General features: G+C 41.6%; 5 protein-coding genes and 1 long non-coding RNA gene across 6 annotated transcripts in view; all 6 read right to left on the minus strand.

The window, feature by feature from the left end:
- Nucleotides 1-14,361: 14,361 nt before the first annotated feature.
- On the minus strand, nt 14,362-18,025 carry LOC116407745 (serine/threonine-protein kinase N2-like). The gene is made up of 6 exons (XM_031893678.1): nt 17,968-18,025; nt 17,743-17,819; nt 17,464-17,603; nt 15,788-15,895; nt 15,494-15,574; nt 14,362-14,886 (listed from the first exon to the last, which is right to left on the minus strand). The coding sequence occupies exons 1-6, from the start codon at nt 18,012-18,014 to the stop codon at nt 14,701-14,703; spliced, it is 639 nt and encodes a 212-aa protein (XP_031749538.1). The 5' UTR covers nt 18,015-18,025; the 3' UTR covers nt 14,362-14,700.
- Nucleotides 18,026-18,271: 246 nt separating this feature from the next.
- LOC116407783 (cyclin-dependent kinase 11B-like) lies at nt 18,272-38,603 on the minus strand. Its single transcript, XM_031893802.1, has 12 exons — nt 38,468-38,603; nt 24,603-24,667; nt 22,925-22,979; nt 22,708-22,781; nt 21,995-22,120; nt 20,325-20,861; nt 19,803-19,875; nt 19,435-19,484; nt 19,281-19,351; nt 18,990-19,065; nt 18,747-18,838; nt 18,272-18,452 (listed from the first exon to the last, which is right to left on the minus strand). Exons 1-12 carry the CDS (start codon nt 38,601-38,603, stop codon nt 18,272-18,274), a joined length of 1,536 nt encoding a protein of 511 aa, XP_031749662.1.
- An 8,776-nt stretch (nt 38,604-47,379) lies between these two features.
- Nucleotides 47,380-51,801, minus strand: LOC116407744 (serine/threonine-protein kinase N2-like). The gene is made up of 7 exons (XM_031893677.1): nt 51,578-51,801; nt 51,270-51,332; nt 51,045-51,121; nt 50,766-50,905; nt 49,129-49,236; nt 48,835-48,915; nt 47,380-48,213 (listed from the first exon to the last, which is right to left on the minus strand). The coding sequence occupies exons 1-7, from the start codon at nt 51,646-51,648 to the stop codon at nt 48,028-48,030; spliced, it is 726 nt and encodes a 241-aa protein (XP_031749537.1). The 5' UTR covers nt 51,649-51,801; the 3' UTR covers nt 47,380-48,027.
- Nucleotides 51,802-52,043: 242 nt separating this feature from the next.
- LOC116407784 (inner centromere protein A-like) lies at nt 52,044-55,590 on the minus strand. The gene is made up of 8 exons (XM_031893803.1): nt 55,585-55,590; nt 55,324-55,449; nt 53,616-54,152; nt 53,106-53,178; nt 52,737-52,786; nt 52,583-52,653; nt 52,292-52,367; nt 52,044-52,139 (listed from the first exon to the last, which is right to left on the minus strand). Exons 1-8 carry the CDS (start codon nt 55,588-55,590, stop codon nt 52,044-52,046), a joined length of 1,035 nt encoding a protein of 344 aa, XP_031749663.1.
- Nucleotides 55,591-56,045: 455 nt separating this feature from the next.
- LOC116407746 lies at nt 56,046-58,534 on the minus strand. The gene is made up of 3 exons (XR_004220544.1): nt 58,470-58,534; nt 56,257-56,311; nt 56,046-56,113 (listed from the first exon to the last, which is right to left on the minus strand). It is a non-coding gene; the product is annotated as an uncharacterized LOC116407746 (long non-coding RNA).
- A 13,453-nt stretch (nt 58,535-71,987) lies between these two features.
- The window catches only part of LOC116407785 (serine/threonine-protein kinase N2-like), a 4,116-nt gene continuing 4,014 nt past the window's right edge, over nt 71,988-72,089 (minus strand). The window contains exon 7 of the mRNA XM_031893804.1: nt 71,988-72,089. This exon is cut by the window's right edge and continues 500 nt beyond it. The gene's annotated coding sequence lies outside the window, so the exon portion shown is untranslated.

Below are 72,089 nucleotides of genomic sequence, written 5' to 3' on the forward strand. Positions count from 1 at the left end.
CGGGCGAATTCAAAATTGGTACCCATGTCTTTCTACTCCAAACTACAGAGTCGCAGTGCTTTCCCAAAATTGCTAGTTTTGGTGAAATACCTGAAAATCACATCAAATCTTCCACTTTCAAGCACCTTATCTCCCACATAACATTAGGTACCAAGAAAACACACCCTAAATATGAAAGCCAAGGGTCCGCTGAACAGTTTGATGCCCATTGTGCATAGGATCAGCACTGTATCTGGCATTTAGAGACCCCATAAGGAAGTTAGTGCATAGAGATTGCCCCAGAGGTCTCTTTAGCTACTGAAAATTCAACACGTTTACTGCATTTTCTGTGGGGTAAAAACACAAAAGAATACATTGACCCCCCAAAACCATATATTTTTGGAAAGTACACATTCGGGCGAATTCAAAATTGGTACCCATGTCTTTCTACTCCAAACTACAGAGTCGCAGTGCTTTCCCAAAATTGCTAGTTTTGGTGAAATACCTGAAAATCACATCAAATCTTCCACTTTCAAGCACCTTATCTCCCACATAACATTAGGTACCAAGAAAACACACCCTAAATATGAAAGCCAAGGGTCCGCTGAACAGTTTGATGCCCATTGTGCATAGGATCAGCACTGTATCTGGCATTTAGAGACCCCATAAGGACGTCAGTGCATAGAGATTGCCCCAGAGGTCTCTTTAGCTACTGAAAATTCAACACGTTTACTGCATTTTCGGTGGGGTAAAAACACAAAAAAATACATTGACCCCGAAAACCATATATTTTTGGAAAGTACACATTCGGGCGAATTCAAAATTGGTACCCATGTCTTTCTACTCCAAACTAGAGAGTCACAGTGCTTTCCCAAAATTGCTAGTTTTGGTGAAATACCTGAAAATCACATCAAATCTTCCACTTTCAAGCACCATATCTCCCACATAACATTAGGTACCAAGAAAACACACCCTAAATATGAAAGCCAAGGGTCCGCTGAACAGTTTGATGCCCATTGTGCATAGGATCAGCACTGTATCTGGCATTTAGAGACCCCATAAGGAAGTTAGTGCATAGAGATTGCCCCAGAGGTCTCTTTAGCTACTGAAAATTCAACACGTTTACTGCATTTTCGGTGGGGTAAAAACACAAAAATATACATTGACCCCCCAAAACCATATATTTTTGGAAAGTACACATTCGGGCGAATTCAAAATTGGTACCCATGTCTTTCTACTCCAAACTACAGAGTCGCAGTGCTTTCCCAAAATTGCTAGTTTTGGTGAAATACCTGAAAATCACATCAAATCTTCCACTTTCAAGCACCTTATCTCCCACATAACATTAGGTACAAAGAAAACACACCCTAAATATGAAAGCCAAGGGTCCACTGAACAGTTTGATGCCCATTGTGCATAGGATCACTGATGTATCTGGAATTTAGAGACCCCAAAAGGAAGTTAGTGCATACAAAGTGTATATACTGCAATATAAGCTACCAGCATGTGCATTATGCGGCATAAGACCCCCTAACAGTAAGGAGACCCTAGAAAACTATACATTTTCCAAAAGTACACAATCTGACAAAACAAAAATGGGTAAATACATCTTTCTACTGCAAACTACCAAACTACAAAGCTATGCTAAACAGAACGTTTTTTTTGACATTTCTGAAAATCCTCACAAAGCTTGCATTTTACCCCATTATGTACCCCCACATTTTGTACCGTATCAACATAAAACATTCTAAATATGAACACCAGGGGTCTACTGAACAGTTTGATGCCCTATATGCATAGATATACCAAACTATGTGGGGTACAGGGGCACCCAAGTAAAAATAGTGCATATGAATTTTCACATAAGACGCTCCAGCTCATGCAGTTTTTGCACCCAGTATGTGTATTATGTGCCATACGACCCCCTAACAGTTAGGAGACCATAGAAAACCATACATTTTCCGAAAGTACACATTCTGACAAAACAAAAATGGGCAAATACAACTTTCTACTGCAAACTACCAAACTACAAAGCTATGCTAAACAGAACGGTTTTTATGGCATTTCTGAAAATTGTCACAAAGCTTGCATGTTACCTCATTATGTACCCCCACATTTTGTAACATATCAACATAAAACTTTCTAAATATGAACGCCAGGGGCCTACTGAACAGTTTGATGCCCTATATGCATATATTGGCCAAACTGCGTGCCGTACAGGGGCACCCAAATAAAAATAGTGCATATGAATTTTCACATAAGACGCTCCAGCTCATGCAATTTTTGCACCCGGTATGTGTATTATGTGGCATAAGACCCCCTAACAGTACCGAGACCATAGAAAACCATACATTTTCCGAAAGTACACATTCTGACAAAACAAAAATGGGCAAATACAACTTTCTACTGCAAACTACCAAACTACAAAGCTATGCTAAACAGAACGGTTTTTATGGCATTTCTGAAAATTGTCACAAAGCTTGCATGTTACCTCATTATGTCCCCCCACATTTTGTAACATATCAACATAAAACTTTCTAAATATGAACGCCAGGGGCCTACTGAACAGGTTGATGCCCTATATGCATATATTGGCCAAACTGCGTGCCGTACAGGGGCACCCAAATAAAAATAGTGCATATGAATTTTCACATAAGACGCTCCGGCTCATGCAATTTTTGCACCCGGTATGTGTATTATGTGGCATAAGACCCCCTTACAGTACCGAGACCATAGAAAACCATACATTTTCCGAAAGTACACATTCTGACAAAACAAAAATGGGCAAATACAACTTTCTACTGCAAACTACCAAACTACAAAGCTATGCTAAACAGAACGGTTTTTATGACATTTCTGAAAATCGTCACAAAGCTTGCATTTTACCCCATTATGTACCCCCACATTTTGTAATGTATCAACATAAAACTTTCTAAATATGAACACCAGGGGCCTACTGAACAGTTTGATGCCCTATATGCATATATTGGCCAAACTGCGTGCCGTACAGGGGCACCCAAATAAAAATAGTACATATGAATTTTCACATAAGACACTCCAGCTCATGCAATTTTTGCACCCGGTATGTGTATTATGTGGCATAAGACCCCCTAACAGTACCGAGACCATAGAAAACCATACATTTTCCGAAAGTACACATTCTGACAAAACAAAAATGGGTAAATACAACTTTCTACTGCAAACTACCAAACTACAAAGCTATGCTAAACAGAACGGTTTTTATGACATTTCTGAAAATCGTCACAAAGCTTGCATTTTACCCCATTATGTACCCCCACATTTTGTAATGTATCAACATAAAACTTTCTAAATATGAACGCCAGGGGCCTACTGAACAGTTTGATGCCCTATATGCATATATTGGCCAAACTGCGTGCCGTACAGGGGCACCCAAATAGAAATAGTGCATATGAATTTTCACATAAGACGCTCCAGCTCATGCAATTTTTGCACCCGGTATGTGTATTATGTGGCATAAGACCCCCTAACAGTACCGAGACCATAGAAAACCATATATTTTCCGAAAGTACACATTCTGACAAAACAAAAATGGGCAAATACAACTTTCTACTGCAAACTACCAAACTACAAAGCTATGCTAAACAGAACGGTGTTTTATGGCATTTCTGAAAATTGTCACAAAGCTTGCATGTTACCTCATTATGTACCCCCACATTTTGTAACGTATCAACATAAAACTTTCTAAATATGAACTCCAGGGGCCTACTGAACAGTTTGATGCCCTATATGCATATATTGGCCAAACTGCATGCCGTACAGGGGCACCCAAATAAAAATAGTGCATATGAATTTTCACATTAGACGCTCCAGCTCATGAAATTTTTGCACCCGGTATGTGTATTATGTGGCATAAGACCCCCTAAGAGTACCGAGACCATAGAAAAGCATACATTTTCCGAAAGTATACATTCTGACAAAACAAAAATGGGCAAATACAACTTTCTACTGCAAACTACCAAACTACAAAGCTATGCTAAACAGAACGGTTTTTATGACATTTCTGAAAATCGTCACAAAGCTTGCATTTTACCCCATTATGTACCCCCACATTTTGTAATGTATCAACATAAAACTTTCTAAATATGAACGCCAGGGGCCTACTGAACAGTTTGATGCCCTATATGCATATATTGGCCAAACTGCGTGCCGTACAGGGGCACCCAAATAGAAATAGTGCATATGAATTTTCACATAAGACGCTCCAGCTCATGCAATTTTTGCACCCGGTATGTGTATTATGTGGCATAAGACCCCCTAACAGTATGAAGACCCTAGAAAACCATATATTTTCCGAAAGTACACATTCTGACAAAACAAAAATGGGCAAATACAACTTTCTACTGCAAACTACCAAACTACAAAGCTATGCTAAACAGAACGGTTTATGTGACATTTCTGAAAATTGTCACAAAGCTTGAATGTTGCCCCATTATGTACCCCCACATTTAGTAACGTACCAACATAAAACACTTTAAGTATGAACGCCAGGGGTCTACTGAACAGTTTGATGCCCAATATGCATAGATTTACCAAACTAAGTGGGGTACACAGGATGCCAAATTGAAATACAGCAGACAAAATATCCATGTGCAAAGACAAGTAATAAAGAACAATATGAAAAGCAACAAAATTGATAAAAATAAAGAAAAAATCACTAAAATCATTTTTTTTTTTTGCCTAATAATATCTGCGGTCAGAATAACAGTTTGAGTATTCTGGCTTGGGCAAATAGGTTTTACAGACAAAGGTCAAGCGAACAACAACTATGCATAACTGAAAATGCAATAACATGGCTAAACATGCAATAAAATACCCCAAAATGCACCGAAATCACAGAAAATGTAGTAGAAACACCAAAATAATACACAAAAGGTATTGCGCAGTGCGGTTAGCGAATACACTATCCGCAATGGCAATAAAACATTTTTTTCAGGCAAGAATAAAAACGATGCGATAGAAAAAAAAAAATTTTTTACAAAAATACATAAGTGTGTAAGTGAGTGTGTACACATGGTAAAATGTGTTTTGTGTGCATGTGTGCAAGTAAGTGTGACTATGAATGTGTGTGTGCAAGTAAGTTTGAGTGTGAATGTGTGAAAACCACCCCAAAAATGCATGTTTGTGTGTGTAAGTGTGAGTATAAGTGTGTATTAGTGTAATAAGTGTGTGATTGTGTGTTTTTGTGTGTGTATGTGGCACTTACCTGGCAGAAGAATCTGGAAAGACACAGCAGAGGCAGCTGCACACAACGATCTGTGTGTAGGCGTGACAGGAAGCAGGGGGGCCAGAGGGGGAAGCTGCAGAAGGCAGAGGCACTGGAAGGGAAAACATCGTGGACTCCAGGTATTTCCCATGGGGCCCCTGGGCGATCGCACCCCAGGGGCCACTCGTTCCCCACCTCTGACTATTGTCTGGAGGCTGGGGAACGAGCGGGGAGCGAAGAAGCGGCTTGAAAAGCCGCTTCTCCGCTCCCAAACCCGGAAGTGCCCCAGGACGTAGAATCTACGTTCTGTGGCACTTTGGTCCTTTAGTACCCAGGACGTAGATTCTACGTCCTGTGGCACTAAAAAGGTTAATGTAGCATAAAATAAAGAAGCCACTTTGTCCTCTGTGAAACGATACTTTGCCTTTGGGCGCAGGTAATTGAACATAGTACTGCTGTAAAACATTAAGACCACAGTTAGATGAGAGGAACAGGTGGAGAAAGCTTTGGATCTTGTGTTTAATGATGGGATTTTCAGAACAGTGGTGATTATAGGGTAATATGGGTAAATGGTGACCCATAAAATGACAGTTACAAACAATATCCCAGAGACATATATAAGCAATACATTGATGAATGTGTCACTACAGGAGACCTGAAGCAACTGGGGAATGTCACAAAAGAAACTTTGCAAAATATTTGAGCTGCAAAACTTCAGTTTATTTAAAAAAATAGTATGAACCAAGGAATATACTGCACCAAAAATCAATATGGTTAATACAAACCGAACACAAGCTTTGCAATTCATTATTTGATTGTAGTGAAGAGGGCGGCAGATAGAGATATATCGATCATAGGACATCACTGCCAGCAAAGACACCTCTGATGAAATGAAAAAAAGGAAGAAGAAGACTTGAGTTATACAAGCTGGTACAGAAATGATTCTTCTTTCTCTGAGTAAATCATAGAGCATTCTTGGGACAGTGACTGAGGAGTAACTCATATCCAGACATGCCAGGGTTCCAAGGAAGAAGTACATGGGGGTGTGAAGATGGGAATCAGTGAAGATCAGGAGAAGGATGAGAAGGTTCCCAGTCAGAGTTATAAGATAGATGAGGAGAAACACCAGGAACAGAGGAAGCTGAAGACTTGGAAGATCAGACAGACCAGCGAGAACCAATGTATACACTATTGTTTGGTTTTCCATCTCACTTTGCCATTGCCTGTAAAAATTATAATGACCAATCTCATAACGTTGATAATACATACACTAACATGAGAGTCTAAACCCAACCATAAGGCTGTCCCACTGCACCCCTGTAGTTTTCTTTAAGTTGCTGAAAAACATAACTATAGAAAATTCACCAATGAGAAGTCTACTGACCAAAAACTTCATTATAAATGCAAAAGAACTGACCAATGACAGTGCTGATTTCCAGTACTGTGTCAGGCCCCTTGCTGGTACCTTACATATAGAGATAATGATGTCATTTTCCCGTCATTATATGGCACAGGAATCAGACATGGGGATAAAGGGACAGACTTGTTCAGTGCTGGGAAACTGTGCTTAATGCTCCCAACTCCAATTGCAGGAACAGAGAACAGGGAGCCAGATTTATACAGATCAGCTGGGATTCTCATTGGAGGATTCTTTTGCATTTCAATGCTGCCCCTGGCTGGGGAGATGTGGGAAAAAGTTTTATTGTGCCATGTTGTTTTAACCTTGATGTTGGACTACAAATCCCAACTTGCCTGAGCCTTCATTACATTACAAGGTTCAATACCCTTTTCATATGACCAGAAACAGATTCTGATAAAATTAAGTCAACAAAAGCAAAAAATAAAAGTATAAATCTAACTCATAAATGTAATTAATATTTTAGATCAGTTTTGGACAAGCCTGACAGCACAACACACATATAAAAGATGCCTCTAAAAACATACAAAACAAATGTATCATTATGAAACTTTTGCTGTATTAAAACCCACAAAATATATAGGCTACATATCTAACAAAAACATTCTTACACAGTCACATACATACATACATACATACATACATACATAATTACATACATACATACATACATACATACATACATAAATACAATCATACATACATACATAAATACTGTACATAAATACATACATACATACATAAATACATACATACATACATAAATACATACATACATACATACATAAATACTGTACATAAATAAATACATACATACATATATACATACATAAATACATACATAAATACATACAAAAATACTGTACATAAATAAATACATACATACATACATACATACATAAATACAGACATACATACATAAATACATACAAAAATACTGTACATAAATACAGACATACATACATAAATACAGACATACATACATAATAAAGCCATATGAAGACATATCTAATGCTGGATCAATTTATCAGTTTAATTAAGCTATCTGCCATTTAAGTAGTACAGTTAAATTACAGTTAAATTACCAGGTTTTTGAAATCCACACCACAATCATTATTAAATGAAATGTATTCACTATGTATTTTTCTAACTAAAAGAAACACCAATGCAATGCAAGTCGTTAGCAGGAAGGGCTAGCAAGGTACGTAATGGGAAGGGAGGACACTTTTTCCCCATTAGAAAGCAGTGGTAAGGCCTAATCTAGAATATGCAATTCAGTTTTGATCTCCAAACCTTAGGGGCAGATGAATCAACATTTGGATTTGGTGTAGTTTTAGAGTGTTATTGAAATCATGACTAAACTCATTTCTGCAAAAATCATAAATGCCAAGTGATTTATTAAAACTTTTTCTGAAAACCTCTAAAACCACGCAGCAAAGAAAGATCTTCCAGTTGTAAAAAGGACACCGGCCACTAACTTCTATGTGACCGACAGCTTATAGATGGCATATTTTTTCTTTCGGATTCGTTAGATTTTTGGTGAAAAAAATAACTTTTCTTTCCACAACAAAATCGTATTTTTGCTCAAGAAAATACGAATCGTGAGGAAAAAATAAATGTTATTTATTCACATTTGACATTCTGTTAGAACTCTATTCGCTTGTCACTATTGACAAAATTTCACCTAAGTCAGCCTTCAAAATCAGATAACAATAATGTACATAGTCAATGGAACCTTTGAAGTACTCCTTATAAATAGTTTAATAAAATTAAGAGCTGATCCATTATAAAATCTATAGGTTAGAAACTATTTCATGTGTAGTTTTATTCCCAGTAAATCAGTGTGGACAGATATCATTCAAATTGGTAAACAACCATTTAACATCTATAATCAGTTTATTTTACCTGAAATACATATTAATGTAGAATATTATTATTCTACGACAATGAGAAAATATTCAAGACTAGTGATGAGCGAATCTGTTCCATTTCGCTTCGCCGAAAAATTCGTGAATCTTTATAAAGATCTGCGAAACGGCGAAAAATCTGCGAAACGGCGAAAATGTCGTGGAACAAAAAGAAATTATTATTTTGTCGCGCAGCTATTGTTTCGTCGCCCGTGGCTATTATTTTGTCGCCCGCGGCTATTATTTTGTCGCGGGGCTATTGTTTCGTCGCCCGCAGCTATTATTTTGTCGCCCGCAGCTATTATTTTGTCGCCTGCGGCTAATATTTTGTTGCCCGCGGCTATTATTTTGTCGCCCACGGCTATTATTTTGTCTCGCGGCTATTATTTCGTCACGCGGCTATTCTTTTGACGCCCGCGGCCATTCTTTTGTGATGCCGGTGACAATTTTTGGACGTACGGCGAATCCATGCCTGGCAAAACATTTCGCTCATCACTATTCAAGACCACATTTGTTACATTCTTGTTGATCTGCACCAAAGTAAAACTGGACCCAACACTGATAAAAAAAGCGACAATACACTAACATACAACATCGGACTGTTACAAAAGGTGTATCCAAAAATCAACATGGAGCCTACATTGACATACTGTTGGCAGATGATCAGTTCTACCACCTACTGCTGCAAGCTGCAAAATATCGGAACCGGTGTGTGTAAAACAATTTGCCAAAACCATTGTTTCCAACATTTCTTACAAATATTACAATGCAAATATGACAGTGCCATTTTGAAAAAAGAAAGAGGTGATGAGCTTATAATAACATGTGTACTGGGATTTTATGAAACCATTGGCATTTCTAAAAAACACTTAAACGCTTCATATAAACCAAGAACATATTTCAAAGTATTCTGACCAAAAAAACTAAACAAAATACAGTGTATATGGGTTTTCGTTTTTAGAGTCAATATCAGGGAGAATGTTTGAGATATATGTCTATGAAGATTTTCATTCATCCAGGTCATGATATACAGATGCTTTGACATCCTTACCCCGGCGGTTTCACAACACTTCACACTTCCAGTCATGTACTTTGAAGGGTTAACACTCGCACCAATGAGAATCATGGCACCATTATGACTGGATCCTACCTTCTTACACCTGTGAGTTTCAGCCAACCCCTAACTGAATAAGTTCAATGGAACCATTGTGATTGGATGTCTGTGTCTGAACTACCATCAAGGGTCTAAATACTGGGTCATTTGAACTGAAGAAGCCACTTGGATGAGTGCTGAAACGTTTTCAAGAAAAACTCAGAACCCAGTTGTTTTAAGAAATAATTCTACTAGATACTGTTTAAGATATAATTTACTACAAAGTCACCAAATATTGTATTTGCTCTTCACCCCTATTCAGTTTTTTAGGGGTTTGGAGTAACTGTTTAAGACATTTGCTGAGAATTGTCTCTTCACCCTTTTGATAAAGATATCACTGAATGCTTAAGGCTCTAATCTGGGAGAAAATGACTATATAATAAAACAGACACAACCTGGTTCATGTCTTACCTCTAGACAAGGCAATGAATTGTCAACCTCTCTCCATAGGAGGCGCAAAAATTCTCGGAAAGCAGTTGTTAAATAGACCATCTAGTCGATCTCCAGTGGATAATTATAATGTAGAAATTCCATTTGGCCTCTAGAGATGATCTAGATCATTTAGTATAAGCAGTATAGTACTCCCCAAACTTCTTATTATGGGAGAACTAGGAACTGTTTTTTATCAATCTGTAACTTGCTTTACATGTGCCCAGTGCATATAGAGTGGTCAAGAGTGGGGAAGAAGGGCATTTGGGAAAGCAGTATTAAAATGCTATAAAATGTTATATCTAAGGTGAATTTGGACTGTGTTCGTAGAGCTTTCCCAGAGAGCTATCATGACACTGTCCAGGCTTAAAGAAATACTGTCATAGGAAAACATGTTTTTTTCAAAACCCATCAGTTAATAGAGCTTCTCCAGCAGAATCCTGCATTGAAATTGGTTTTTCAAAAACACAAATTTTTTTAATATTTAATTTTGACATTTTACATGGGGCTAGCCATATTCTTCATTTCCCAGGGTGCCACAGCCATGTGACCTGTGCTCTGATAAACTTCAGTCACACTGAAGTTGGAGTGATACCCCCCCCCACTCCCAGCAGCCAATCAGCAGAACAATGGGAAGGGAGCAAGATAGCAGCTCCCAGTAGGTATCAGAATAGCACTCAATAGTAAGAAATCCAAGTCCAAGATGACCTCTACTACTACTACCATATATGTGATCCTTGGTCAATAAGATTTGTTCCTGGACCTGTCTAATATTTGATTAAACCACAATTGGATTTCAATTTGGGGCTAGCCATATTCTTAATTTCCCAAGGTGCCACACCCATGTGACCTGTGCTCTTATAAACATCGGTCAAACTTTACTGCTGAGCCGCAAGTTGGAGTGATATCCCCCCCTCCCAGCAGCCGATCAGCAGAACAATGGGAAGGGAGCAAGATAGCAGCTCCCAGTAGGTATCAGAATAGCTCTCAATAGTAAGAAATCCAAGTCCGGCTTGGGACTCCTCCAGTTACATGGGAGTAGGAGAAACAATAGGTTACCTGAAAGCAGTTCTAATGTGTAATGCTGGCTCCTTCTGAAAGCTCAGACTCAGGCACACTTTACTGCTGCGCTGCAAGTTGGAGTGATATGCCCCCCCCTAACCCCCAGTAGCCGATCAGCAGAACAATGGGAAGGGAGCAAGATAGCAGCTCCCAGTAGGCATCAGAATAGCACTCAATAGTAAGGAATCCAAGTCCGGCTTGGGACTCCCCCAGTAACATGGGAGTAGGAGAAACAATAGGTTAGCTGAAAGCAGTTCTAATGTGTAGCACTGGCTCCTTCTGAAAGCTCAGACTCAGGGACAATGCGCTGTGGTGAGATGGACCCACTGGTGCTGAGTGTGCAAGGATTGGATTTGGATGCAAGTGTCCATTCTCACCATGACTTTATCCATTTTTGAATGACCACAACTGTGTGGTTGTGAATGAGCCCTCATGGATTTTATTACAATCATATTGTCCCATCATGTTATATCTCCTGTCTGGGTGAACCATTTGCCCTGCACGATTGCACCAGCAACAAAGAATTTAAATTCAACTATTTTTTTGTATGTACCATATTACAGTTTAGACTGATCTCTGATGTGGGAGGGTTCCGTGTGTTAGCAATGGGATACAGAGCTCCCTTCCAAATGTAAAAATATCACACAAAAAAAGAACATTCATTTCAGGGATACTTCTTTGAAAGCAAATGCAGTGACAAGGAGTTTTGGGCAACATGTAGATATCTAGAAACATTAGCCTATTAGCAGATTTCATTCAGTGATTTTATGTTTTTCAACCCAACATGAAGTTTGTTCTCAGACTTCCCTTTCTAGTTATAGGGTAACGTTTTATCTTATGTCTAAACCTCATCAAGCGGACTTTAGGGTTTTGGATTCTCTGACCTTATGGTTAATGAGTAGTGATGAGCGAATATGTCCCGTTTCGCCTCGCCGAAAAATTTGCGAATCTTTCAAAAGATTTGGAAAACAGTGGAAAATTCGCAAAACGGCGAAAATGTTGTGCGTCAAAAAAAACCTGTCGCCCGGCTATTCTTTTGTCGCCCGCCTATTCTTTTGTTGCGCGACTATTCTTTTGTCACCCGCGCCTATTATTTTGTCGCTCGGCTATTGTTTTGTCGTCTGCGGCTATTCTTTCGTCGGGCGGCTATTCTTTTGGCGCCCGCCTATTATTTTGTCGTCCGCGGCTATTATTTTGTCGTCCGCGGCTATTCTTTTGTCGCCCGCCTATTCTTTCATCGCGTGTCTATTCTTTTGTCGCCCACCTATTATTTTGTCGCGCAGCTATTCTTTTGTCACCCACGGCTATTATTTTGTCGCCCGGCTATTATTTTGTCACCCACGGTTATTATTTTGTCACGCGGCAAATTTTTTCAATCCACCAATGGCGAAACGCGGAAATTCGCCACAAATCCATGCCTGGCGAAACATTTCTCCCATCACTAATAATGTGACCAGCCTTAACTTTACCACATTGGGCCTGCGGTTCCTTTACTGTTCCTTACTCTAAAGTTATTTGTATTCTTTTTGCAGTACCTTTGGCTGAGGGTATCTGTACCCATTCTCTCAGCTAACTAATGAATTTTATATATATAAGTGTCTCTATTCCACATAAAGCACATAAACATGCACCATAGTTACTGGTAACAATCAGTTCGGGTGTTGTTTTGGATGGGTCATTGAAATAAACTCCAGTTGATGTTAGTATTGAAGTCTTACTAATGTTTCCAAATGGTACATGTATTAGCTGTGCATATACAGTCAATATATTATTAAAGATGCTATTATTTTATCATGGAAGGGTATGTACCGTGGGACCTCTATGTAGGACTCGGCAGGGGCCGAAGTAGTAGAAAACCCAAAGGAAAGGTGAATATTACAGAAGGGTCACAGCAGAGTAAAAAGACTTTATGACATGTGAGCTGCTAGATTTTCCAAGAAATTGTGTCAAAAATAGAGTATACTGCCCCTTTAATGCCGTTTAGTGATGGTTGGATGTGACTCCTTGGAACATAAGGTTGTACAGTGCCCAGCAGCAAACTTTGCCTTTAGTGTTAGAGAAGGACACGGCTTCCCATTCATGATATGCCCATTGGGTTCCTGCCCAACTTACACTCCATTATAGATATTGCGGAACCTTTTAACTACACCCCATTTTAATGGCTCGTTATGTTGATCAGCCATGTTTAGCTAATTGCTGAACTCTGGAAGAGAACGGAACTTAGAACTAGAAACAGCCATTTCCCAATAATAGCATGTATTACCCTGAATCTACCTATACATAGGGAATACTGTATGGAGGCAGCAGAGGTGAATAAAAGATAAACCAACTGTTTGGACCATAATTTTGCCTTTGGATTTTGTAGTCTATCTGTCCCTCCCACATAAAGCCATAAAGGTGAATCTGGACAATATTAACACACATTGAAGCCAGGTCCTACCTCATATGTCAGATAATCAGAAATACATTCTCTCTGCCAGGTTATAATCACAAGCTAAGTGTGTATAATGTGGGACCTCTTGGGACTTGGGGACTTTCTGAGAAGAGTTGATTGAGTTCCCATCTGTGGGCGCCACAAGTGCCCTTAGGCCATAATCCTGGGACAAGGAGTTGCTCAGTAATGCCAACTGCCTGCTCAGGGGGGCAAGTAAGCGGCACTGCCAGCTGGGCTACAGGATATCTCAGGCTTCTAGAAGTGGGCAAATTGTCTCATATCTTTACTCTGCAGTCAGGGCAGGTCCCTCAGAAATAAGGCATTCTTACACTAGTGGGAACAGAGTGGGAAACCTGGAGCTGACCACACTTTGGAGGTGAAAGTAGATCCAGGGTTCCCCTGTGCATACAGTTCCAGTGACCAGACTGGCAGGGCCCATTCATGCCAAAAAGTGCAAGTTCAGGGAGTGTTTTTTTTATTTTAGAGGGACCACAACTGCTGAAATAAACCCTAAGGGTGATGTTCCTTGACATATTAACAGGTGAAAGGTTGCATACAAGATCTAGGATACCTCACCCTCCCTTCCCCCAACCCCCTATACCCACGTTCCCCTCAGGTACCCTAAAATAACCCAATATAGCAGGTGTTCGGCCCCTTGGATCCCCTATTACCCCGTCCCCCATACATGCAGTTGAATACAGTAACAATAAGCATTTTTCACTTGTGCAGACTTAAAAAGTTGGATGTTTTTTATTCTTATTACTTGCTGATCATGACTTTGTTTTGGTTTCTTTAACTTTAAGTCATGTTTTTGAACCCTCCTCCACCCCTGTTGGGCAAATAGATGCTTGACTGACTTGCCATCTTGCCCAACAGTCTCACCCTTCCTCATGTCGCTTTGCACCAATCATCTTCTGGGTGATGTTTCTGTAGGATCTTTAAGTCATGTTTTTGAACCCTCCTCCACCCCTGTTGGGCAAATAAACGCTTGACTGACTTGACTTCCTGCCCAACAGTCTCTCTGTCTACATCTATGAAGATTCTGATTCATCCATTCATTCCGAGGAACACTTCTTATATTTCTGAAGCTGAACTGAAAGGGTAGTTCAGCTCCACTAATGCCCATTCGGTTTCTTCCCACACTTTTGCGTCAACCTTTGCCATCAATTTAAGGCTTTCTTCAGGTTGGCTGTGTGTTCTTCCTCCAGGGATAAATGGCGGCTCGAGTTCTTTCTTCTCAAGGGCCTCCCAGTCTAATCCCTATAAAAATAGGAGAAACAAAATGCACTTTATTATTCTATTCATAGTACCTAATTTTACCTAAGACAACTGGAAATACTTATTGACCCGAGTATAAGCCTAGGGTGGGAAATGCAGCCGCTACTGCTAAGTTTCAATAATCAAATAAATACCAATAAAATTACATTAATTGAGGCATCAGTGGGGTATATGTTTTTAAATATTTATTTAAAAGAGAAACCGTAAACTAGCTCTGTAAGTGGAGAAGAGGGTCAACAAAAACACTATGAGTATTACCCCACGCTCATTGCGCATTGGCAAACTGGCAGCAGACCCGGTCCCGGAGGACATGTAAGGGGGAGTAAGTATTGCTAGTGGGAGCCTAGGCCAGGGCACTGGAGGGTCTGGTTGCAGGGGGCCTAATTTGCACACAAAGGAGAGAGGGTGCTAGTCTGGAGGGACCCATGGCACCCGACTCGAGTATAAGCCGAGGGTGACTTTTTCAGCACATTTTGGGTGCTGAAAAACTAGGCTTATACTCGAGTATATAGAGTATGTAGATATGCAATTCCTTAGCTCAGGTATAGGCACAAATAACTGAATCTGGCAGGAATCCAGAACAACTTACCTGAAAGAATGGGCTCTTCTTCACGTCCTCGGCCCCATGTTCTCCTGCCCCAAGGCGCTGGGCTGGATCTTTCTTTAGGAGCTGCAAAAAGAAATTGTTGTTAGACAGACAGAAGCTTACAGTTCAACACAATACCCTAATCACAAAGGGACAGTTATGATTCTGTGAAGCCACTAGAACAAAGGATAAGAGTAAGGCCAAATATAAGCACAGGGTCAGTAATAATGAAAAGGCTTCTGTGCCAAACTCTCATCATACAGATAACAACAAGCCCATATCCGGCCTCATACTTACATTTACCAATAGGCTACGAGTCTCCTCTGTTATATCCTCAGGATATTTTGGCTCCTCGTAACATATTCGTTTTAGAACCTCGTGTTGATTTGCCCCATAAAACGGTACCTGGAAAAGAAACAAATATAAACAGTGAGTTAGGGGGGATAAAACTAAGCTACAATAATGCCCAAGGCTTCTGGGCAATACGGGTCTTTCTAATAGGAAGCCAACCAAACAGCCAACAAAGGAGGGAATTGCTCGATATCTAATGAACATAACATTTTCACTCTGTACATGTTTATATCTATGTATATGTTTCTGTAAGGGACCTTTATAGGGCCTATAAAATAAAAAAGAAGTTTATGTTTATTTGCTTGGAAGCCAGAGGGGTTTAAGCAGATTATGTTTTCTTTATTACAAATATTCTTTAATGTTATCTGATATTGTTTGCTTATCTGCGCTGATTTCTAACCCCTACCTTCAGCACAAGCTACATTACATTCAGTACAAGTTTAGTATTAATACAATTTTTAAACTCCAAGCTGAGTTATATATAGTGAAAATATAAATTTCCCAAGGTTTCCCATGTTATGAGACAATGATCCATTTCTAGCCTTAACCCAATTTCTTTTCACATTAAATGGTAATACTGTGAGAAGGTCATTATCGCCCTAAGGCCTGTGGGACACTAGGGGGCACATTTACTAATCCACGAAACGTCCGAAAAGCGCCCGAATGCGTTTTTTTCGTAATGATCGGTATTTTGCGACTTTTTCGCGAATTTTTCGAGCGCTCAATACGAAAAAGTCGCGACAATTCGCTAAAGCCCTAATGGCTATGAAAAAGTCATGACAATTCACGAAAATCGTATTGGCTATGAAAAAGTCGCGACAATTCACGAAAGTTGTAATGGCTATGAAAAAGTCACGACAATTCACGAAAGTCATAATGGCTATGAAAAAGTCACGACAATTCACTATGAAAAAGTCACGACAATTCACGAAAGTCATAATGGCTATGAAAAAGTCACGACAATTCACTATGAAAAAGTCACGACAATTCACAAAAGTCGTATTGGCTATGAAAAAGTCGCGATAATTCATGAAAGTCGTATTGGCTATGAAAAAGTCACGACAATTCACTATGAAAAAGTCACGACAATTCACGAAAGTCGTAATGGCTATGAAAAAGTCACGACAATTCACAAAAGTCGTATTGGCTATGAAAAAGTCGTGACAATTCACGAAAGTCGTATTGGCTATGAAAAAGTCGCAACAATTCACGGAAGTCGTAATGGCTATGAAAAAGTCGCGACAGTGACGAACAAATCGCAAAGAATACGAAAAAGTCGCAATATGTTCGTTTCCAATTCGATTTTTTCCCATTCGGAATTCGGATTCGTGGATTAGTAAATCAGCCCCTAGGTATTCTATTGGCTGGGGTAGAAACACAGGCTGGGAAAAAGGCTGAGCCTCTGACTTCTGCTCAGGCAAAATTCTCAGGCACATCATTGGCCAATCAGTGTACAGAGCGGATTACGGTGATGCCGCGACTGTCAACACAGAGCAGAAGTCAGAAGATCGGCCTTTTCTCTGCCTACATTTATACACAAGAGGACAAAATGTAGATAAAAAGTGGATTTGTGGAAACTCTATCGGTGATTGGCTAGTTTTTTTCTATAAATGGTTACTTACGGTTCCGGTAAGCAGCTTGAAGATGGTCACTCCAAGTGACCACCAGTCGGCCGTCCTTGTGTATTTGGCCCTGATGACTTCTGGGGCCAAATAGGGTAGGGTTCCACATAAATATGAAGCTGTCCTGTCAAACGTCATTCCTGAAGCAGAAAGAAAACAGTAGGTTAAAGAGTTTATCCATAGAACGGCTGCATTCATTGGCTGAACAGAAGAGCAGCAGTGCACTATAGCTCTTATTATCTATCTCTATCTATATATATATGGCCAATGCTATCTTACCTTCTTTGCAAAGCCCAAAGTCGGTAATTTGGGCGTATCCATCGCTGCATAACAGCACATTGGCTACTTTTATATCCCTACAATAAAACAGAAGCACGTTATACATACTGATTTATTCATTATAAAGCAAAAATATATTTAATATCAGAGGTTGAGCATAAATAACAAAAGTGATCATTTCTAGGATTAGGGCTCTATGTCCCTTTAAGGTTCATTTTTGCTTACCTATGGGCGATGTTGTGCCGGTGGAGAAATTGCAAGCCAAGAACCATGCAGGCGGAATAGAATCTGCAAAGAATAAATAATTAAAGTTAAACATGGATTGAAATTGCATTGAAACCTTTAACGACATGAACAGACCCCCATGTTTCCCAGTAAATGGTATTGTGTGACTAGTGGGAGAGAAGCCAATGTTCTACCTATTGAGTGAGTTATTGACCCAATAATAATGGTATTATGTCCATATAGTGGTAAGAATTCCATAGGGGTAATCGACCTTGGGTTGAGCTCCCTAAAAGCTAATTACTACTTACCGAACTCTATCAAGTGGAATTCCGCCTGTAGCCGTATAGGAAGCTAAATCTCCTCCTTCCGCAAACTCCATAGCCAGACACACGTGGTTTGGAGCCCGGAAGGAGCCGCGCAGTCTGACAAGGAACGGACATTGTTCCTCATCAGCCAACCGGAGGATTCGCTGCTCTACGGCGACCCTGGAAAATAAAAACCATTCAACGTTAATACAAAAATAATTATACACATTGAATTATGGCCGAGAGAGTATGGGGAGGTTCAACAGTTCTAGGTCTAAAATGATTTCTGATTCAAAATGAATATACCAGTGTTACAATCTAAGGTTTGTGCAAGGCCTATCTTTAATTCATGTCTAAATGCACTTATTCTACATTATATTAGCCCCCAGTTACTGATTTACATCTCTGAGCCCCCCCCCCATTAGACCCCATTAGTCTCAGAGCGCCCCCATTGGGATTTTACCCATAACTTACCTTTTAAATGCACGGATCTTGTTGATATTGTGCATTTCCATGGCCTTGATAGCAACAACCTTCCCGGACTTTCTATGTTGCGCCTTGTAGACCTGCAATGAAAGAGATTCATGAGATAAAGTGCAATACATATTTGCCGCTGCCGTTCTATTTAGGTGTTTGTCATGGAGAAACAATAGAATGGAAATTGGATATTATACAGGATTAGAGTTAGATATATCATATAGAGACGGGAAAGCTCACCTTTCCGAAAGTTCCCTCGCCGAGATAGGACTGGAGCTGGAAATCCTCGATTGTTGGTGGTGCCGTCTCCAGCAGCCTGAAATGAAATACATTTAATTGATTAAACCTGTTTCTGGTACCTTCTCTGTTATGGGCTGAGATGCATATACATAGCAGGGTACCTCGGCCTAAACATGTGTTCCTATAGAACATTTATATATATAAGCACAATGGGTAAGATTTCATGCAATCCACCAACCCAAATAAACCACAGACAGTACAACAAACATATCTTAGAATCATAATCATTACCTTCTGTCCAACCCACTTGGGCCAAGGGCTTCGTCGATCTTTTCAATGATTTCATAATATTGAGTTCTCCGCTAGAGAAGAGAAGGAAACACCATTAATTCATGATCAATAGAACAGAAATGATTACTCTATTTATTTTGCAGCAAAAACTTACCTTATAGTCGTCAGGAGAATCAATAAATGAAGCCGGCTTCCATAGAGGGGCTGATTAAAAGAAAAAAAACAAAGGTTTAAGTCCCAAGTACCACTGGGAACTGTGGGGACAAAATGGCGGTTTGTGGGTTGGAATGAATAAGTTGAGGCCTAAGTCTAAAGCTGTTGGTTTGGGCGACATTATATCGATGGCCTCGTACCGAGAACCATTAGGAACTATTTTCAAAAACTAGTGAACGTGGCCATAATATAAAATGCAGCCATTGAATAGAACATACAGCGCATTAGTACATTATTCTAGTTGGGAATTGGGATCAGGTTTATGGTTGAACATCAATTAGTAAAGTATTTGTAGGAGAAAAAAGTCACCTTTCCGGATCTGAACTGGTCTCCTCTTGGGAAACTCAATCCGTCTGGCAACCCGAGGCTCCTCGCTGACGTCCTATAGAGAGATCCAATGTAAAAAGGATTTAGCGTAAAATATTATCAAAGGAAACTAAATAGAATTTAATACATCGAATATGTTATTGTAACTTTAAAAAGTTTGTTTGAAAAAGGACTTAGTTTCCTTATTGAAACTACTATTCAAAGGGACGTAAGCTAGCAGGTAGCATTTCCTGGTTTAAAAGCAAGAATCTGATTGGTTGCTATGGGTTACTGCTATTGGGGAAATGTTGGGCCTTTTATTACATACGGGGTTTAGATATTGTCCACCTTTATCTGTATAAAAGCACTTGGGAAGGGTTCTTGTGCCTTTATATTGTCATGGAAAGCCTTTGGGAACTTATACTATACATAATATACACATAATATATATATATATATATGACAATAAGGGGCACATATAGTGTAATTATAGTTCATGACCAGCCTTTCCAAGCCCAAACTCACCTTCTTCTGTGCTTCTTGCTGCTGTTTTTCGATCTTTATTTGCTCATTAAGAAGCACATTTCTTATGGTTCTCTTCATTGTTTCCTTTTGGGCCTCGTCCAGGGCTTCTTCTTGGCGAGTTTTCATCTTTTCCTTTTCTTTCAGACGCAAATCTGTTTGTCTCTTCATATCTTCTCGGTCCTCTTCCCGGTGCATTCTGTAATGAAGCACATTCCTTACCTTGAGGCTCGCTAGCTCTCTTTTCGCCTCTTCTCGCGCTTCTTCTCCTGCTTCTCTTGCTTCTCTTTCCAGGATTCTGCAGCTTTCATTCTCCATGAATCTCTGTTTCTGCTGATCTGAAAATTGTTCAGCTTCCTGCAGAGATTCTTTATGGAGACGTTCCTTTATTTTGTCCTGCAGAATCATTCTGGTGTTCCGGTGCCGGGCGTATTCCTTCGCCTCCTCTTCAGCCCGTTTCTCAAGATCTTCCTTTACATCTTCTCTACCTTTCAGTGCAAGCTGAAAGGTTTGTGTAGCTTCAGTATCGCAACTGAATTCCTGGAGAAATGAAATATACAAAACTAAGCACTGAAGTCCAACAAATACCTATAGGCCTGAGCTGAATACTTAGCATTTGGTACAATAATAATTAATAATATAACAGGGCCTATAATAAAAATAAGGTATTAGGTTCCAGGTCAACGTGGTTAGTTTTAGTTGTCTGCAATTTCAGATTGACTCTTGTCATTTGAATAATATGTGTTTAATTGTCTCTCTGGCCATGGCATATGTTTAAGGAAATAAAGCTCAGTAACGTATATACAGGTATGGGATCCCTTATCCAGAAACCCGTTATCTAGAAAGTTCTGAATTACGAAAAGGCCATCTCCCATAGACTCCCTTATAAGCAGAAAATTACAGTACCTGTACTTGATCCCAACTAAGATATAATTACCCCTTATTGGGGGCAGAACAGCCCTATTGGGTTTATTTCATGGTTAAATGATTCCCTTTTCTCTGTAATAATAAAACAGTACCTGTACTTGATCCCAACTAAGATATAATTACCCCTTATTGGGGCAGAACAGCCCTATTGGGTTTATTTAATGGTTAAATGATTCCCTTTTCTCTGTAATAATAAAACAGTACCTGTACTTGATCCCAACTAAGATATAATTACCCCTTATTGGGGGCAGAACAGCCCTATTGGGTTTATTTCATGGTTAAATGATTCCCTTTTCTCTGTAATAATAAAACAGTACCTGTACTTGATCCCAACTAAGATATAATTACCCCTTATTGGGGGCAGAACAGCCCTATTGGGTTTATTTCATGGTTAAATGATTCCCTTTTCTCTGTAATAATAAAACAGTACCTGTACTTGATCCCAACTAAGATATAATTACCCCTTATTGGGGGCAGAACAGCCCTATTGGGTTTATTTCATGGTTAAATGATTCCCTTTTCTCTGTAATAATAAAAAATTACAGAAAGATCCCTTATCTGGAAAACCCCAGGTCCCGAGCATTCTGGATAACAGGTCCCATACCTGTACTAATTTAGAATATATTTAGTACAAATGTATTGCTGTAACAGCGGCATGAACGTAGATATTAATGTCAATTAATCTTAATGTCAAAAGTATTTTGTTTATAAGCGACAAGTTTGGATCAGTCAAAATAAAAACTTACATTCTTCCCCTGAGGGAGAATTTCGTGGGAAACTGGCCCTGATGCCACTCGTTCAGCGGCCGCCAGTTGGAGGACCAGTTGTTGGGGACAGGGAGGAGCAGTCACAAGGGTGAGACCGCTGCAGTCCTACGGGGAGAGAACAACGGGAATTTAGGAAAAGATACAAAAAAAAACTAATAAACACCCCCCAAAAATCCCCCTAGTGCAATATAATAGGGTTTCATCTGAACATCTCAAAATTCCAGGGTGAAACACAAACCTTCATCACCAACTATAACCAATAACATAAGCCTAGGGGCTTTTTTTTACCCCTTCTGCCTCTTTCCAGCTTTTACATGGGGGTCACTGGCCCCAACGGGCAAGAAATCTATTGCTCTGCGAGGCTACAATTATATTATGTCGTATAGATTATCTTTTCGTTCAGGGCCTCTACTAATTATATTCCAGTCTGCCAGAGCACTGCCTGGTTGCTAGGGTAAACTGAGCCCTAGCAACTACATACAATTCTAATAAATAATTACAAAAAAACCCCCCAAAAATAAATATTGCTAATCTTTTCTGAATATCAATATCTCTGTGATACTAAAGCGTAATTTAAAGGTAAAATAACCATAAAACCTAAAACACAGGGCGCTGCTACTAATGCCTGTCAGGCAGGTACCGGCTATGTTTAATACTATGGGTTATTCTATAGGAGAAGCTTTCAGCCTTACCCTGACCCTAGAGCCACACATGGTGGTGAATATTCGGCCGAGTCTTCTGAGCCTTCCAGTTGTTGTTGTAGATCCTATAGTAACAAATAAACATCCATGAGATTCCCAGGCAGTGTTTAGTGTATGAATGTTACATATAGAGGGAAGGAGGGCTGATGGGGTTAAGGAGTGAGTAGAATAACAGGAATATAGAGCAATGGCTCCTGGGATAGCGCACCTGAAGGCTCCTCGGCTCCCGTGTCCGAGACACGTTGCGTTTTTTTAGGAACATCCTGTTGGGAGAGAAATGGGATAAACACCATTAAACATTATTACATATACTGTGTGTTTATATCTGTAGCAAAACAAATTCTATTGATTTGAATGTATTTCCAGTGAGAAAAAATGTCCATTGACTGTAATGCATTTGGCATGAGAAAAACCGGCAACGGACTTTAATGTGTTATAGATAGACAGACAGACAGACAGATAGATTAGACAGATAGATTAGATAGATAGATAGATGATAGATAGATGATAGATAGATGATAGATAGATAGATGATAGATAGATGATAGATAGATAGATAGATAGATGATAGATAGATAGATAGATAGAAAAACACCCATTAACTTCAATGCATTTAGAGTAGGAAAAAGAATTGAGGGAAAAATGCCATTGACTTCAGTGTATTTGGAGAAAAAACATTGGAAAACGTGTCATTGACTTTAATGTATTTGGCACGAGAAAAAACGCCTACTGATTTCAATGTGTTATAGATAGATGATGATAGATATATAGATAGATAGAGATAGATAGATAGATATAGACAGACAGACAGATGGATAGATAGATAGATGATCGATAGATAGATAGATAGAGATAGATAGATGATAGATAGATGATAGATAGATAGATAGATAGACAGACAGACAGACAGACAGACAGACATAGATAGACAGACAGATAGATAGATGATAGATAGAAACATAGATAGATAGATAGATAGATAGATAGATAGATAGATACATAGATAGAGATAGATAGATAAATAGATAGATAGACAGACAGACAGATAGATAAATAGATGATAGATAGATAGATACATAGATAGATAGATAGATAGAGATAGATAGACAGACAGACAGACAGACAGAGAGATAGATAGATGATAGATAGATACATAGATAGATAGATAGATCCCATTAACTTCAATGCATTTGTAGTAGGAAAAAGAATTGAGGGAAAAATGCCATTGACTTCAGTGTATTTGGAGAAAAAACATTGGAAAACGTGTCATTGACTTTAATGTATTTGGCATGAGAAAAAACACCTACTGATTTCAATGTGTTATAGATAGAGAGAGATAGATAGATAGATAGATAGATAGATAGATAGAAAAACACCCATTAACGTCAATGTATTTGGAGTAGGAAAAAGAATTGAGGGAAAAATGCCATTGACTTCAGTGTATCTGGAGAAAAAACATTGGAAAAAATGCCATTGACTTCAATGCGTTAAGCCCATTTTTGTGGTTTTGCAAATTTATCGACAGATTCTCCCATCATTATATATGTGTGTGTGTGTGTGTGTGTGTGTGTGTGTGTGTGTGTGTGTGTAACCATGAGAGAAACCTTATGCATTGCTTGGGGGGCAGGGATGGGCCCAATGGAGCTTTTGTTCTTTATAATTCAGAATTATCATTATAGAATCATGCCGAGATATCAGCAGTGGGAACAGAAATACTAACGGGAAGTCTAATTGTTTGTAACAAGACTCAGAGCAATTATATATATATATGACTTTGGGGCGTTTACGCTAATTAGAATCCTTAATTCCTAACGATATGATAGAGCCCCAGCAGCCAATCCCATTCTGTGTCCCCTGAATAGTAAAGAGACCAGGCTGAGCCTTACCTTAGGGTTACACCTAAAGACGTTCCTAAGGGTTTTTCCAATTCTGGAAAACATTGTTGTGATTCCTAAATGAGAAAAATAACGAGTTAAACCAATTAGTCATTAGGGAGACAAACTGCAATGTTGTTGCTGACACTAAATTGCATCTAATTTGGGAATGTTTGGGCGCAATTCGCATTTGCAAATAAAGGAGGGAGGGGCCCAGCAGCACAAAGTGTAACGATTAAGGGCAAAAACAGGCGCGAAACAACCATTTGCGAAAAATATGCGCGGACTAATTCCCCCCCGGCATTTTTTTCTATATACGATTAAATAATTAGATTTTATTATTTTTTTTATAAACGAATAACTAATAGTTAGATATTACTTACAGGTAATTCGATTGAATTAGATCTGAATGAAACAATTGATGGAATAGAGACAAACAGAAACACTGCGCTCTGATTGGCTTCTATCCAACAAATGGTAAAGGGATTGTCAGTGAAGCCTACTTATCTGATCTGGTTATCTGATAAGGATGACATCACAATGCCCTGTTGCCGTGGGAACACAAAGCTGAATTCACTGCGGTAAACACTATGACATCACAATGCCTTTACTGTTGCCATGGAAACCATAGCTTCCCTGAGTGTTTGCTTAGGAAGTGCAACTTAATGATTATTAATGATTGTATTTAAAAAGTCTTTTATTTCTATGAGATGAAGCTCATATTAAATTGACATCTTGTTTTAATCAATATCAGCCTGTGCCTAATTACACTAGGAATGTACAGCAGCTCCCACAGGCAGAACATATTCCTTTCCTCTATGTACTATCAATTGGGTCGGAATTGGGCTCTAATTGGCTGGTAGTGTCGTATAAACTTACATTCATTCAGTTGTAGATAAAATCGCATAGTGTGTACTGGGAAGTAATATATATATATTTATTTATTTTGCCACATATGTATAAATATATTTATTTGGCTACATATGTATTTATATATATATATATATATATATATTTATTTTATTTTTTTCCCCTTGGCGCTATCACTATTAAGATTAATGATAACTGGTCGGATTGGATTGTCCCCCTGAGTAAACTACTACTCAATGATTATAGCCGGGACATATCCTGCTAAGTGTATGTACATTCCCCTAAGCTGATTACCAGCGTTCCCTGTACCGATCGCTATCCCCTTCCGTACTACTAGTGTGTCAGCTATCGCCACTTATTTTATTTGACGAACGGCGACCATTCTTTGGTGCAACAGTGACAACTGGCTTGTACGCGTCTTGATCGTGGGGGGCCCAAGGAAAGTCTCCCATAGGGCTCAATGGCACTCTGCAGCTCCAACCCGGCCCAAGGAAAGTCTCCCATAGGGCTCAATGGCACTCTGCAGCTCCAACCCGGCCCAAGGAAAGTCACCCATAGGGCTCAATGGCACTCTGCAGCTCCAACCCGGCCAAATGAAAGTCTCCCATAGGGCTCAATGGCACTCTGCAGCTCCAACCCGGCCCAAGGAAAGTCTCCCATAGGGCTCAATGGCACTCTGCAGCTCCAACCCGGCCCAAGGAAAGTCTCCCATAGGACTCAATGGCACTCTGCAGCTCCAACCTGGCCCAAGGAAAGTCTCCCATAGGGCTCAATGGCACTCGGCAGCTCCAACCCGGCCCAAGGAAAGTCTCCCATAGGGCTCAATGGCACTCTGCAGCTCCAACCCGGCCCAAGGAAAGTCTCCCATAGGGCTCAATGGCACTCTGCAGCTCCAACCTGGCCCAAGGAAAGTCTCCCATAGGGCTCAATGGCACCCTGCAGCTCCAACCCGGCCCAAGGAAAGTCTCCCATAGGGCTCAATGGCACTCTGCAGCTCCAACCCGGCCCAAGAAAAGTCACCATACTGAAGCTTGAATGAATCCGAACGCTACGAAAAAAATCGCAACATTTTGCGCAACTTTCAGAATGACTACGAAAAAGGCGCGACTTTTCGCGCAAGTTTTAACGCTACGAAAAAATCGCCAGATTTTGCGCAACATTTCCGAAAAATCGCCAAATACCGATCATTACGAAAAAAAACGCAATCGGGCGCATTCGCCCGGTTCGTGAGTAAGTAAATGGGCCCCTTAGAGTTCAATTCAGAAGTTTTATTGTAGTGGCATGACAACTAAGTCCTGCGTAAGCGGTACCTTTCTCCAAGAATTCGTATACATCTCTTTGGGACTGCACCCAGGCATATTAATTTGTTCTATACGTGAGTGCCGGCTTCTGTTGTGCATTATATATATATATATATATATATATATATATATATTTATTAGTCTACATTTGTATATATATATATTTATTTGGCTACATATGTATATATATATATTTACTCCCTTATACTGTAGCTGTGGAACGTAGGTTGGGCCGTTAATGTTAAAGTGCAGAGTATAATTACTCGAGTTGCAGAGAAATAATTTAGATACAAATGTATAGGCCGCAGTTTTCAAGATGGGAACCTATGAATAATGAGCCCCAAACTGGCCCAATGGCTGCACAGATTGGCTCCATGGCAACAACATGGCTACTTAATGGTAGAATGGCTTCCCTATATTGCCTGGGAAAGGCCTGGGCGTAAAGGCGAATGCAGTATATTTATATGTAAGATTGGCGCATTTAATGCGCAAACATAATTGGGAAATTCCCGCAGAAGCTCATTAAATACGGCCCATTCACACACTGGGAATATTTATGCGCACACTCCGCCTCCCAGTGACGCCGCCACTTTGGCGCCGGAAAGAAATATTCGCTCAACTGATTTCCCACACGGCGCATTTATAGTCGCACAGGGAAACCCGCACAGGGGCTCAGGGAAATAGCCATCTTATTGGGGAATGTTTGGGCGCAATTGGCATTTCCCTGGGATTAGCAAATAAAGGAGGGAGGGGCCCAGCAGCGCAAAGTGTAACGATTAAGGGCAAAACTGGCGCAAAACAACCATTTGCGGAAAATATGCACAGACTTTATAATTCCCCCCCCAGCTACTTTTCTATATACGATTAAATAATTCAATTTTCTTATATTAGAATAACTAATAGTTAGATATTACTTACAGGTAATTCGATTGAATTAGATCTGAATAAAACAATTGATGGAATAGAGACAAACAGAAACACTGCGCTCTGATTGGCTTCTATCCAACAAATGGTAAAGGGATTGTCAGTGAAGCCTGCTTATCTGATCTGGTTATCTGATAAGGATGACATCACAATGCCCTGTTGCCGTGGGAACACAAAGCTGAATTCACTGCGGTAAACACTATGACATCACAATGCCTTTACTGTTGCCATGGAAACCATAGCTTCCCTGAGCGTTTGCTTAGGAAGTGCAACTTAATGATTATTAATGATTGTATTTAAAAAGTCTTTTATTTCTATGAGATGAAGCTCATATTAAATTGACATCTTGTTTTAATCAATATCAGCCTGTGCCTAATTACACTAGGAATGTACAGCAGCTCCCACAGGCAGAACATATTCCTTTCCTCTATGTAAAATAGTAAGATGCTGGCGATTGGATGCCAACTGCCAACTGGGTATAAATTGGGGCCACCTACTGTCATTGTCTCACATCCTAATTAGACAACTGGAAAAACAGCACAAAGCCTGCAGCAGCTCTGTACTGCCAGCAATCAGCTACTACAATGTACCGGCTTAAAGAGATCTGATTCTTAAGGTGGCCATACACGCACCGATATTATCGTACGAAACCTCGTTTCGTACGATAATCGGTGCGTGTATGGTATGTCAGCGAGCCGACCGATGTCGCAGGAAGCTGCTGAAATCGGTCGGCTCGTCGATCGGCCAGGTTAGAAAATTTTGATCGGGCGCCATAGAAGGCGCCTGACCAAAATTCTCCCTTCAGAGCTGAATCGGCAGAAGGAGGTAGAAATCCTATTGTTTCTACCTCCTTACCTGCCGATTCAGCCCTGAATGGTGTGTGGCGGATCTGACGATGTTTCGTGCGACCGATGGTCGTACGAAACATCGTCGGATCGCCACGTGTATGGCCAGCTTTAGGGCCGTTAATACACAATGTATTATATTGCCGCACATCAGTTGGTATAAAGAAAATGTTCCGTTGTTCTTTATCTACAGTTTAATACGGAAATGCCCTTTATTTCATTATGTCATTTGGAGTAGGTATTGGGGGGGTATTAACATTTGGATTGTCTCAAAAGTCGGTCATTTAATAAAAAATCCTGATAAAGCACGCACAAATAATAAAGTTGCCGAAAAAAGTGAAAACTGGGACTTTTTTTAATTTGCCGTGTGAAAAACCCGTAAAACCACAAAGCAAAGATAAATCTGCCATTTGTAAAAGGGACACCCGCCGTAATCGTGAGGATTTTTTTAGCTGGCAGATTTTTTTCATTGATTACATAATAAATGACCAAAAAAAGTTTTTTTCCCCCACAGCAAAATCATGTTTTTGGCCAAAAGGAAAACTACCAGGTCTGAATAACTGCCCCAAGTGACTATAGTGGGGCAAACTGGGCAATGAAGGCTTCAGGTACCAGAGCAGAAGGCATTTTGCAGTAATAATAGGAATATATAGGCTACAAAGCGTGAACAGCTGCCATTCCAATTCATAAACATGTTTATCACTGCTCCCTACACTAATACGTTGTACCCCCGTTGTAACACCCTACTCCCTGCCTACACTCCGTGTCCCAGGGCAAATAAACGCAACAGGGCGCCCATTGAACAGCGCTGGGAGGCAGAGCCTGTGTGAGCCGCCATTTAGTGCCTCTGAGCGCTGTTACTGGCTCCTACTCCCGTCCCCCAATAACAACTGCGTACTGTGCGACTAAGGGACGGAGAAGGCGGGGCATTCGGGGCGGCGCCAAGAAACGGCGGGAAGGAGAGGACTGGGACGTAACGCTCTTACTGCGCATGTGTGGGGGGGAGGGGCGGCATTTCATATAAAAAGAGCGGACGCGGCTAATAATTACGGGCTTTGTGGGGAGTGGGCAGTTTGATGTATCGTGGAAAGTGCTAATCGTTACCATTATTGAAAGTTCCACTGGCTCACCCAGGCCAAAGCAAAGCCCAACCCTCAGGCTGCCTGGCTGGGAATGGCAAAATGCCAGATCTACATCAGCATACCCCCCAACTGCTTTCCAAGGGGGCACTGTGTATAGAGGGGGACTGTCTCAATTGGGGGCACTGTGTATAGAGGGGGACTGTCTCAATTGGGGGCACTGTGTATGGGGGGGGCTGGCTCAATTGGGGGCACTGTGTATGGGGGGGGGGGCTGGCTCAATTGGGGGCACTGTGTATGGGGGGGGCTGGCTCAATTGGGGGCACTGTGTATAGGGGGGGACTGGCTCAATTGGGGGCACTGTGTATGGGGGGGGCTGGCTCAATTGGGGGCACTGTGTATGGGGGGGGACTGGCTCAATTGGGGGCACTGTGTATGGGGGGGGGCTGGCTCAATTGGGGGCACTGTGTATAGGGGGGACTGCCTCAATTGGGGGCACTGTGTATGGGGGGGGGCTGGCTCAATTGGGGGCACTGTGTATGGGGGGGCTGGCTCAATTGGGGGCACTGTGTATGGGGGGGACTGGCTCAATTGGGGGCACTGTGTATGGGGGGGGCTGGCTCAATTGGGGGCACTGTGTATAGAGGGGGACTGGCTCAATTGGGGGCACTGTGTATGGGGGGGGCTGGCTCAATTGGGGACACTGTGTATGGGGGGGGCTGGCTCAATTGGGGGCACTGTGTATGGGGGGGGCTGGCTCAATTGGGGGCACTGTGTATGGGGGGGGCTGGCTCAATTGGGGGCACTGTGTATGGGGGGGGCTGGCTCAATTGGGGGCACTGTATAGAGGGGGACTGTCTCAATTGGGGGCACTGTGTATAGAGGGGGACTGTCTCAATTGGGGGCACTGTGTATAGGGGGGGACTGTCTCAATTGGGGGCACTGTATAGAGGGGGACTGTCTCAATTGGGGGCACTGTGTATGGGGGTGACTGGCTCAATTGGGGGCACTGTGTATGGGGGGGGACTGGCTCAATTGGGGGCACTGTGTATGGGGGGGGCTGGCTCAATTGGGGGCACTGTGTATGGGGGGGGCTGGCTCAATTGGGGGCACTGTGTATAGGGGGGACTGGCTCAATTGGGGGCACTGTGTATAGGGGGGACTGTCTCAATTGGGGGCACTGTGTATAGGGGGGACTGTCTCAATTGGGGGCACTGTGTATGGGGGGGGCTGGCTCAATTGGGGGCACTGTGTATGGGGGGGCTGGCTCAATTGGGGGCACTGTGTATGGGGGGGGCTGGCTCAATTGGGGGCACTGTGTATGGGGGGGCTGGCTCAATTGGGGGCACTGTGTATGGGGGGGGCTGGCTCAATTGGGGGCACTGTGTATGGGGGGGCTGGCTCAATTGGGGGCACTGTGTATGGGGGGGCTGGCTCAATTGGCATTGTGTATGGGGGGGACTGGCTCAATTGGGGGCACTGTGTATGGGGGGGGCTGGCTCAATTGGGGGCACTGTGTATGGGGGGGGCTGGCTCAATTGGCACTGTGTATGGGGGGGGACTGGCTCAATTGGGGGCACTGTGTATGGGGGGCTGGCTCAATTGGGGGCACTGTGTATGGGGGGGGCTGGCTCAATTGGGGGCACTGTGTATGGGGGGGGCTGGCTCAATTGGGGGCACTGTGTATGGGGGGGGGCTGGCTCAATTGGGGGCACTGTGTATGGGGGGGGCTGGCTCAATTGGGGGCACTGTGTATGGGGGGGGGGCTGGCTCAATTGGGGGCACTGTGTATGGGGGGGGGCTGGCTCAATTGGGGGCACTGTATAGAGGGGGACTGTCTCAATTGGGGGCACTGTGTATAGAGGGGGACTGTCTCAATTGGGGGCACTGTGTATAGGGGGGGACTGTCTCAATTGGGGGCACTGTGTATAGAGGGGGACTGTCTCAATTGGGGGCACTGTGTATGGGGGGGGCTGGCTCAATTGGGGGCACTGTGTATGGGGGGGGCTGGCTCAATTGGGGGCACTGTGTATGGGGGGGACTGGCTCAATTGGGGACACTGTATATGGGGGGGGCTGGCTCAATTGGGGGCACTGTATAGAGGGGGACTGTCTCAATTGGGGGCACTGTGTATGGGGGGGACTGTCAGAACTATTGAAAATATTTATTGCATTTGTCTAATTGAAATAAATTGCTTCACTTGGTGATAACGTTGGTCAACAGATGATTGGTAAGACCGGTGCACTTCTATTTGAGCAATTGACTTCTAAACGAGAACCAGTTTATTAACTGAGGCAAAAATCTGACAACAAATTATCCATTTGTAGTACTGGTGCTGGTTGCGGTGTGAACTATTACTGGTTTATTTGTATTTCCAGGTGAGGTGAATTTATGGGAGGAAAATATGTCTATCCTATGCAGAATTATTTGAGAACAAAGACAATACATCTATAATGGAGTTTAGAAGGTTGCATTGTATAACTAAAGCCATTATGATCACTCCAAATGCAATAAATTTATATATACACCCAAACCAAAGAGAAGTTATATTGTTCATGGCTATTCAGCCGGTAATATCCTACAGTCAGGCTGGCAGGTACTACAGGCCGCAGGGATGAATGAATCCAGCCCACACTGGCAAGTACAGAAGTGTAAACCATTTAACAATTGGGCACATTTATGATTGCTCAAGTCAAGTAGACCAGGTATGGAGATCCAAATTACGGAAAGATCCCTTATCCGGAAAACCCTAGGTCCCGAGCGCTTTGGATTAACAGGTCCCATACCTGTATTAACATTGTGGATGAAAAAAAAAATATTTCCACACAATTAACATAAAAGATTCTTAAACATTTACTGGTATATCTCTCAATGGTCCCAGCTTTAGAAGATAGTCCATTATGTAGCGAACAGAAAGTGGGTTCTGTTTTGGGTGGATCAGGGGAGTTGTGGGTACAAATTGGTATGGCCTAAATTGCCCCATTTGAAAAGCATAGATGTTTGGAAATAAGACTAGGTTTGATGTGCTAAATTCCTCCGACATTAATGGGTTTCATAATCTGCTACAGATCAATTATGAGGATGAATTGTCATTACTGAATATCACTTGATAAAGGATACAACATAAATTATTTATTGCATATATCGTGTTTTTTTCATATTTAGATTCCGTCTATCTTTGGAGCCCCCACTCACCGAGGATTTTACCAAGTCCCTGCAGCAACTGCCTAACAACTATAAGAATAACAAGGAAGATACAGGAAGCTGATAGCTAAGTATGGAACCAGTGGCCAAAGTTTCACTGAAAATCCAAAGAGCACAAGGCTTGCCTGGTGAATTCCTTTCAGCAGCAGATGGCTATGCCATATTCATGTATGATGGCAAAGAGGTCAGGACACAGTCGGGATCAATAACAACCCCATTTGGAATAGCGAGTTTGAGTTTGCTCTTGTTCAACTCAGTCAATCAAAAATTTATACCACAGAGGTGTGGGATAGGAATATAATGTTTCCTGATAGATTCCTTGGGAGATTTAAGAAGTTTCTGAATTCAGGTATTTTACAATTACAGCAAATTGTGTTCCTCATCTTCAGGGGCTTTACTGTCAAGATTATAGCCCTGTGCCACCTAAATAAAACCCATGGCCTTCATTTTAATCCCCCCCCATAAATTAACTGCATGCTATTTTAGTTTAAGGGGGCACTCATTAAGTATATTATAGATAATCCCCTGTTATGGGAAATTTAAACCAAATGGTTGGGCTCATCAGGGTGCTCTCTGCTGCCTGGACCCACTTTGAGGCCCTACCAGCTAGGAGATTGTCTAAATAGAATCAGGTATAAAATGCAATAGACTATAAAAATGCAATCAGCGAGTTTACTTCAGCCGCTATTATCGCAATGCTCCCACACAAGCAATATGGCAATGCTTAGGCTTCTTCTGTTGACGTGACATTATCATGATATTTGGGATTACTCCCTGTTTCTTACGATAATGTATTCTTTAAAGCATTGAAAGCTAAATAAAATATATTCAATGTAAAAAGTCTGTACTATTGAATGCATTTATATCTAAAGCTATCTACTAGTCAGGGTAAAGTAAACAAGTCTAATACATAGATGGACATTTTTTACTGTCATGATTTTTATGGTATAATTTTTATTTCTAAATGACACTGTTTATATAACAAATAATTCACTCTGCCATTTAACATTTTATTATTGAACCAACAAATGTATTTTTAGCTGTAATATTGGTGTGTAGGCGCCAGTAATAATATACATAGCAAACAGCACTCCATACTCAAACAAAACATCTATGAGCTGACAATTTATATAGTCTTTATTCTAAATACAATAACTTATCTGTCTCATTCTTACTTACTATTTCCTGGTTACCTCTGAGGAAACTGTCCCTCACTCTAATTTCTGTAAGTATTACCTGGTTACCTCAAAGGGCAATTTCCTCTACTCTCTCATTTGCTATGTTAGTATTTATTGGTTACCCCACAGGACACTTTCCCTCACTATCTCATTTGCTATGTTAGTATTTATTGGTTACCCCACAGGACACTTTCCCTCACTATCTCATTTGCTAGGTTAGTACTTATTGGTTACCCCACTGGGCACTTTCCCTCACTATCTCATTTGCTATGTTAGTACTTATTGGTTACCCCACTGGGCACTTTCCCTCACTATCTAATTTGCTATGTTAGTACTTCCTGGTTACCCCACAGGGCACTTTCCCTCACTATCTCATTTGCTATGTTAGTACTCACTGGTTACCCCACAGGGCACTTTCCCTCACTATCTAATTTGCTATGTTAGTACTTCCTGGTTACCCCACTGGGCACTTTCCCTCACTATCTAATTTGCTATGTTAGTACTTCCTGGTTACCCCACAGGGCACTTTCCCTCACTATCTCATTTGCTATGTTAGTACTCACTGGTTACCCCACAGGGCACTTTCCCTCACTATCTAATTTGCTATGTTAGTACTTCCTGGTTACCCCACAGGGCACTTTCCCTCACTATCTAATTTGCTATGTTAGTACTTCCTGGTTACCCCACAGGGCACTTTCCCTCACTCTCTCATTTGCTATGTTAGTACTTATTGGTTACCCCACAGGGCACTTTCCCTCACTATCTCATTTGCTATGTTAGTACTTATTGGTTACCCCACAGGACATTTTCCATCACTATTTCATTTGTTACGTTAGTACTTATTGGTTACCCCACAGGGCACTTTCCCTAACTATCTCATTTGCTATGTTAGTACTTATTGGTTACCCCACAGGGCACTTTCCCTCACTCTCTCATTTGCTATGTTAGTCCTTATTGGTTACCCCACAGGGCACTTTCCCTCACTATCTCATTTGCTATGTTAGTACTTATTGGTTACCCCACAGGACATTTTCCATCACTATTTCATTTGTTACGTTAGTACTTATTGGTTACCCCACAGGGCACTTTCCCTAACTATCTCATTTGCTATGTTAGTACTTCCTGGTTACCCCACAGGGCACTTTCCCTCACAATATCATTTGCTCTGTTAGTACTTCCTGGTTACCCCACAGGGCACTTTCCCTCACAATATCATTTGCTGTGTTAAGACTTTCTGGTTACCTCACAGGTAGAGTTGTCACCTGGCCAGTATTTGACATGCCTAGCCATTTAATCAAATGTACTTGCAGGTAAATATGTAATAAACCGTAATTTCCCTCCATTTCTTTACCTTACCTGCTGTAACCCCTATACGGGGCACTTTCCCTCACTATCTCATTTGCTATGTTAGTATTTATTGGTTACCCCACAGGACACTTTCCCTCACTATCTCATTTGCTATGTTAGTACTTATTGGTTACCCCACAGGACACTTTCCCTCACTATCTCATTTGCTATGTTAGCACTTCCTGGTTACCCCACAGTGCACTTTCCCTCACTATCTCATTTGCTATGTTAGCACTTTCTGGTTACCTCACAAGACACTTTCCCTCACTATCTCATTTGCTATGTTAGCACTTCCTGGTTACCCCACAGGTAGAGTTGTCACCTGGCCAGTATTTGACATGCCTAGCCATTTAATCAAATGTACTTGCAGGTAAATATGTAATAAACCGTAATTTCCCTCCATTTCTTTACCTTACCTGCTGTAACCCCTATACGGGGCACTTTCCCTCACTATCTCATTTGCTATGTTAGTATTTATTGGTTACCCCACAGGGCACTTTCCCTCACTATCTCATTTGCTATGTTAGTACTTATTGGTTACCCCACAGGACACTTTCCCTCACTATCTCATTTGCTATGTTAGTACTTATTGGTTACCCCACAGGACACTTTCCCTCACTGTCTCATTTGCTATGTTAGTACTTATTGGTTACCCCACAGGGCACTTTCCCTCACTATCTCATTTGCTATGTTAGTACTTATTGGTTACCCCACAGGGCACTTTCCCTCACTATCTCATTTGCTATGTTAGTACTTATTGGTTACCCCACAGGACACTTTCCCTCACTATTTCATTTGCTATGTTAGAACTTATTGGTTACCCCACAGGACACTTTCCCTCACTATCTCATTTGCTATGTTAGTACTTATTGGTTACCCCACAGGACACTTTCCCTCACTATTTCATTTGCTATGTTAGAACTTATTGGTTACCCCACAGGACACTTTCCCTCACTATCTCATTTGCTATGTTATCACTTTCTGGTTACCCCACAGGGCACTTTCCCACACTATCTCATTTGCTATGTTAGCACTTCCTGGTTACCCCACAGGGCACTTTCCCTCACTATCTCATTTGCTATGTTAGTACTTATTGGTTACCCCACAGGACATTTTCCCTCACTATTTCATATGTTACGTTAGTACTTATTGGTTACCCCACAGGGCACTTTCCCTAACTATCTCATTTGCTATGTTAGTACTTATTGGTTACCCCACAGGACACTTTCCCTCACTATCTCATTTGCTATGTTAGTACTTATTGGTTACCCCACAGGGCACTTTCCCTCACAATATCATTTGCTATGTTAGTACTTCCTGGTTACCCCACAGGGCACTTTCCCTCACAATATCATTTGCTCTGTTAAGACTTTCTGGTTACCTCACAGGTAGAGTTGTCACCTGGCCAGTATTTGACATGCCTAGCCATTTAATCAAATGTATTTGCAGGTAAATTTGTAATAAACCGTAATTTCCCTCCATTTCTTTACCTTACCTGCTGTAACCCCTATACGGGGCATTTTCCCTCACTATCTCATTTGCTATGTTAGTACTTATTGGTAACCCCACAGGGCACTTTCCCTCACTATCTCATTTGCTATGTTAGTACTTATTGGTTACCCCACAGGGCACTTTCCCTCACTATCTCATTTGCTATGTTAGTACTTATTGGTTACCCCACAGGACACTTTCCCTCACTATCTCATTTGCTATGTTAGTACTTATTGGTTACCCCACAGGACACTTTCCCTCACTATCTCATTTGTTAAGTTAGTACTTATTGGTTACCCCACAGGGCACTTTCCCTCACTATCTCATTTGTTATGTTAGTACTTATTGGTTACCCCACAGGACACTTTCCCTCACTATCTCATTTGCTATGTTAGTACTTATTATTTACCCCACAGGGCACTTTCCCACACTATCTCATTTGCTATGTTAGCACTTCCTGGTTACCCCACAGGGCACTTTCCCTCACTATTTCATTTGGTATGTTAGTACTTATTGGTTACCCCACAGGGCACTTTCCCTCACTATCTCATTTGCTATGTTAGCACTTCCTGGTTACCCCACAGGGCACTTTCCCTCACTATTTCATTTGGTATGTTAGTACTTATTGGTTACCCCACAGGACACTTTCCCTCACTATCTCATTTGCTATGTTAGCACTTCCTGGTTACCCCACAGGGCACTTTCCCTCACTATTTCATTTGGTATGTTAGTACTTATTGGTTACCCCACAGGGCACTTTCCCTCACTATCTCATTTGCTATGTTAATATTTATTGGTTACCCCACAGGGTACTTTCCCTCACTAGACGTTTGCCGTGAGCAGCTTTTTATCACTAACGACCGAGCTAAAACCAATTCACGCTTTTCCCTTCAGGGTGTTCCTCACATAAATGTATGTATATATGTGGTTAAACTGTAACCGATGCACTGATGCATAGCGCTATGATGTACTCTTTATTGTATATGTTCTCGTTCTATCCCTATGCTTTTGCAAGTTTATTTCTACAATTCTCGATTTGTTTGTATTGTTTATGCTTATCTCTTATGTCTGTTTGTAGTGATTGGGCATAATGACTCCATATATCAATTATTATTTTTTACCAAAATGATGCGAAATTATGTTGTGTTCATTTCATTTGTGTTAGTATTTTCCACTTTTTTTTTAGATGTTTTGATACGGTAATGTGTGACGTCACATCCTCACGTTTTTTGTCTGTATTTTCCCGCCGGTTGTGGTATATAATGTTTGTATTCACTCTGTGTTGTAACTTTGAGAAAGGCTGTGGTTTTCAGCCGAAACCTCAGTTCACCATTTAAATAAAAAGACCTTTTATTTTACACATAAGTCCTGTGAGAGCGGCTTCTTCGTTATCCACCTCTATATATGTATATATATTTATTTGTCTATATTTGTATACCGTATATACTCGAGTATAAGCCGAGTTTTCCAGCACTCAAAATGTGCTAAAAAAGGAATCCTCGGCTTATACTCGAGTGCAAATGAACTGCCTTACATCGCACCCCCTACCTGCACCTCCGTCGGCCCTAGGATGAACCATCCATGGTCGCGCGGTGCCCGCCCCCCTTCCGTGTGTGTGCAACAGTTTACTTGTCCTACCTGCACCGTATCCATACACATTTGCCTGAGCTAAGGTCACGCTGTGCCTAGCAAACTGCAGATCCATACGAGGAATCCTCGTCCCCCGTGCTGTGCACGGGCGCAGTACTTGTCCTACCTGCACATCCATACACATTCGCATGAGCCCCTCCCCGTGCGCGCAGTGTGACCTTCGCTCATGCGAATGTGTATGGATGTGCAGGTAGGACAAGTACTGCGCCCGTGCACAGCACGGGGGACGAGGATTCCTCGTATGGATCTGCAGTTTGCTAGGCACAGCGTGACCTTAGCTCAGGCAAATGTGTATGGATACGGTGCAGGTAGGACAAGTAAACTGTTGCACACACACGGAAGGGGGGCGGGCACCGCGCGACCATGGATGGTTCATCCTAGGGCCGACGGAGGTGCAGGTAGGGGGTGCGATGTAAGGCAGTTCGTTTGCACTCGAGTTTGGCTGACTCATATGGAAATTATGTGCTGTCTTTTTCTAGGCTTTTCTCTGTCCTTGAACTGCATTAATATATCAATTAAAGTATTTTGACTGGAAGCACTGGGGATTGCAAATGTTTCATGCAGCTGGGACAAATGCAACAACAGAAGCCTAACTTTAGACACACATCACTGGGCACCTTGGGTAAACAAACACATTCAGACATTTTAAAAAGCATCATAATGCTTCATATAGAAAATACATGTGAAAATGAATGCAGAATGATGTCCATTAATATTAATCCCATATTATTATTTAAATGTATTCATGCAGACTAAAATCCCCGGTAATATTTAATATGGTATATTATAAGGGGCCAATCATTTGCATGGGTGGCAAACAACCTATGTTTTTTTTTCAATATGTTTCTTTCCCATTTTGTACAAAGAAACGTAGTGCAGACTTATCCTGCAAAATATTGCAGTGGAGACCAAAACATTGGTTATGTGCTGTTATTATTAATTCAGCGGGTATGGCATAACATACAGTTACGGCAACATATCCTAACAGGGCAAAACTGTGTAGGACTATCATTACCTAGGCCACTACAAAAATTAAATGAGATATTAACCTGTACAACCTTGCATGTGGTTATCTTATGTTGGATGCGCCTCATTTTCCAGGCCATACCTTGTGTTTATTAATATGGTAGTCATGTAAGCACTTGTGAATGTCCTTTTATTAAATAATTTGATTATTGAAACTTAGCAGTAGCAGCTACATTTCCCACCCTAGGCTTATACTCGGGTCAATACGTTTTTCCAGTTTTCTTAGGTAAAATTAGGTACCTCGGCTTATATTCGGATCGGCTTATACTCGAGTATATACGGTATATATAATTATTAGTCTACATATGTATATATATATTTATTCGTCTACATATGTATATATATATTTATTTGTCTACATATGTATATATATATTTATTTGTCTACATATGTATAAATACAGTATATATTTATTTGTCTACATATGTATATATATATTTATTCGTCTACATATGTATATATATATATTTATTTGTCTACATATGTATATATATATTTATTTGTTTACATATGTATATATACGGTATATATTTATTTGTCTACATATCTATATATATATTTATTAGTCTACATATGTATATATATATACATTTGTCTACATATGCATATATACAGTATATATATATATATATATATATATATATATATACGAATTCTTGGAGAAAGATACCGCTCACGCAGGACTTAGGGGCTGATTTACTAAGACACGAATCCGAATTGGAAAAATTCCGATTGGAAAACGAACATTTTGCGACTTTTTCGTATTTTTGTGATTTTTTTTGGCGCCTTTACGACTTTTCGGAAATTGTCGCGGCTTTTTCGTTACCGATACGATTTTCGCGAAAAAACTCGAGTTTTTCGTAGCCATTACGATTCGCTCGTATCTTGTCGCGACTTTTTCGTATTGAACGCTCGTAAGCGGCGGGCGAAACTTTCAGACTTAGCATGATTTTGGAAGCCTCCCATAGGACTCAATGGCACTCTGCAGCTCCAACCTGGCCCAAGGAAAGTCTCCCATAGGGCTCAATGGCACTCTGCAGCTCCAACCCGGCCCAAGGAAAGTCTCCCATAGGGCTCAATGGCACTCTGCAGCTCCAACCCGGCCAAAGGAAAGTCTCCCATAGGGCTCAATGGCACTCTGCAGCTCCAACCCGGCCCAAGGAAAGTCTCCCATAGGGCTCAATGGCACTCTGCAGCTCCAACCCGGCCCAAGGAAAGTCTCCCATAAGGCTCAATGGCACTCTGCAGCTCCAACCCGGCCCAAGGAAAGTCTCCCATAGGGCTCAATGGCACTCTGCAGCTCCAACCCGGCCCAAGGAAAGTCTCCCATAGGGCTCAATGGCACTCTGCAGCTCCAACCCGGCCCAAGGAAAGTCTCCCATAGGGCTCAATGGTACTCTGCAGCTCCAACCCGGCCCAAGGAAAGTCTCCCATAGGGCTCAATGGCACTCTGCAGCTCCAACCCAGCCCAAGGAAAGCTTCCCATAGGGCTCAATGGCACCCTGCAGCTCCAACCCGGCCCAAGGAAAGTCTCCCATAGGGCTCAATGGCACTCTGCAGCTCCAACCCGGCCCAAGGAAAGTCTCCCATAGGGCTCAATGGCACTCTGCAGCTCCAACCCGGCCCAAGGAAAGTCTCCCATAGGGCTCAATGGCACTCTGCAGCTCCAACCCGGCCCAAGGAAAGTCTCCCATAGGGCTCAATGGCACTCTGCAGCTCCAACCCGGCCCAAGGAAAGCCTCCCTTAAGGCTCAATGGCACTCTGCAGCTCCAACCCGGCCCAAGGAAAGTCTCCCATAGGGCTCAATGGCACTCTGCAGCTCCAACCCGGCCCAAGGAAAGTCTCCCATAGGGCTCAATGGCACTCTGCAGCTCCAACCCGGCCCAAGAAAAGTCACCATACTGAAGCTCCGAATGCTACGAAAAAATCGCAACATTTTGCGCAACTTTTGGAATGGCTACGAAAAAGGCGTGACTTTTCGCGCAAGTTTTAACGCTACGAAAAAATCGCCAGATTTTGTGCAACATTCGGAATGGCAACGAAAAAGTCGCGATAATTTTCCGAAAAATCGGCAAATACCGATCATTACGAAAAAAACGCAATCGGACGCATTCAGCCGGTTCGTGAGTAAGTTAATGGGCCCCTTAGAGTTCAATTCAGAAGTTTTATTGTAGAGGCATGACAACTAAGTCCTGCGTAAGCGGTACCTTTCTCCAAGAATTCGTATCCATCTCTTTGGGACTGCACCCAGGCATATTAATTTGTTCTATACGTGAGTGCCGGCTTCTGTTGTGCATCATATATATATATTTATTAGTCTACATTTGTATATATATATTTATTTGGCTACATATGTATATACCGTATATACTTGAGTATAAGGCGATCCGAATATAAGCCGAGGTACCTAATTTTACCTAAGAAAACTGGAAAAACTTATTGACTCGAGTATAAGCCGACTCCAGTTACATGGGAGTAGGAGAAACAATAGGTTACCTCAAAGCAGTTCTAATGTGTAGCACTTGCTCCATCTGAAAGCTCAGACCCAAGCACAATGCACTGAGATGGCACTACACACCTACAGCCCCCTGCCTGTGCGCTACACACTGCCTGCTCAGTAGGACTATACTTAGTGGGGGATGGAGCCGGCAGGGGTGACTGGCCTGGGAGCCGCTCATACAGGGGCCCCTTGTAGGAAGGACGAGTGTGGGAGAGCGACTTGTTGACTGTGATGTCATGGGACATCTGCAACAAGAAAGCAAAATCTGTTTTAGTTTTATTTTGATGAACCCTATAACAAGGAGTGAAAAGAGAAGTGTCACAACATACTACATACCTTATATTTACTGTATATAACCCTTATATAGCACAATATCACAAGCTCCCAAACCCAGAATGTGCCCATCTCTGCAATAGTACTACTGAGTGAGCATGGGAGACAGCCAGTACTGGGCACCTGATGTACAGTTCCACTTCTGGGCACTACAATCAGGACATGAGATGGTGACCAGGTGGTTGAGTGATGAGGAGTCACCATTGTGTCACCATTGTAAAATGCCCTGGTACCCCAGAACTGCACTGGCTCAGCCATTTTCCTGCCCTGCCTTTTATGGACACAGGCCCATTCCCTTCTCCAGGAAAAGGAAACTTGCGCTGTTGGAAAGGGAAAAATGATATTTTCAGCCAAGAGGGAGGGACTCTGACTGGGCATCGCTTCTGATATTCTGGTCGCTAGTTACACAGCACCCACTCCGCTACTTCATCAAATGCCAGGCAGCGGACCCTTTATCAGATTTGTATCAATTCCCTCTCGTATTTACCTTGGTTCCGATCTGGTTCCCGCACTGCCCCGCTCGGATATGCACAATTTCCATCATAGCTGCTGCTTCCCTTCAGCCCATCCCGTTAGCCCTTGTAGCGAATGGATCTTCCCGATCCCACAGAGCTCTGATATATCCGCGCCTCACACTCTGCCTGCAGCTGCCTCCTTTGGGCTGGGCCTGGGGAATGACACTTCTCACCCGGGCAATGGGTAGGGAAACAGCTCCGGCCTTAAGCAGGGACAAAACTATACAACATGTATTGCTAAGTAGTTTGCGCGCGTAACGAGTGAAACGATTTACCGTATATATGCTAGTATATGCGCGAGTATAAGCCGACGGTTACTTTTTCAGCTCATTTTTAGTGCTGAAAAACTCGGCTTATACTCGAGTATATACGGTATATATTTATTTGGCTACATATGTACTTTATATATATATATATTTACTCCCTTATACTGTAGCTGTGGAACGTAGGTTGGGCCGTTAATGTTAAAGTGCAGAGTATAATTACTCGAGTTGCAGAGAAATAATTTAGATACAAATGTATAGGCCGCAGTTTTCAAGATGGGAACCTATGAATAATGAGCCCCAAACTGGCCCAATGGCTGCACAGATTGGCTCCATGGCAACAACATGGCTACTAAATGGGAGAATGGCTTCCCTATATTGCCTGGGAAAAGCCTGGGCGTAAAGGCGAATGCAGTATATTTATATGTAAGACTGGCGCATTTAATGCGCAAACATAATTGGGAAATTCCCGCAGAAGCTCATAAAATACGGCCCATTCACACACTGGGAATATTTATGCGCACACTCCGCCTCCCAGTGACGCCGCCACTTTGGCGCCGGAAAGAAATATTCGCTCAACTGATTTCCCAAACGGCGCATTTATAGTCGCACAGGGAAACCCGCACAAGTCACACTTTACTGCTGCGCTGCAAGTTGGAGTGATACCCCCCCCCCCCACTCCCAGCAGCCAATCAGCAGAACAATGGGAAGGGAGCAAGATAGCAGCTCCCAGTAGGTATCAGAATAGCACTCAATAGTAAGAAATCCAAGTCCAAGATGACCTCTACTACTACTACCATATATGTGATCCTTGGTCAATAAGATTTGTTCCTGGACCTGTCTAATATTTGATTAAACCACAAATGGATTTCAATTTGGGGCTAGCCATATTCTTAATTTCCCAAGGTGCCACACCCATGTGACCTGTGCTCTTATAAACATCGGTCACACTTTACTGCTGAGCCGCAAGTTGGAGTGATATCCCCCCCTCCCAGCAGCCGATCAGCAGAACAATGGGAAGGGAGCAAGATAGCAGCTCCCAGTAGGTATCAGAATAGCTCTCAATAGTAAGAAATCCAAGTCCGGCTTGGGACTCCTCCAGTTACATGGGAGTAGGAGAAACAATAGGTTACCTGAAAGCAGTTCTAATGTGTAATGCTGGCTCCTTCTGAAAGCTCAGACTCAGGCACACTTTACTGCTGCGCTGCAAGTTGGAGTGATATGCCCCCCCCCTAACCCCCAGTAGCCGATCAGCAGAACAATGGGAAGGGAGCAAGATAGCAGCTCCCAGTAGGCATCAGAATAGCACTCAATAGTAAGGAATCCAAGTCCGGCTTGGGACTCCCCCAGTAACATGGGAGTAGGAGAAACAATAGGTTAGCTGAAAGCAGTTCTAATGTGTAGCACTGGCTCCTTCTGAAAGCTCAGACTCAGGGACAATGCGCTGTGGTGAGATGGACCCACTGGTTCTGAGTGTGCAAGGATTGGATTTGGATGCAAGTGTCCATTCTCACCATGACTTTATCCATTTTTGAATGACCACAACTGTGTGGTTGTGAATGAGCCCTCATGGATTTTATTACAATCATATTGTCCCATCATGTTATATCTCCTGTCTGGGTGAACCATTTGCCCTGCACGATTGCACCAGCAACAAAGAATTTAAATTCAACTATTTTTTTGTATGTACCATATTACAGTTTAGACTGATCTCTGATGTGGGAGGGTTCAGTGTGTTAGCAATGGGATACAGAGCTCCCTTCCAAATGTAAAAATATCACAAATAAAAAGAACATTCATTTCAGGGATACTTCTTTGAAAGCAAATGCAGTGACAAGGAGTTTTGGGCAACATGTAGATATCTAGAAACATTAGCCTATTAGCAGATTTCATTCAGTGATTTTATGTTTTTCAACCCAACATGAAGTTTGTTCTCAGACTTCCCTTTCTAGTTATAGTAACGTTTTATCTTATGTCTAAACCTCATCAAGCGGACTTTAGGGTTTTGGATTCTCTGACCTTATGGTTAATGAGTAGTGATGAGCGAATCTGTCCCGTTTCGCCTCGCCGAAAAATTTGCGAATCTTTCAAAAGATTTGCAAAACAGTGGAAAATTCGCAAAACGGCGAAAATGTTGTGCGTCAAAAAAAACCTGTCGCCCGGCTATTCTTTTGTCGCCCGCCTATTCTTTTGTTGCGCGACTATTCTTTTGTCACCCGCGCCTATTATTTTGTCGCTCGGCTATTGTTTTGTCGTCTGCGGCTATTCTTTCGTCGGGCGGCTATTCTTTTGGCGCCCGCCTATTATTTTGTCGTCCGCGGCTATTATTTTGTCGTCCGCGGCTATTCTTTTGTCGCCCACCTATTCTTTCATCGCGTGTCTATTCTTTTGTCGCCCACCTATTATTTTGTCGCGCAGCTATTCTTTTGTCGCCCACGGCTATTATTTTGTCGCCCGGCTATTATTTTGTCACCCACGGTTATTATTTTGTCACGCGGCAAATTTTTTCAATCCACCAATGGCGAAACGCGGAAATTCGCCACAAATCCATGCCTGGCGAAACATTTCTCCCATCACTAATAATGTGACCAGCCTTAACTTTACCACATTGGGCCTGCGGTTCCTTTACTGTTCCTTACTCTAAAGTTATTTGTATTCTTTTTGCAGTACCTTTGGCTGAGGGTATCTATTCCACATAAAGCACATAAACATGCACCATAGTTACTGGTAACAATCAGTTCGGGTGTTGTTTTGGATGGGTCATTGAAATAAACTCCAGTTGATGTTAGTATTGAAGTCTTACTAATGTTTCCAAATGGTACATGTATTAGCTGTGCATATACAGTCAATATATTATTAAAGATGCTATTATTTTATCATGGAAGGGTATGTACCGTGGGACCTCTATGTAGGACTCGGCAGGGGCCGAAGTAGTAGAAAACCCAAAGGAAAGGTGAATATTACAGAAGGGTCACAGCAGAGTAAAAAGACTTTATGACATGTGAGCTGCTAGATTTTCCAAGAAATTGTGTCAAAAATAGAGTATACTGCCCCTTTAATGCCGTTTAGTGATGGTTGGATGTGACTCCTTGGAACATAAGGTTGTACAGTGCCCAGCAGCAAACTTTGCCTTTAGTGTTAGAGAAGGACACGGCTTCCCATTCATGATATGCCCATTGGGTTCCTGCCCAACTTACACTCCATTATAGATATTGTGGAACCTTTTAACTACACCCCATTTTAATGGCTCGTTATGTTGATCAGCCATGTTTAGCTAATTGCTGAACTCTGGAAGAGAACGGAACTTAGAACTAGAAACATCCATTTCCCAATAATAGCATGTATTACCCTGAATCTACCTATACATAGGGAATACTGTATGGAGGCAGCAGAGGTGAATAAAAGATAAACCAACTGTTTGGACCATAATTTTGCCTTTGGATTTTGTAGTCTATCTGTCCCTCCCACATAAAGCCATAAAGGTGAATCTGGACAATATTAACACACATTGAAGCCAGGTCCTACCTCATATGTCAGATAATCAGAAATACATTCTCTCTGCCAGGTTATAATCACAAGCTAAGTGTGTATTATGTGGGACCTCTTGGGACTTGGGGACTTTCTGAGAAGAGTTGATTGAGTTCCCATCTGTGGGCGCCACAAGTGCCCTTAGGCCATAATCCTGGGACAAGGAGTTGCTCAGTAATGCCAACTGCCTGCTCAGGGGGGCAAGTAAGCGGCACTGCCAGCTGGGCTACAGGATATCTCAGGCTTCTAGAAGTGGGCAAATTGTCTCATATCTTTACTCTGCAGTCAGGGCAGGTCCCTCAGAAATAAGGCATTCTTACACTAGTGGGAACAGAGTGGGAAACCTGGAGCTGACCCCACTTTGGAGGTGAAAGTAGATCCAGGGTTCCCCTGTGCATACAGTTCCAGTGACCAGACTGGCAGGGCCCATTCATGCCAAAAAGTGCAAGTTCAGGGAGTGTTTTTTTTATTTTAGAGGGACCACAACTGCTGAAATAAACCCTAAGGGTGATGTTCCTTGACATATTAACAGGTGAAAGGTTGCATACAAGATCTAGGATACCTCACCCTCCCTTCCCCCAACCCCCTATACCCACGTTCCCCTCAGGTACCCTAAAATAACCCAATATAGCAGGTGTTCGGCCCCCTGGCCCCTTGGATCCCCTATTACCCCGTCCCCCATACATGCAGTTGAATACAGTAACAATAAGCATTTTTCACTTGTGCAGACTTAAAAAGTTGGATGTTTTTTATTCTTATTACTTGCTGATCATGACTTTGTTTTGGTTTCTTTAACTTTAAGTCATGTTTTTGAACCCTCCTCCACCCCTGTTGGGCAAATAGATGCTTGACTGACTTGCCATCTTGCCCAACAGTCTCACCCTTCCTCATGTCGCTTTGCACCAATCATCTTCTGGGTGATGTTTCTGTAGGATCTTTAAGTCATGTTTTTGAACCCTCCTCCACCCCTGTTGGGCAAATAAACAATTGACTGACTTGCCGTCTTGCCCAACAGTCTCACCCTTCCTCATGTCGCTTTGCACCAATCAGCTTCTGGGTGATGTTTCTGTAGGATCAGACTCTTTTAGAACAGGTGAACCCCCGCTAACATTGGTCTTCACCGACGCCCTTTTGGACCCCGGACTTTCTGCTGCAATGCGCACATTGGTCTTCACTTCACTTCAGAGATCTGACCAATATAGACAAGTCCTTACAGGTTGCTGCTGACGATCATGCTTTTGTAACTTTAAGCCATGTTTTTGAACCCTCCTCCACCCCTGTTGGGCAAATAAACGCTTGACTGACTTGACTTCCTGCCCAACAGTCTCTCTGTCTACATCTATGAAGATTCTGATTCATCCATTCATTCCGAGGAACACTTCTTATATTTCTGAAGCTGAACTGAAAGGGTAGTTCAGCTCCACTAATGCCCATTCGGTTTCTTCCCACACTTTTGCGTCAACCTTTGCCATCAATTTAAGGCTTTCTTCAGGTTGGCTGTGTGTTCTTCCTCCAGGGATAAATGGCGGCTCGAGTTCTTTCTTCTCAAGGGCCTCCCAGTCTAATCCCTATAAAAATAGGAGAAACAAAATGCACTTTATTATTCTATTCATAGTATATAAGCCGAGGTACCTAATTTTACCTAAGACAACTGGAAATACTTATTGACCCGAGTATAAGCCTAGGGTGGGAAATGCAGCCGCTACTGCTAAGTTTCAATAATCAAATAAATACCAATAAAATTACATTAATTGAGGCATCAGTGGGGTATATGTTTTTAAATATTTATTTAAAAGAGAAACCGTAAACTAGCTCTGTAAGTGGAGAAGAGGGTCAACAAAAACACTATGAGTATTACCCCACGCTCATTGCGCATTGGCAAACTGGCAGCAGACCCGGTCCCGGAGGACATGTAAGGGGGAGTAAGTATTGCTAGTGGGAGCCTAGGCCAGGGCATTGGAGGGTCTGGTTGCAGGGGGCCTAATTTGCACACAAAGGAGAGAGGGTGGTAGTCTGGAGGGACCCATGGCACCCGACTCGAGTATAAGCCGAGGGTGACTTTTTCAGCACATTTTGGGTGCTGAAAAACTAGGCTTATACTCGAGTATATAGAGTATGTAGATATGCAATTCCTTAGCTCAGGTATAGGCACAAATAACTGAATCTGGCAGGAATCCAGAACAACTTACCTGAAAGAATGGGCTCTTCTTCACGTCCTCGGCCCCATGTTCTCCTGCCCCAAGGCGCTGGGCTGGATCTTTCTTTAGGAGCTGCAAAAAGAAATTGTTGTTAGACAGACAGAAGCTTACAGTTCAACACAATACCCTAATCACAAAGGGACAGTTATGATTCTGTGAAGCCACTAGAACAAAGGATAAGAGTAAGGCCAAATATAAGCACAGGGTCAGTAATAATGAAAAGGCTTCTGTGCCAAACTCTCATCATACAGATAACAACAAGCCCATATCCGGCCTCATACTTACATTTACCAATAGGCTACGAGTCTCCTCTGTTATATCCTCAGGATATTTTGGCTCCTCGTAACATATTCGTTTTAGAACCTCGTGTTGATTTGCCCCATAAAACGGTACCTGGAAAAGAAACAAATATAAACAGTGAGTTAGGGGGGATAAAACTAAGCTACAATAATGCCCAAGGCTTCTGGGCAATACGGGTCTTTCTAATAGGAAGCCAACCAAACAGCCAACAAAGGAGGGAATTGCTCGATATCTAATGAACATAACATTTTCACTCTGTACATGTTTATATCTATGTATATGTTTCTGTAAGGGACCTTTATAGGGCCTATAAAATAAAAAAGAAGTTTATGTTTATTTGCTTGGAAGCCAGAGGGGTTTAAGCAGATTATGTTTTCTTTATTACAAATCTTCTTTAGTGTTATCTGATATTGTTTGCTTTTCTGCGCTGATTTCTAACCCCTACCTTCAGCACAAGCTACATTACATTTAGTACAAGTTTAGTATTAATACAATTTTTAAACTCCAAGCTGAGTTATATATAGTGAAAATATAAATTTCCCAAGGTTTCCCATGTTATGAGGCAATGATCCATTTCTAGCCTTAACCCAATTTCTTTTCACATTAAATGGTAATACTGTGAGAAGGTCATTATCGCCCTAAGGCCTGTGGGACACTAGGGGGCACATTTACTAATCCACGAAACGTCCGAAAAGCGCCCGAATGCGTTTTTTTCGTAATGATCGGTATTTTGCGACTTTTTCGTGAATTTTTCGAGCGCTCAATACGAAAAAGTCACGACAATTCGCGAAAGCCCTAATGGCTATGAAAAAGTCATGACAATTCACGAAAATCGTATTGGCTATGAAAAAGTCGCGACAATTCACGAAAGTTGTAATGGCTATGAAAAAGTCACGACAATTCACTATGAAAAAGTCACGACAATTCACGAAAGTCATAATGGCTATGAAAAAGTCACGACAATTCACTATGAAAAAGTCACGACAATTCACGAAAGTCATAATGGCTATGAAAAAGTCACGACAATTCACGAAAGTCGTATTGGCTATGAAAAAGTCATGACAATTCATTATGAAAAAGTCACGACAATTCACGAAAGTCGTAATGGCTATGAAAAAGTCACGACAATTCACAAAAGTCGTATTGGCTATGAAAAAGTCGTTACAATTCACGAAAGTCGTATTGGCTATGAAAAAGTCGCAACAATTCACGAAAGTCGTAATGGCTATGAAAAAGTCGCGACAGTGACGAACAAATCGCAAAGAATACGAAAAAGTCGCAATATGTTCGTTTCCAATCCGATTTTTTCCCATTCGGAATTCGGATTCGTGGATTAGTAAATCAGCCCCTAGGTATTCTATTGACTGGGGTAGAAACACAGGCTGGGAAAAAGGCTGAGCCTCTGACTTCTGCTCAGGCAAAATTCTCAGGCACATCATTGGCCAATCAGTGTACAGAGCGGATTACGGTGATGCCGCGACTGTCAACACAGAGCAGAAGTCAGAAGATCGGCCTTTTCTCTGCCTACATTTATACACAAGAGGACAAAATGTAGATAAAAAGTGGATTTGTGGAAACTCTATCGGTGATTGGCTAGTTTTTTTCTATAAATGGTTACTTACGGTTCCGGTAAGCAGCTTGAAGATGGTCACTCCAAGTGACCACCAGTCGGCCGTCCTTGTGTATTTGGCCCTGATGACTTCTGGGGCCAAATAGGGTAGGGTTCCACATAAATATGAGGCTGTCCTGTCAAACGTCATTCCTGAAGCAGAAAGAAAACAGTAGGTTAAAGAGTTTATCCATAGAACGGCTGCATTCATTGGCTGAACAGAAGAGCAGCAGTGCACTATAGCTCTTATTATCTATCTCTATCTATATATATATGGCCAATGCTATCTTACCTTCTTTGCAAAGCCCAAAGTCGGTAATTTGGGCGTATCCATCGCTGCATAACAGCACATTGGCTACTTTTATATCCCTACAATAAAACAGAAGCACGTTATACATACTGATTTATTCATTATAAAGCAAAAATATATTTAATATCAGAGGTTGAGCATAAATAACAAAAGTGATCATTTCTAGGATTAGGGCTCTATGTCCCTTTAAGGTTCATTTTTGCTTACCTATGGGCGATGTTGTGCCGGTGGAGAAATTGCAGGCCAAGAACCATGCAGGCGGAATAGAATCTGCAAAGAATAAATAATTAAAGTTAAACATGGATTGAAATTGCATTGAAACCTTTAACGACATGAACAGACCCCCATGTTTCCCAGTAAATGGTATTGTGTGACTAGTGGGAGAGAAGCCAATGTTCTACCTATTGAGTGAGTTATTGACCCAATAATAATGGTATTATGTCCATATAGTGGTAAGAATGCCATAGGGGTAATCGACCTTGGGTTGAGCTCCCTAAAAGCTAATTAGTACTTACCGAACTCCGTCAAGTGGAATTCCGCCTGTAGCCGTATAGGAAGCTAAATCTCCTCCTTCCGCAAACTCCATAGCCAGACACACGTGGTTTGGAGCCCGGAAGGAGCCGCGCAGTCCGACAAGGAACGGACATTGTTCCTCATCAGCCAACCGGAGGATTCGCTGCTCTACGGCGACCCTGGAAAATAAAAACCATTCAACGTTAATACAAAAATAATTATACACATTGAGTTATGGCCGAGAGAGTATGGGGAGGTTCAACAGTTCTAGGTCTAAAATGATTTCTGATTCAAAATGAATATACCAGTGTTACAATCTAAGGTTTGTGCAAGGCCTATCTTTAATTCATGTCTAAATGCACTTATTCTACATTATATTAGCCCCCAGTTACTGATTTACATCTCTGACCCCCCCCCCATTAGACCCCATTAGTCTCAGAGCGCCCCCATTGGGATTTTACCCATAACTTACCTTTTAAATGCACGGATCTTGTTGATATTGTGCATTTCCATGGCCTTGATAGCAACAACCTTCCCGGACTTTCTATGTTGCGCCTTGTAGACCTGCAATGAAAGAGATTCATGAGATAAAGTGCAATACATATTTGCCGCTGCCGTTCTATTTAGGTGTTTGTCATGGAGAAACAATAGAATGGAAATTGGATATTATACAGGATTTAGGGTTAGATATATCATATAGAGACGGGAAAGCTCACCTTTCCGAAAGTTCCCTCGCCGAGATAGGACTGGAGCTGGAAATCCTCAATTGTTGGTGGTGCCGTCTCCAGCAGCCTGAAATGAAATACATTTAATTGATTAAACCTGTTTCTGGTACCTTCTCTGTTATGGGCTGAGATGCATATACATAGCAGGGTACCTCGGCCTAAACAGGTGTTCCTATAGAACATTTATATATATAAGCACAATGGGTAAGATTTCATGCAATCCACCAACCCAAATAAGCCACAGACAGTACAACAAACATATCTTAGAATCATAATCATTACCTTCTGTCCAACCCACTTGGGCCAAGGGCTTCGTCGATCTTTTCAATGATTTCATAATATTGAGTTCTCCGCTAGAGAAGAGAAGGAAACACCATTAATTCATGATCAATAGAACAGAAATGATTACTCTATTTATTTTGCAGCAAAAACTTACCTTATAGTCGTCAGGAGAATCAATAAATGAAGCCGGCTTCCATAGAGGGGCTGATTAAAAGAAAAAAAACAAAGGTTTAAGTCCCAAGTACCACTGGGAACTGTGGGGACAAAATGGCGGTTTGTGGGTTGGAATGAATAAGTTGAGGCCTAAGTCTAAAGCTGTTGGTTTGGGCGACATTATATCGATGGCCTCGTACCAAGAACCATTAGGAACTATTTTCAAAAACTAGTGAACGTGGCCATAATATAAAATGCAGCCATTGAATAGAACATACAGCGCATTAGTACATTATTCTAGCTGGGAATTGGGATCAGGTTTATGGTTGAACATCAATTAGTAAAGTATTTGTATGAGAAAAAAAATCACCTTTCCGGATCTGAACTGGTCTCCTCTTGGGAAACTCAATCCGTCTGGCAACCCGAGGCTCCTCGCTGACGTCCTATAGAGAGATCCAATGTAAAAAGGATTTAGCGTAAAATATTGTCAAAGGAAACTAAATAGAATTTAATACATCGAATATGTTATTGTAACTTTAAAAGGTTTATTTGAAAAAGGACTTAGTTTCCTTATTGAAACTACTTTTCAAAGGGATGTCAGCTAGCAGGTAGCATTTCCTGGTTTAAAAGCAAGAATCTGATTGGTTGCTATGGATTACTGCTATTGGGGAAACGTTGGGCCTTTTATTACATACGGGGTTTAGATATTATCCACCTTTATCTGTATAAAAGCACTTGGGAAGGGTTCTTGTGCCTTTATATTGTCATGGAAAGCCTTTGGGAACTTATACTATACATAATATACACACAATATATGACAATAAGGGGCACATATAGTGTAATTATAGTTCATGACCAGCCTTTCCAAGCCCAAACTCACCTTCTTCTGTGCTTCTTGCTGCTGTTTTTCGATCTTTATTTGCTCATTAAGAAGCACATTTCTTATGGTTCTCTTCATTGTTTCCTTTTGGGCCTCGTCCAGGGCTTCTTCTTGGCGAGTTTTCATCTTTTCCTTTTCTTTCAGACGCAAATCTGTTTGTCTCTTCATATCTTCTCGGTCCTCTTCCCGGTGCATTCTGTAATGAAGCACATTCCTTACCTTGAGGCTCGCTAGCTCTCTTTTCGCCTCTTCTCGCGCTTCTTCTCCTGCTTCTCTTGCTTCTTTTTCCAGGATTCTGCAGCTTTCATTCTCCATGAATCTCTGTTTCTGCTGATCTGAAAATTGTTCAGCTTCCTGCAGAGATTCTTTATGGAGACGTTCCTTTATTTTGTCCTGCAGAATCATTCTGGTGTTCCGGTGCCGGGCGTATTCCTTCGCCTCCTCTTCAGCCCGTTTCTCAAGATCTTCCTTTACATCTTCTCTACCTTTCAGTGCAAGCTGAAAGGTTTGCGTAGCTTCAGTATTGCTACTGAATTCCTGGAGAAATGAAATATACAAAACTAAGCACTGAAGTCCAACAAATACCTATAGGCCTGAGCTGAATACTTAGCATTTGGTACAATAATAATTAATAATATAACAGGGCCTATAATAAAAATAAGGTATTAGGTTCCAGGTCAACGTGGTTAGTTTTAGTTGTCTGCAATTTCAGATTGACTCTTGTCATTTGAATAATATGTGTTTAATTGTCTCTCTGGCCATGGCATATGTTTAAGGAAATAAAGCTCAGTAACTTATACAGGTATGGGATCCCTTATCCAGAAACCCGTTATCTAGAAAGTTCTGAATTACGAAAAGGCCATCTCCCATAGACTCCCTTATAAGCAGAAAATTCTAATTTTTAAAAATGATTCCCTTTTCTCTGTAATAATAAAACAGTACCTGTACTTGATCCCAACTAAGATATAATTACCCCTTATTGGGGCAGAACAGCCCTATTGGGTTTATTTCATGGTTAAATGATTCCCTTTTCTCTGTAATAATAAAACAGTACCTGTACTTGATCCCAACTAAGATATAATTACCCCTTATTGGGGGCAGAACAGCCCTATTGGGTTTATTTCATGGTTAAATGATTCCCTTTTCTCTGTAATAATAAAACAGTACCTGTACTTGATCCCAACTAAGATATAATTACCCCTTATTGGGGGCAGAACAGCCCTATTGGGTTTATTTCATGGTTAAATGATTCCCTTTTCTCTGTAATAATAAAACAGTACCTGTATTTGATCCCAACTAAGATATAATTACCCCTTATTGGGGCAGAACAGTCCCATTGGGTTTATTTCATGGTTAAATGATTCCCTTTTCTCTGTAATAATAAAACAGTACCTGTACTTGATCCCAACTAAGATATAATTACCCCTTATTGGGGGCAGAACAGCCCTATTGGGTTTATTTCATGGTTAAATGATTCCCTTTTCTCTGTAATAGTAAAAAATTACATAAAGATCCCTTATCTGGAAAACCCCAGGTCCCAAGCATTCTGGATAACAGGTCCCATACCTGTACTAATTTAGAATATATTTAGTACAAATGTATTGCTGTAAAAGCGGCATGAACGTAGATATTAATGTCAATTAATCTTAATGTCAAAAGTATTTTGTTTATAAGCGACAAGTTTGGATCAGTCAAAATAAAAACTTACATTCTTCCCCTGAGGGAGAATTTCGTGGGAAACTGGCCCTGATGCCACTCGTTCAGCGGCCGCCAGTTGGAGGACCAGTTGTTGGGGACAGGGAGGAGCAGTCACAAGGGTGAGACCGCTGCAGTCCTACGGGGAGAGAACAACAGGGGAATTTAGGAAAAGATACAAAAAAAAACTAACAAACACCCCCCAAAAATCCCCGTAGTGCAATATAATAGGGTTTCATCTGAACATCTCAAAATTCCAGGGTGAAACACAAACCTTCATCACCAACTATAACCAATAACATAAGCCTAGGGGCTTTTTTTTTACCCCTTCTGCCTCTTTCCAGCTTTTACATGGGGGTCACTGACCCCAACGGGCAAGAAATCTATTGCTCTGCGAGGCTACAATTATATTATGTCGTATAGATTATCTTTTCGTTCAGGGCCTCTACTAATTATATTCCAGTCTGCCAGAGCACTGCCTGGTTGCTAGGGTAAACTGAGCCCTAGCAACTACATACAATTCTAATAAATAATTACAAAAAAAAACCCCAAAAATAAATATTGCTAATCTTTTCTGAATATCAATATCTCCGTGATACTAAAGCGTAATTTAAAGGTAAAATAACCATAAAACCTAAAACACAGGGCGCTGCTACTAATGCCTGTCAGGCAGGTACCGGCTATGTTTAATACTATGGGTTATTCTATAGGAGAAGCTTTCAGCCTTACCCTGACCCCAGAGCCACACATGGTGGTGAATATTCGGCCGAGTCTTCTGAGCCTTCCAGTTGTTGTTGTAGATCCTATAGTAACAAATAAACATCCATGAGATTCCCAGGCAGTGTTTAGTGTATGAATGTTACATATAGAGGGAAGGAGGGCTGATGGGGTTAAGGAGTGAGTAGAATAACAGGAATATAGAGCAATGGCTCCTGGGATAGCGCACCTGAAGGCTCCTCGGCTCCCGTGTCCGAGACACGTTGCGTTTTTTTAGGAACATCCTGTTGGGAGAGAAATGGGATAAACACCATTAAACATTATTACATATACTGTGTGTTTATATCTGTAGCAAAACAAATTCTATTGATTTGAATGTATTTCCAGTGAGAAAAAATGTCCATTGACTGTAATGCATTTGGCATGAGAAAAACCGGCAACGGACTTTAATATGTTATAGATAGATAGACAGACAGACAGACAGATAGATTAGATAGATAGATAGATAGATGATAGATAGATAGATAGATAGATAGATAGATGATAGATAGATAGATAGATAGATGATAGATAGATAGATAGATTAGATAGATAGATAGATGATAGATAGATAGATAGATAGATAGATAGATAGATAGAAAAACACCCATTAACTTCAATGCATTTGTAGTAGGAAAAAGAATTGAGGGAAAAATGTCATTGACTTCAGTGTATTTGGAGAAAAAACATTGGAAAATATGTCATTGACTTTAATGTATTTGGCATGAGAAAAAACACCTACTGTTTTCAATGTGTTATAGATAGAGATAGATAGATAGACAGACAGACAGACAGACAGACAGACAGATAGATAGATAGATAGACAGACAGACAGACAGACAGACAGGTAGATAGATAGATAGATAGATAGATAGATAGATTGATATACAGACAGACAGGTAGATAGATAGATAGATAGATAGATAGATAGACAGACAGACAGACAGGTAGATAGATAGATGATAGATAGATAGATAGATGATAGATAGATAGATAGACAGACAGACAGACAGGTAGATAGATAGATGATAGATAGATAGATAGATAGATAGATAGATAGATAGATGATAGATAGATAAATAGATAGATAGACAGACAGACAGGTAGATAGATGATAGATAGATAGATGATAGATAGATAGATACATAGATAGACAGATAGATCCCATTAACTTCAATGCATTTGTAGTAGGAAAAAGAATTGAGGGAAAAATGCCATTGACTTCAGTGTATTTGGAGAAAAAACATTGGAAAAAATGTCATTGACTTTAATGTATTTGGCATGAGAAAAAACACCTACTGATTTCAATGTGTTAGAGATAGATAGAGATAGATATATAGATAGACAGACAGACAAGTAGATAGATAGATAGATAGATGATATATAGATAGATAGATAGACAGACAGACAGACAGATAGATAGATAGATAGATAGATAGATGATAGATAGATAGATAGATAGATAGATAGATAGATAGACAGACAGACAGGTAGATAGATAGATGATAGATAGATAGACAGACAGACAGACAGATAGATAGATAGATAGATAGATAGATAGATGATAGATAGATACATAGATAGATAGACAGACAGACAGACAGACAGACAGGTAGATAGATAGATGATAGATAGACAGACAGACAGATAGATAGATAGATAGATAGATAGATAGATAGATGATAGATAGATAGATAGATACATAGATAGATAGATAGATTCCATTAACTTCAATGCATTTGTAGTAGGAAAAAGAATTGAGGGAAAAATGCCATTGACTTCAGTGTATTTGGAGAAAAAACATTGGAAAACGTGTCATTGACTTTAATGTATTTGGCATGAGAAAAAACGCCTACTGTTTTCAATGTGTTATAGATAGATAGAGATAGATAGATAGATAGATAGATAGAAAAACACCCATTAACGTCAATGTATTTGGAGTAGGAAAAAGAATTGAGGGAAAAATGCCATTGACTTCAGTGTATCTGGAGAAAAAACATTGGAAAAAATGCCATTGACTTCAATGCGTTAAGCCCATTTTTGTGGTTTTGCAAATTTATCGACAGACTCTCCCATCATTATATATATATATATGTGTGTGTGTGTAACCATGATAGAAACCTTATGCATTGCTTGGGGGGCAGGGATGGGCCCAATGGAGCTTTTGTTCTTTATAATTCAGAATTATCATTATAGAATCATGCCGAGATATCAGCAGTGGGAACAGAAATACTAACGGGAAGTCTAATTGTTTGTAACAAGACTCAGAGCAATTATATATATATATGACTTTGGGGCGTTTACGCTAATTAGAATCCTTAATTCCTAACGATATGATAGAGCCCCAGCAGCCAATCCCATTCTGTGTCCCCTGAATAGTAAAGAGACCAGGCTGAGCCATACCTTAGGGTTACACCTAAAGACGTTCCTAAGGGTTTTTCCAATTCTGGAAAACATTGTTGTGATTCCTAAATGAGAAAAATAACGAGTTAAACCAATTAGTCATTAGGGAGACAAACTGCGATGTTGTTGCTGATACTAAATTGCATCTAATTTGGGAATGTTTGGGCGCAATTCGCATTTGCAAATAAAGGAGGGAGGGGCCCAGCAGCACAAAGTGTAACGATTAAGGGCAAAAACAGGCGCGAAACAACCATTTGCGAAAAATATGCGCGGACTTTATAATTCCCCCCCGGCATTTTTTTCTATATACGATTAAATAATTAGATTTTATTATTTTTTTTTATAAATGAATAACTAATAGTTAGATATTACTTACAGGTAATTCGATTGAATTAGATCTGAATAAAACAATTGATGGAATAGAGACAAACAGAAACACTGCGCTCTGATTGGCTTCTATCCAACAAATGGTAAAGGGATTGTCAGTGAAGCCTACTTATCTGATCTGGTTATCTGATAAGGATGACATCACAATGCCCTGTTGCCATGGGAACACAAAGCTGAATTCACTGCGGTAAACACTATGACATCACAATGCCTTTACTGTTGCCATGGAAACCATAGCTTCCCTGAGTGTTTGCTTAGGAAGTGCAACTTAATGATTATTAATGATTGTATTTAAAAAGTCTTTTATTTCTATGAGATGAAGCTCATATTAAATTGACATCTTGTTTTAATCAATATCAGCCTGTGCCTAATTACACTAGGAATGTACAGCAGCTCCCACAGGCAGAACATATTCCTTTCCTCTATGTACTATCAATTGGGTCGGAATTGGGCTCTAATTGGCTGGTAGTGTTGTATAAACTTACATTCATTCAGTTGTAGATAAACTCGCATAGTGTGTACTGGGAAGTAATATATATATATGTATTTATTTTATTTTTTTCCCCTTGGCGCTATCACTATTAAGATTAATGATAACTGGTCGGATTGGATTGTCCCCCTGAGTAAACTTCTACTCAATGATTATAGCCGGGACATATCCTGCTAAGTGTATGTACATTCCCCTAAGCTGATTACCAGCGTCCCCTGTACCGATCGCTATCCCCTTCCGTACTACTAGTGTGTCAGCTATCGCCACTTATTTTATTTGACGAACGGCGACCGTTCTTTACCTTTGGTGTGACAGTGACAACTGGCTTGTACGCGTCTTGATCGTGGGGGCTAGTCTGAGACCCTCTATGCACCAAGCGGAACTTCCAATGAGTAAGTTTCCCCGTATCTGTTGCCTGGGATGCATATATGCACTCTGTGGGGGCCGATTTACTAATCCACGAAAGCGCCCGAATGCGTTTTTTCGTAATGATCGGTATTTTGCGATTTTTTTCGTCGCCGTCGCAACTTTTTAGTAAATGGTCATGACTTTTTCGCAGCTGTTACGACTTGCGCGAATCGTCACGACTTTTTCGTAGCCGTTGTGCAAAAACCGGAAAGGTTTGCCCGCCGTTTATTAGCGCTCAATATGAAAAAGTTGTCGTAGCGGCTACGAAAAAGCCGTGACAATTCGCGCAAGTCGTAGCGGCTACGAAAAAGTCGCGACGGCGACGGGAAAAACGCGGAAAAAGTCGCAAAATGTTTGTTTCCAATCCGATGTTTTCCCATTCGGGATTCGGATTCGTGGATTAGTAAATCAGCCCCTATGTATGTGCTCCATATATGTGGTTAAACTGTAACCGATGCACTGATGCATAGCGCTATGATGTTCTCTTTATTGTATAAGTTCTCGTTCTATCCCTATGCTTTTGCAAGTTTATTTCTACAATTCACGATTTTTTTGTGTTGTTTATGCTTATCTCTTATGTCTGTTTGTAGTGATTGGACATAATGACTCCATATATCAATTATTATTTTTTACCAAAATGATGCGAAATTATGTTGTGTTCATTTCATTTGTGTTAGTATTTTCCACTGTTTTTTTTAGATGTTTTGATACGGTAATGTGTGACGTCACATCCTCACGTTTTTTGTCTGTATTTTCCCGCCGGTTGTGGTATATAATGTTTGTATTCACTCTGTGTTGTATCTTTGAGAAAGGCTGTGGTTTTCAGCCGAAACGTCAGTTCACCATTTAAATAAAAAGACCTTTTATTTTACACATAAGTCCTGTGAGAGCGGCTTCTTCGTTATCCACCTCTATATATATATATATTTATTTGGCTACATATGTATATATATATTTTTTTGTCTACATATGTATATATATATATTTTTGTCTACATATGTATATATATATTTATTTGTCTATATTTGTATATATATAATTATTAGTCTACATATGTATATATATATTTATTTGTCTACATATGTATATATATATATACGTCTACATATGTATATATATATATTTATTTGTCTACATTTCTATATATATATTTATTAGTCTACATATGTATATATATATATTTATTTGTCTACATATGCATATATACAGTATATATATATATATATAAATATATACGAATTCTTGGAGAAAGGTACCGCTCACGCAGGACTTAGGGGCTGATTTACTAAGACACGAATTCGAATCCGAATTGGAAAAATTCTGATTGGATACCGAACATTTTGCGACTTTTTCGTATTTTTTGCGATTTTTTTTTGGCGCCTTTACGACTTTTCGGAAATTGTCGCGACTTTTTCGTTACCAATATGAATTTCGCGAAAAAACGCGAGTTTTTCGTAGCCATTACGATTCGCTTGTATCTTGTCGCGACTTTTTCGTATTGAACGCTGGTAAGCGGCGGGCGAAACTTTCAGACTTAGCATGATTTTGGAAGTCTCCCATAGGGCTCAATGGCACTCTGCAGCTCCAACCCGGCCCAAGGAAAGCCTCCCATAGGGCTCAATGGCACTCTGCAGCTCCAACCCGGCCCAAGGAAAGTCTCCCATAAGGCTCAATGGCACTCTGCAGCTCTAACCCGGCCCAAGGAAAGTCTCCCATAGGGCTCAATGGCACTCTGCAGCTCCAACCTGGCCCAAGGAAAGTCTCCCATAGGGCTCAATGGCACTCTGCAGCTCCAACCCGGCCCAAGGAAAGTCTCCCATAGGGCTCAATGGCACTCTACAGCTCCAACCCGGCCCAAGGAAAGTCTCCCATAGGGCTCAATGGCACTCTGCTGCTCCAACCTGGCCCAAGGAAAGTCTCCCATAGGGCTCAATGGCACTCGGCAGCTCCAACCCGGCCCAAGGAAAGTCTCCCATAGGGCTCAATGGCACTCGGCAGCTCCAACCCGGCCCAAGGAAAGTCTCCCATAGGGCTCAATGGCACTCTGCAGCTCCAACCCGGCCCAAGGAAAGTCTCCCATAGGGCTCAATGGCACCCTGCAGCTCCAACCCGGCCCAAGGAAAGTCTCCCATAGGGCTCAATGGCACTCTGCAGCTCCAACCTGACTCAAGGAAAGTCTCCCATAGGGCTCAATGGCACTCTGCAGCTCCAACCCGGCCCAAGGAAAGTCTCCCATAGGGCTCAATGGCACTCTGCAGCTCCAACCTGGCCCAAGGGAAGTCTCCCATAGGGCTCAATGGCACTCTGCAGCTCCAACCTGGCCCAAGGGAAGTCTCCCATAGGGCTCAATGGCACTCTGCAGCTCCAACCCGGCCCAAGGGAAGTCTCCCATAGGGATCAATGGCACTCTGCAGCTCCAACCCGGCCCAAGGGAAGTCTCCCATAGGGATCAATGGCACTCTGCAGCTCCAACCCGGCCCAAGGAAAGTCTCCCATAGGGCTCAATGGCACTCTGCAGCTCCAACCCGGCCCAAGGAAAGTCTCCCATAGGGCTCAATGGCACTCTGCAGCTCCAACCCGGCCCAAGGAAAGTCTCCCATAGGGCTCAATGGCACTCTGCAGCTCCAACCTGGCCCAAGGAAAGTCTCCCATAGGGCTCAATGGCACTCTGCAGCTCCAACCCGGCCCAAGGAAATCCTCCCATAGGGCTCAATGGCACTCTGCAGCTCCAACCCGGCCCAAGGAAATCCTCCCATAGGGCTCAATGGCACTCTGCAGCTCCAACCCGGCCCAAGGAAAGCCTCCCATAGGACTCAATGGCACCCTGCAGCTCCAACCCGGCCCAAGGAAAGTCTCCCATAGGGCTCAATGGCACTCTGCAGCTCCAACCCGGCCCAAGGAAAGCCTCCCATAGGGCTCAATGGCACTCTGCAGCTCTAACCCGGCCCAAGGAATGTCTCCCATAGGGCTCAATGGCACTCTGCAGCTCCAACCTGGCCCAAGGAAAGCCTCCCATAGGGCTCAATGGCACTCTGCAGCTCCAACCCGGCCCAAGGAAAGCCTCCCATAGGGCTCAATGGCACTCTGCAGCTCCAACCCGGCCCAAGGAAAGTCTCCCATAGGGCTCAATGGCACTCTGCAGCTCCAACCCGGCCCAAGGAAAGTCTCCCATAGGGCTCAATGGCACTCTGCAGCTCCAACCCGGCCCAAGGAAAGCCTCCCATAGGGCTCAATGGCACTCTGCAGCTCCAACCCGGCCCAAGGAAAGTCTCCCATAGGGCTCAATGGCACTCTGCAGCTCCAACCCGACCCAAGGAAAGTCTCCCATAGGGATCAATGGCACTCTGCAGCTCCAACCCGGCCCAAGGAAAGTCTCCCATAGGGCTTAATGGCACTCTGCAGCTCCAACCCGGCCCAAGGAAAGTCTCCCATAGGGCTTAATGGCACTCTGCAGCTCCAACCCGGCCCAAGGAAAGTCTCCCATAGGGCTCAATGGCACTCTGCAGCTCCAACCCGGCCCAAGGAAAGTCACCATACTGAAGCTTGAATGAATCCGAACGCTACGAAAAAATCGCAACATTTTACGCAACTTTCGGAATGGCTACGAAAATGGCGCGACTTTTCGCGCAAATTTTAACGCTACGAAAAAATCGCCAGATTTTGCGCAACATTCGGAATGGCAACGAAAAAGTCGCGATCATTTTCCGAAAAATCGCCAAATACCGATCATTACGAAAAAAACGCAATCGGACGCATTCGGCCGGTTCGTGAGTAAGTAAATGGGCCCCTTAGAGTTCAATTCAGAAGTTTTATTGTAGAGGCATGACAACTAAGTCCTGCGTAAGCGGTACCTTTCTCCAAGAATTCGTATACATCTCTTTGGGACTGCACCCAGGCATATTAATTTGTTCTATACGTGAGTGCCGGCTTCTGTTGTGCATTATATATATATATATATATAAATATTTATTAGTCTACATTTGTATATATATATTTATTAGTCTACATTTGTATATATATATTTATTTGTCTACATTTGTATATATATATTTATTTGTCTACATATGTATATATATAAATATATTTATTTGGCTACATATGTATATATATATATTTACTCCCTTATACTGTAGCTGTGGAACGTAGGTTGGGCCGTTAATGTTAAAGTGCAGAGTATAATTACTCGAGTTGCAGAGAAATAATTTAGATACAAATGTATAGGCCGCAGTTTTCAAGATGGGAACCTATGAATAATGAGCCCCAAACTGGCCCAATGGCTGCACAGATTGGCTCCATGGCAACAACATGGCTACTAAATGGTAGAATGGCTCCCCTATATTGCCTGGGAAAGGCCTGGGCGTAAAGGCGAATGCAGTATATTTATATGTAAGACTGGCGCATTTAATGCGCAAACATAATTGGGAAATTCCCGCAGAAGCTCATTAAATACGGCCCATTCACACACTGGGAATATTTATGCGCACACTCCGCCTCCCAGTGACGCCGCCACTTTGGCGCCGGAAAAAAATATTCGCTCAACTGATTTCCCAAACGGCGCATTTATAGTCGCACAGGGAAACCCGCACAGGGGCTCAGGGAAATAGCCATCTTATTGGGGAATGTTTGGGCGCAATTGGCATTTCCCTGGGATTCGCAAATAAAGGAGGGAGGGGCCCAGCAGCGCAAAGTGTAACGATTACGGGCAAAAACAACCATTTTCAAAAAATATTTGCAGACTTTATAATTCCCCCCCAGCTATTTTTTCTATATACGATTAAATAATTTGATTTTCTTATAAATGAATAACTAATAGTTAGATATTACTTACAGGTAATTCGATTGAATCAGATCTGAATAAAACAAATGATGGAATAGAGACAAACAGAAACACTGCGCTCTGATTGGCTTCTATCCAACAAATGGTAAAGGGATTGTCAGTGACGCCTCCTTATCTGATCTGATAAGGATGACATCACAATGCCCTGTTGCCATGGGAACACAGACTGAAGTCGCTGCAGTAAACACTATGACATCACAATGCCTTCACTGTTGCCATGGTTACCAAACCTGAACTCAAGTTCTAAAATAATGATGGCTTCCTTGTTGCCACGGGAACACAGCATAAATCAATAATTATCCACCCGTTTAGTTAGGGAGCGCAAGTTAATGGGGAACTGAAATAAAATATTGATTAGAAACTTTATCTAAAGGAATTATGAAGTTTTCCCTGATTAAAAAAAAGGGATCTCGGCTGCATTTGATTTTGAGTTTAGGAAACAGGATTCAAGTTTTATAAAATAAGAGAAAAATACCGCAAAATAAAGTCAATTCATTTGTAATGTGTTTGGAGTGAGAAAAAGTGAGGGAAAAAATGCCCATTGACGTCAATGCATTTAGTGAATGTTTTGCTTTTTCGCGAGATTGATGTATTATAAGGGATAATGTACCCCCTACTGTAAATGATAAGGATATTAGCAGTCACTGAGGGGTTCTGTGCCCATATAAAGGCACAAGGCTGCAGGCTGAGTTATACAGGGAACTCTGAGTATCACTCATGTATTATAAGGGATAATGTACCCCCTACTGTAAATGATAAGGATATTAGCAGTCACTGAGGGGTTCTGTGCCCATATAAAGGCACAAGGCTGCAGGCTGAGTTATACAGGGAACTCTGAGTATCACTCATGTATTATAAGGGATAATGTACCCCCTACTGTAAATGATAAGGATATTAGCAGTCACTGAGGGGTTCTGTGCCCATATAAAGGCACGAGGCTGCAGGCTGAGTTATACAGGGAACTCTGAGTATCACTCATGTATAATAAGGGATAATGTACCCCCTACTGTAAATGATAAGGATATTAGCAGTCACTGAGGGGTTCTGTGCCCATAGAAAGGCACAAGGCTGCAGGCTGAGTTATACAGGGAACTCTGAGTATCACTCATGTATTATAAGGGATAATGTACCCCCTACTGTAAATGATAAGGATATTAGCAGTCACTGAGGGGTTCTGTGCCCATATAAAGGCACAAGGCTGCAGGCTGAGTTATACAGGGAACTCTGAGTATCACTCATGTATTATAAGGGATAATGTACCCCCTACTGTAAATGATAAGGATATTAGCAGTCACTGAGGGGTTCTGTGCCCATATAAAGGCACAAGGCTGCAGGCTGAGTTATACAGGGAACTCTGAGTATCACTCATGTATTATAAGGGATAATGTACCCCCTACTGTAAATGATAAGGATATTAGCAGTCACTGAGGGGTTCTGTGCCCATATAAAGGCAAACGATTCATGATACATTAAATTCAAATACATACAAACCCTGTAGCGCTGTTTTCTGTTGGTCACTCACTGAATGGATTAAATGTACATTGTAACCCAGAGCCAAGGTGGCCGACTGGGTTTCCTAGGGTGCGGGGTTGGCTTGGACTGCCCCTGGCCACGTCAAAGCTCCTGTGGTCTGACATGTATTTGTCTGGGAAATGTACCCATACACGGGCACAGCCTATTGCTTAAAGGGGATATAAACCCTTGCTGTACTGCTCAACCAAACGTTACTCAGCTGTTGCTGGACTACAAATCCCAGAATAATGTAACATATAATGAAGGGTGAGGCATGCTGGGAGCTGTAGTCCAGCAGCATCAGGGCTGTATTCTTAAAGCAATATTGCACAATAAAACTTTCCCAGCTCTCTAGGGCCCGCATTGGCAGCATTGAAATGCAAAAGAATCCTCCAATGAGAATCCCTGCTGATCTGTATAAATCTGGCTCCCTGTTCTCTGTTCCTGCAATTGGAGTTGGGAGCATTAAGCACAGTTTCCCAGCACTGAACAAGTCTGTCCCTTTATCCCCATGTCTGATTCCTGTGCCATATAATGACGGGAAAATGACATCATTATCTCTATATGTAAGGTACCTGGTTGGTACGGTGTATGTTTTTGTACTAAACTATGTGGACCGGATTGAGCAATATATATATACCTGTACAACATCGGACTGTTTCTAAAGGTGTATCCAAAAATCAACATGGAGCCTACATTGACATATTGTTGGCTTTACAAATGATCAGTTCTACCACCTACTGCTGCAAGCTGCAAAATATCGGAACCGGTGTGTGTAAAACAATTTGCCAAAACCATTGTTTCCAACATTTCTTACAAATATTACAATGCAAATATGACAGTGCCATTTTGAAAAAAGAAAGAGGTGATGAGCTTATAATAACATGTGTACTGGGATTTTATGAAACCATTGGCATTTCTAAAAAACACTTAAACGCTTCATATAAACCAAGAACATATTTCAAAGTATTCTGACCAAAAAAACTAAACAAAATACAGTGTATATGGGTTTTAGTTTTTAGAGTCAATATCAGGGAGAATGTTTGAGATATATGTCTATGAAGATTTTCATTCATCCAGGTCATGATATACAGATGCTTTGACATCCTTACCCCGGCGGTTTCACAACACTTCACACTTCCAATCATGTACTTTGAAGGTTTAACACTCGCACCAATGAGAATCATGGCACCATTATGACTGTATCATACCTTCTTACACCTGTGAGTTTCAGCCAACCCCTAACTGAATAAGTTCAATGGAACCATTGTGATTGGGTGTCTGTGTCTGAACTACCATCAAGGGTCTAAATACTGGGTCGTTTGAACTGAAGAAGCCACTTGGATGAGTGCTGAAACGTTTTCAAGAAAAGTCCAGTTGTTTTTAGAAATAATTCTACTAGATACTGTTTAAGATATAATTTACTACAAAGTCACCAAATATTGTATTTGCTCTTCACCCCTATTCAGTTTTTTAGGGGTTTGGAGTAACTATTCAAGACATTTGCTGAGAATTTTCTCTTCACCCTTTTGATAAAGATATCACTGAATGCTTAAGGCTCTAATCTGGAAGAAAATCACCATATAATAAAACAGACACAACCTGGTTCATTTCTTACCTCTACACAAAGCAATGAATTGTCAACCTCTCTCCATAGGAGGCGCAAAAATTCTCGGAAAGCAGTTGTTAAATAGACCATCTAGTCGATCTCCAGTGGATAATTATAATGTAGAAATTCCATTTGGCCTCTAGAGATGATCTAGATCATTTAGTATAAGCAGTATAGTACTCCCCAAACTTCTTATTATGGGAGAACTAGGAACTGTTTTTTATCAATCTGTAACTTGCTTTACATGTGCCCAGTGCATATAGAGTGGTCAAGAGCGGGGAAGAAGGGCATTTGGGAAAGCAGTGTTAAAATGCTATAAAATGTTATATCTAAGGTGAATTTGGACTGTGTTCGTAGAGCTTTCCCAGAGAGCTATCATGACACTGTCCAGGCTTAAAGAAATACTGTCATAGGAAAACATGTTTTTTTCAAAACCCATCAGTTAATAGAGCTTCTCCAGCAGAATCCTGCATTGAAATTGGTTTTTCAAAAACACAAATTTTTTTAATATTTAATTTTGACATTTTACATGGGGCTAGCCATATTCTTCATTTCCCAGGGTGCCACAGCCATGTGACCTGTGCTCTGATAAACTTCAGTCACACTTTACTGCTGCGCTGCAAGTTGGAGTGATACCCCCCCCCCTCCCAGCAGCCAATCAGCAGAACAATGGGAAGGGAGCAAGATAGCAGCTCCCAGTAGGTATCAGAATAGCACTCAATAGTAAGAAATCCAAGTCCAAGATGACCTCTACTACTACTACCATATATGTGATCCTTGGTCAATAAGATTTTTCCTGGACCTGTCTAATATTTGATTAAACCACAATTGGATTTCAATTTGGGGCTAGCCATATTCTTAATTTCCCAAGGTGCCACACCCATGTGACCTGTGCTCTTATAAACATCGGTCACACTTTACTGCTGAGCCGCAAGTTGGAGTGATATCCCCCCCTCCCAGCAGCCGATCAGCAGAACAATGGGAAGGGAGCAAGATAGCAGCTCCCAGTAGGTATCAGAATAGCTCTTAATAGTAAAAAATCCAAGTCCGGCTTGGGACTCCTCCAGTTACATGGGAGTAGGAGAAACAATAGGTTACCTGAAAGCAGTTCTAATGTGTAATGCTGGCTCCTTCTGAAAGCTCAGACTCAGGCACACTTTACTGCTGCGCTGCAAGTTGGAGTGATATGCCCCCCCCCCTAACCCCCAGTAGCCGATCAGCAGAACAATGGGAAGGGAGCAAGATAGCAGCTCCCAGTAGGCATCAGAATAGCACTCAATAGTAAGGAATCCAAGTCCGGCTTGGGACTCCCCCAGTAACATGGGAGTAGGAGAAACAATAGGTTAGCTGAAAGCAGTTCTAATGTGTAGCACTGGCTCCTTCTGAAAGCTCAGACTCAGGGACAATGCGCTGTGGTGAGATGGACCCACTGGTGCTGAGTGTGCAAGGATTGGATTTGGATGCAAGTGTCCATTCTCACCATGACTTTATCCATTTTTGAATGACCACAACTGTGTGGTTGTGAATGAGCCCTCATGGATTTTATTACAATCATATTGTCCCATCATGTTATATCTCCTGTCTGGGTGAACCATTTGCCCTGCACGATTGCACCAGCAACAAAGAATTTAAATTCAACTATTTTTTTGTATGTACCATATTACAGTTTAGACTGATCTCTGATGTGGGATGGTTCAGTGTGTTAGCAATGGGATACAGAGCTCCCTTCCAAATGTAAAAATATCACACAAAAAAGAACATTCATTTCAGGGATACTTCTTTGAAAGCAAATGCAGTGACAAGGAGTTTTGGGCAACATGTAGATATCTAGAAACTTTAGCCTATTAGCAGATTTCATTCAGTGATTTTATGTTTTTCAACCCAACATGAAGTTTGTTCTCAGACTTCCCTTTCTAGTTATAGGGTAACGTTTTATCTTATGTCTAAACCTCATCAAGCGGACTTTAGGGTTTTGGATTCTCTGACCTTATGGTTAATGAGTAGTGATGAGCGAATCTGTCCCGTTTTGCCTCGCCGAAAAATTTGCGAATCTTTCAAAAGATTTGCAAAACAGTGGAAAATTCACAAAACGGCGAAAATGTTGTGCGTCAAAAAAAACCTGTCGCCCGGCTATTCTTTTGTCGCCCGCCTATTCTTTTGTTGCGCGACTATTCTTTTGTCACCCGCGCCTATTATTTTGTCGCTCGGCTATTGTTTTGTCGTCTGCGGCTATTCTTTCGTCGGGCGGCTATTCTTTTGGCGCCCGCCTATTATTTTGTCCCGCGGCTATTATTTTGTCGTCCGCGGCTATTATTTTGTCGTCCGTGGCTATTCTTTTGTCGCCCGCCTATTCTTTCATCGTGTGTCTATTCTTTTGTCGCCCACCTATTATTTTGTCGCGCAGCTATTCTTTTGTCGCCCACGGCTATTATTTTGTCGCCCGGCTATTATTTTGTCACCCACGGTTATTATTTTGTCGCTCGGCTATTGTTTTGTCGTCTGCGGCTATTCTTTCGTCGGGCGGCTATTCTTTCATCGCGTGTCTATTCTTTTGTCGCCCACCTATTATTTTGTCGCGCAGCTATTCTTTTGTCGCCCACGGCTATTATTTTGTCGCCCGGCTATTATTTTGTCACCCACGGTTATTATTTTGTCACGCGGCAAATTTTTTCAATCCACCAATGGCGAAACGCGGAAATTCGCCACAAATCCATGCCTGGCGAAACATTTCTCCCATCACTAATAATGTGACCAGCCTTAACTTTACCGCATTGGGCCTGCGGTTCCTTTACTGTTCCTTACTCTAAAGTTATTTGTATTCTTTTTGCAGTACCTTTGGCTGAGGGTATCTGTACCCATTCTCTCAGCTAACTAATGAATTTTATATATATAAGTGTCTCTATTCCACATAAAGCACATAAACATGCACCATAGTTACTGGTAACAATCAGTTCGGGTGTTGTTTTGGATGGGTCATTGAAATAAACTCCAGTTGATGTTAGTATTGAAGTCTTACTAATGTTTCCAAATGGTACATGTATTAGCTGTGCATATACAGTCAATATATTATTAAAGATGCTATTATTTTATCATGGAAGGGTATGTACCGTGGGACCTCTATGTAGGACTCGGCAGGGGCCTAAGTAGTAGAAAACCCAAAGGAAAGGTGAATATTACAGAAGGGTCACAGCAGAGTAAAAATGTCATGACATGTGAGCTGCTAGATTTTCCAAGAAATTGTGTCAAAAATAGAGTATACTGCCCCTTTAATGCCGTTTAGTGATGGTTGGATGTGACTCCTTGGAACATAAGGTTGTACAGTGCCCAGCAGAAAACTTTGCCTTTAGTGATAGAGAAGGACACGGCTTCCCATTCATGTTATGCCCACTGGGTTCCTGCCCAACTTACACTCCATTATAGATATTGCTGAACCTTTTAAACAAGACTACACCCCATTTTAATGGCTCGTTAAGGTTGATCAGCCATGTTTAGCTAATTGCTGAAACCTGAACTCTGGAAGAGTATGGAACTTAGAACTAGAAACAAGTGTGTATAATGTGGGACCTCTTGGGACTTGGGGACTTTCTGAGAAGAGTTGATTGAGTTCCCATCTGTGGGCGCCACAAGTGCGCTCAGGCCATAATCCTTGGACAAGGAGTTGCTCAGTAATGCCAACTGCCTGCTCAGGAGGGCAAGTAAGCGGCACTGCCAGCTGGGCTACAGGATATCTCAGGCTTCTAGAAGTGGGCAAATTGTCTCATATCTTTACTCTGTAGTCAGGACAGGTCCCTCAGAAATAAACCTGGAGCTGCCACCACCTTTGAGGTGACAGTAGATCCAGGGTTCCCCCGTGCATACGATTCTTGTGACAAGACTGGCAGGGCCCATTGATGCCAAAAAGTTAAAAGAGTGTTTTTTTTTATTTTAGAGGGACCACAACTGCTTAAATAAGCCCTAAGGGTGATGTTCCTTAACATAATAACAGGTGAAAAGGTTGCATACGAGATCTAGGATACCTCACCCTCCCTTCCCCCAACCCCCTATACCCACGTTCCCCTCAGGTACCCTAAAATAACCCAATATGGCAGGTGTTCGACCCCCTGGCCCCTTGGATCCCCTATTACCCCGTCCCCCATACATGCAGTTGAATACAGTAACAATAAGCATTTTTCACTTGTGCAGACTTAAAAAGTTGGATGTTTTTTATTCTTATTACTTGCTGATCATGACTTTATTTTGGTTTCTTTAACTTTAAATCATGTTTTTGAACCCTCCTCCACCCCTGTTGGGCAAATAGATGCTTGACTGACTTGCCATCTTGCCCAACAGTCTCACCCTTCCTCATGTCGCTTTGCACCAATCATCTTCTGGGTGATG

Source organism: Xenopus tropicalis, chromosome 9 (assembly GCF_000004195.4).
Source record: "Xenopus tropicalis strain Nigerian chromosome 9, UCB_Xtro_10.0, whole genome shotgun sequence".
Taxonomy (NCBI): domain Eukaryota; kingdom Metazoa; phylum Chordata; class Amphibia; order Anura; family Pipidae; genus Xenopus; species Xenopus tropicalis.

What these genes read in the sequence shown, in the direction of transcription:
- LOC116407745 (XM_031893678.1), bottom strand. Translation starts at nt 18,014, where the DNA reads ATGGTTCTTGGCTTGCAATTTCTCCACCGGCACAACATCGCCCATAG. An exon ending in TCAAGCTGCTTACCGGAACC is followed by an intron (nt 15,896 to 17,463) that starts GTAAGTAACCAT and finishes TTTCTTTTCCAG; the next exon opens with GTACCGTTTTATGGGGCAAA. An exon ending in AGAAGAGCCCATTCTTTCAG is followed by an intron (nt 14,887 to 15,493) that starts GTAAGTTGTTCT and finishes CTATTTTTATAG; the next exon opens with GGATTAGACTGGGAGGCCCT.
- LOC116407783 (XM_031893802.1), bottom strand. Translation starts at nt 38,603, where the DNA reads ATGTGTATGGATGTGCAGGTAGGACAAGTACTGCGCCCGTGCACAGCA. An exon ending in TGTGTATGGATACGGTGCAG is followed by an intron (nt 24,668 to 38,467) that starts GTAGGACAAGTA and finishes TTTCTCATTTAG; the next exon opens with GAATCACAACAATGTTTTCC. An exon ending in AGCAAGAAGCACAGAAGAAG is followed by an intron (nt 19,876 to 20,324) that starts GTGAGTTTGGGC and finishes ATCTCTCTATAG; the next exon opens with GACGTCAGCGAGGAGCCTCG.
- LOC116407744 (XM_031893677.1), bottom strand. Translation starts at nt 51,648, where the DNA reads ATGGAGTTTGCGGAAGGAGGAGATTTAGCTTCCTATACGGCTACAGGC. An exon ending in CTTTGGGCTTTGCAAAGAAG is followed by an intron (nt 50,906 to 51,044) that starts GTAAGATAGCAT and finishes TTTCTGCTTCAG; the next exon opens with GAATGACGTTTGACAGGACA. An exon ending in AGAAGAGCCCATTCTTTCAG is followed by an intron (nt 48,214 to 48,834) that starts GTAAGTTGTTCT and finishes CTATTTTTATAG; the next exon opens with GGATTAGACTGGGAGGCCCT.
- LOC116407784 (XM_031893803.1), bottom strand. An exon ending in AGCAAGAAGCACAGAAGAAG is followed by an intron (nt 53,179 to 53,615) that starts GTGAGTTTGGGC and finishes ATCTCTCTATAG; the next exon opens with GACGTCAGCGAGGAGCCTCG. An exon ending in ATTCTCCTGACGACTATAAG is followed by an intron (nt 52,654 to 52,736) that starts GTAAGTTTTTGC and finishes TCTCTTCTCTAG; the next exon opens with CGGAGAACTCAATATTATGA.